The following is a 72089-nucleotide window of genomic DNA, read 5'->3' as shown; positions in this document are numbered from 1 at the left end:
GACGGAGAAATGTACTGGTCTGGAGTGCACGGAGCTGCCGTTCCTCCTCTTTCTTTAGTTGTTTATGCGGGAATGGATGGGTGACACGTGCCAACTTATTGTGTTGAGTTATCTCGTGCTATGTTATCAACTGGTTTAGCCTATCCTGCTCGTTCCTTGCGGACCGGCGGGATAACTCTCGGGCAAACAGGTGGGTGGTTTCGTTGCCCGGGGCGGCAGAGTGGGTGGGTGCCCATATGATCATGATTGGTCTGTCTGGTGGGCGGTGGCAGGCGATTACGGGCGTGGTCCGGGGAATTCGCCCGCACGAGAAGTTACGGCACGCTTGCTGAGAATCTGTGATTATGACTTTGGGTGTATTTGGGGTTATGGCGAGAGCGATGGCCGCTTCTCCGGCTTGTAAGGGGTCGCGTCCGGGTAGAGTTAGGCTGCTGACGTGCTTATTGTGCTGGACCACCACGGATGTCATTGCTCTTATACCGGGATAGGAAGACGCCTCCGTGTAGCTGTGGTTGGTTCCTCCCTCAGTATGTGTGGATGGCCTTGGTTCTTGCTTCCCTGCTTCCAGTATGATGCACGGGGTGCATGTTTCTAGGGAGCGGTGAAACGTACGGCTGTTTCCTGATGTTGTGGTCCAGATTTCTCATTTGAGATGTCTCACGCTGCAGAGGGGTTCTGAGCCCCTGACAACACAGAAGAATCCTCCTTGTGCTCGTGACTCCCAGCCTTAATCTTTGCCTCGAAAGATGGGCTTCAATGAGCTCGTCGGCTGTATTGGGCCAGCCGAGCTTTATTAGCTTTTCGCTGGCCATGCTGAAGGGAAGTCCGAGTGCCTGTTTGTGCGCCTCCCTAATGACATCCAGCTTTCCAGTTTCTGACTTGGTGATAAGTGCATGGGGTATGGCGGATGTACTTCTCCAGATAATGAATAGTTGAACGCGGCGAATAGTGTCGGCCTCGCGCATGCTCGTGTTTTGGGTGTTACGCGCTTGAAATGTGCGTGATTTGGTCCGAGGTATACATTATTCAGAATTTTTGTTAGTTTGGAGTATGTTCAATCGGCTGGAAAGGTCATACCAAGGATTTTCTATGCTAAAAAGGAACGATAGTGTGGCCCTCCATGTTGATGATGGCAGTGAGTGACCTCTGGAGGAGTTTCTTGTTGAAACAACGAGGAGTTCTGATTTTTCTGGAGCACATTAGAGGTCACAGGACTTGGCGTAATGATTTAACATGTTCGCTGCAGTTTGGAGGCGCTCCGCTTTGTCGCTTAAGGATCCTGTATTCGACCAGATGGTAACATCGTTCGCAAAGAAGTCCCCCCTTCTACGGGTTTTATCTCCGTAGGGAGGGCGTCTGAGGGGACACTGATAATGATACAAAGAGCATGACTGCAGAGAAGAGAATAAACTTTATTTTCCCCATTCGTCGTGCTGTGGTCACTCTGGACTCCCTGGCCGTAAGCACCCGTCCGTGTCCTATTCACCATCCGAAGCTTGGAGCAGGGTAGGACGTGGACACTGGGGCTAGCAACAAAGAAAACTTATGGTACGCTAGGACTTCGAACGAAACGCTGCAGCGCGCATTCACGCCCTGGGGCCGGATGGGAGAAAGGAGAAAAATTAAACAAAATGCAGCCCCCGAAAACAAGCAACCAATTGACAATTTAAAGAAACTTGGATATAAGTGGGTCCACGCGGCATAGCCATGTGATTGCTTTATTTATTTTTTTTTTGCTTAAGAGGTACTTTAGATTGCCTATTAGTGTGTTGAATTTATACGCCGAAGCTGCTTGCGCTGATTACGTCGCCTCCAAAGGAAAAAAAATAACTACTCGTAGCATTACTATAGGGGGGGGGGGGGGGGTAAGTGGCCTCTTACATTTATTCCAGTCCAAGAAAAAGAAAATTGCCGAGGGCGGGGGAACCCTACCCACTGGTTATTGTAGTACCTGTCGAGCTAGGCCAGGATGTCGCATCGAGAAAACGAAAGAAGAAATTGGATGGAGGTACTGCAGAGATCTCACGTGCCTGCGTCTGATCTTGGAAGGGATGAGCAGCCTTCAATCGCGTGTGATCTGCACCACCTTTGCGGTGGGTGGGCTCCAACGACATTTTTTCTACATTTCCTTTTTCTAAGCACGACGCAGGCTGAAGGAGATGTGGGAAAGATAGAAGAAAAAATTATTTTGGAGAGTCTGAATTAGAAAGCTGTTAGGACGGACACCCGCAGCTTCACGCGGAGCTTTGCCCCTCATTACCAGGAAATTGCAGGCAAAAAGTTGGAAAAGTTCTTGCCAACCGGCACAACAAGTTTATAAATACAGTATATTCTGCCCACAACAACACGGCTTTCGTCAACACCGCTCCACTTCAACCGCAGTCCTGGCCCTAACGCAGTTAATTATTACGGCGCTAAATAAGCGTAAGCTTGTGTGCGTCATATTCCTGGATTTATTAAAAGCATTTGATACGGTCAATTACAATATTCTAATTAAAAAACTGCATCAATATGGCTTCCAGAACAGTGCATCTCACCTTCTACTAGATTACCTCAGTGAACGCCGACAGATAGTAATAATAAACAAAGTTTCATCTTCATCGCAGTATCTCAAGCAGGAGCCCCGCAGGGATCATTTGTCAGGCGTTTGCTATTCTCATTACACGTCAATGATTTAGCATCAGCGCTTCACACTGCTAAAGTACTGATGTATAGTGACGACACCTGTATAATAATTACTGCCGACAACCTTAATGGCCTTGAAACTATGGCGAACAAAAAATTGGACTCAATGTTTAAGTGGTTGATAACTAATAGGTTGACTATTATGCCAAGAAAACCAAGTTCATCATCTTTTACTCCCAAAAAATACCTGTTACCGCCAATTGTAATATTCTGTACATAAATACCCAAAAGCTAGAACAAGCTGTATCATTTAAACCTCTCGGTGTTACTCTTGACAATCATTTACACTGGCAGGATCACATTCATGTCATTTGTCACAAAGTCGCTTCAGGTTGCCACGCCCTGCTACTTGCTCTAGATTATTTTGACCAAAATATACTGCGTATGTTGTACTTCGCCTTTATTCAGAGCCCTATTTCTTATTGTATTGATTGTTGGGGAAGAATGTACAAAACATATTTTGATCCCTAAAGCAACTTCGGAACCGATCGCTGAAAATTATAGATCATTCCGATTACTACGAATCCTGCAGGCCACTCTTCTGAAAAAGAAATGTTCCTCCTTTCGAACGCTTGTTGTGTTTCAAAATATCTATCTGTGCACAACGTTTTAAGGTACAATCGGCCCTTTGATGTGTCTATGTTTCATCACCCGTTGCGAAGCATCAGAAGTCTCTCGATGGAGAACTCGAACATTGCGCCAGATTTCAATGTGTATGGAGAGCGGCTACTGCGGTTTAGCGGCGTTGAGATATAGAATGATGTACGGTACTTTGTCAAGCAGTCTCCCCATTTATCTTGAACCCTGAAAAAGCATTTGTTAGATCAAGCCTAAGGACTGTTTGAATGCTATTGTCTGTTTCTCCAGAATTTGATATATAAGTGGGCTAATGCCTAAGCCACATGTTGTGAATTTGTGAACTTGTTGGTATTGTTCCATACGTATTCCCATGCATGTGTACCCCGTATAATGCTGTACTATCTTAAGTTATATATTACTAATATTTTAATATTCAGCATTATGTTAGCAGTGTGTTAAAAATCACACCTCTATGTATATTCTTCGTTCGGACCCGAGACTAGCCTTCGGCTATGGGTCCGCAGAGTTTTTATGCGAATTTTTTTGTAACTTTTTGCTGAATAAAAGTAAATTGAATTGAATTGAATTGAATCGAGAACGGATGTGAGACGATTGCTGGGGATTGTTTTTCTATCACAACTATAGGAATAGACGAGAGCCAAATTCGGTTCCACTTTTATAAAAACTATTCTCGTTCACTGCACTTCCATCTCGCAGGTCGATGGCTTGCGAGAGTTCGGTGAAGGCAGGAGTAAGAGTGAACATAAAATCGTCATTCCCTCCCTACACCCCACCTACCCGCCCTGACCAAACCAAATAGGGATACATTCAGAGCGCGACTTAGACAACGACAAAAGATGGACGACGGGACGAGCGTTCTCTCGCAACTGCTATTTTTAAAACAACGTCTCGTATAAAGACATGTCTAAACACTGGTAGCGTGCGCAAGGGGAAAAAATACACAAAGAACGGTGAGATAGCGACACTCAAAGTGAAGCTTCCAAAAAATCGAATTCACTGACACGCAGAGCACAGATGTGTCGCTGACGCACTGCTCCCCTGTTTTCCTAATATAACAGGTTGCAAAGAACTGTATTATCGCACTGTGTTATCACTGCTGTTGAGAATTTCAATCCACTCGAAAAAAGGTCTGAATTTGGTCTACAAAGAACTCAACGTTCTGCACAGTGCAGAAAACGTGGATAAATGCCATACATATTGGTTAGGTACACATTGCAGTTACATAAAATGCAGATTATTCCACGCGCTTTCCAACGACACCAGTTTTAATAATGTTTTCCTAAATAATGATTCCGAAAAAAATTATCGAATTCGAAATTTTTGTCCAAGCTTCGAAGAAAATATAAAAAAAGCAAGTTGTGTATAATAAACCACCAGTAGTAGAAAAAATTTAGAATATAAATTTTGTAGGTAGACATTTCAAAAACCCGTCCTAGAAAAAAATTGAGTTGAGCAGTACAATTTGTCAGATATAAAAGAAAATGTTAGCACATGTGGCGCCCGTGCCATGTGGTGAAGCCCAACTTCTATTTCAAGTTTTGCTATTTTGGATAGTTCTCTAGAAGAAATCTGGTAGTTTGACATTATTACAGGCCCAAATTAACCTCCACTTGATGTAAAAACACCTTGTCAATGATTATGACCGGCACAATATTGAAGGCAAGCAAGCGATGCGAAAAATTCCGCTTGGAGTTGAGAACCAAACTCTTTGGTGGATGCTTGTTGACGTTCTGATGATCACTTATCAGTCAGAACTTTCATTTGCGTTTTATTATCATGTTCTGACTCACTATGGTAGCCCTGCTTGCAGGAATAAGGTACGATGCGCTAGAATCATGCCCAGCAAGCTTTCACCAAGCCGCCGTCGGGCTGTGAAGTGAGTTCAGCACTACGAGCCTACTACATTGCAGCGCCACCTAACAATTTTGAAAAGAAACAAATACAAGGCTGTTGGAGACTTTGTCAGAATAGACAGTACTACTAAGAAGCGACACTAGACCTCCGGAAATACCCTCGTATGAATCCGAAACTGGCCGGCTGGCGGTGTTCAAGGCCAATTGGAAGCGTTCTCCTCGTCTGAACTGATACCCTACGACCTGGTGTTATTGTATGACTTTCAGCGGAAGCTCTTATCGCAGAAGCAAGGCGTAGATGAAGTGGAAGCGCGAGCGACATGCTTGTTTTGAGGAGCAGTAGCGGGCAACCGAGGCGCCATGGCAAATGAGCTTGCAGTTGGGTAACTGCGTAGTAGCGCCAAATATGAATTTCGCAATGCGAAAACGAAACCGAAACTGCTGGAAACTGATTAAAAATGTCAGGCACACTTGTTAGACATGCGGGGGACCATCGGAAATAAGCTTCGGGAGAATAAAGCTGCCCTTTGTCCAAACCAAAAATCATTAGTGAATAGCTGGGGCCATTTTCAAGTAATTATCACCTCTCAACGCTGTCGGATTACAAAGCTGACCCCATTATATGGTATTTCACTTGCCACGAGCCTTTTGACAAAAAAAATATTATTGTAATGCAGCCTAACCACGACCTGCATCCTTTTTTCTTAAGTGCAGCAGCCACGCCCCCTTCCTCAAAAACACACGCACCTCAGCTCACCAAAAACGCCGCCAAAAATCTCAATGTCACCGGAGCGGGAAAACTTAAACTGATTCTAAAAGGGCAGTGCCTTGACTAACCACTGGCCGCATTAGGTGTACGACTACAACATGTCGAAATAGGCAATATAAATCATCGATCACCGGTTATCGATTTGAATAGGCGTGGTAACGAAAGAGTTAAACAGATAGCATTATTAGGCTCATTCCTCGGTTTATGCCTGCCTGCTGGCCGTCCGCGATCAGCTGTGCTCATGAAGCGCCGGAGGAGGTACGTCATCGATGCGAATAGCAAAGTATAACATAGGCAGCCTGATACGAGAGCTTGCCCTCGTATCTGGCTGCTTGAGGGCTTGCCCTCAGAGCAGCCGCAACAGATTATGAAAAGAAGGACAATGAGACTACTGTCGAGAAGAACGAAAAAACATGTAACTTAAGCAAGCGCTGCGTCTGCGTAGTGAACTTCGGTCTACGCGCCATGGGTAGTCGCATGCTCGGCAGATACGGTCGCCAGACATGCTCGCAACTTGCGCTACCAACAAAGTTCCTTTCCAAATGATACTAAAGGGAGCAAAAGATGAATGAGTGGCTTTCTAAAACCCAGAAAAACCTACGCTACGACCAGAAACGATATAAAATGGGTCCCAATAAAATAATAAAACTGAGTATGCGGGTTCGAATTATAAAAGGTTTAAGAAAATGTTTCTTATTCTTCGCCTCCCTGTCACCGCCACAAACTCTGCCCGGCAAACCATGAATGACGTCACACGGTTACAAAACATAGAAATAGGTTAGTATGTGATCTTAGAAAACTGTCACGTAAGGATCATGGGCATCGCCGTGCAGAGTAGCGGCAGAGGCGATGAAACGAGCGCCAGAACACAGGGAATATTACAATATTTCGCCCACATTAGAAAAGGCCGACACAGGCGAAGAGAACGAATATCGCAGGATACCACAAAATGTACGTAGGCATTGATTACGACCCGGATATCGCTAGGTCAGCCCTACCAGAAGCTTACCCGCGTGAGGACAGCCAAATAAGCACCGTTATTGCAACATAGAGGACAGCCATGAACTTCTATAATCACTGCACAGTTTCTAAATTATGTCTTGGGATAAGTTTCAATATATCAGTGAGGCCACTCTCCAAGCACAAAAAGAGCCTCAGGGAAAAAAATGAGGACCGGCCATAAAATGGAATACATGCCGCCCCTCCAGGGAGAAAACGCGTCTGAACGCCATGATGGATATGTCACCGATCCAACGGCTCTACATAAAAGCCTTCACACTACCCAAAAACATAGACCCAAACCTACACAAAAAGCCAGGATTAAATCCCGTCGATAAAAGCTCCAAAGTTAAGAAAACACACTCTACAACGACGCCGGGACGTTCGAAAAGACGAAGGCAACAATTGTTGCAGTGGGCTACCGGGGCAATCCTTCTAGCTTCATCTCCCTTCTACACACAGGAACGGAAAAGCGGAAATCCTCTAGGCGATCCGACTAGTGTAACTGCCAAAAAGATGCTTAAACATCGTTACACTCGTTGAAAAGGTCATTACAGTTTTGGGTGCAGGCATAATACGTAAACGTTGCAGGCGGATTCTTAAATACACAATTATGAATGTTCACATCACATCAACACCCCGACAAAAGTGTCTGGAAGCGAACTATGCAGCCCACGACGATCTACGCAGACTCGTGTACTGTGCTCCATTTTGACAGAATACTACACTTCCCTCCCAGAAAAATATTGAGACCCTCTCCTTTACCCTCCTCCTTGGAACACCATCCTTCCCCGTGCCACATGGTGATGTCATCGACGAATAATCGCAAACTCTGCGGAGGACATAAATGAACACATAAATCAACAAAACTACATGGGCGAAGATGTTGAAGGGTTGCAAGCTGGGCTAGTTGGAATTCAGACATTCTTGGATAAAACCAGCGCGAATTCAGACGAAGACGAAGGAAGTAACCACAAAGACAGCCGCTGGTCTAACAACTAAATTTTGAATATCAGAAAGGGTGAATATAAATACTGAACACAAACAAAATAGAAATAAAAAGACAATGCGCATGGGCAAACAAGTCTGCAAAGGTAACGTAGATACCACAAGTAGATGTGCGCATGTTACAATCAAGGCACACGCAGATACGCAATCTCTTTACGATGGAGACACATGCTTGTCTGGCTTACACACTTGTCGCCTCCTTCGGCTATGTGGAATGCCTTCATGATTTCGCGGGTAGTTTGATTACGTTACCTAAATAAATGCCAGTGGCAGGAAAATTAGGTTTGCATTGGCTGGACTTAGCGCAATGCGAAGAAAGGTGGGATGGTACAGGGCCTTTGCACTTAGCGCAATGCGAAGAAAGATGGGATGATACAGGTCCTTTCAATGACAATTCATGCTCTCTTAAAGGCACGTTGATACAGCGGCCAGTTTGCCCAACATAGGTTCGGCCACAAGGCAAAGGAATGCTGTACACAACTCCCGTTGCGCATGCGACATACCGGTTCTTCTGGTTGACACCATAACCAACCCCTCTGTTCTCACTTCACTGTTCTAACTTTCTGTCAAGCCTGCCACATACAGAACGCAACTTGTTGCGGGCCGTGATAGCCACTTGCACTCCATAGCAATGGCCCACTTTTTTTAGGCGGTGTGTGATCGTATGAATGTATGGAATGACGGCAACTTTTAAAGCAAAGCTTTTTACCTCTACCCCCCAAGGGTTCTTCCGCGACCGTTGGTGTCACCAGAAAACTCCAGCGAACAAATAAAAGAATTAACTGGCACCGCCGGGAATCGAACCTGGAACTAATAGACTAACAAGGCGAGAGCCCGTTGTCTTACCGATTTAGCTAGGAGCCCACCATGAAGACTGGGAAGAAAGGTGGTGTACTCACCAAGCACATCTACGGGTTTACCCCCTGTGTTCTCGCTGAATGCCACGTGAAAGCGTCACGCGACCACGCACGCCCGTCTAGCGGCCCTGTGTGCACCTTGCTCATGTGCTAAGAGTTACAAAAATTAAAGGAAGCTCACACCAATGCATGACATCTCACTTCTAGTAAGCCAATGTGCTAAAGCCTGTGGCCTCAAGTGTTCACGCAAACAATCACAGCTCCTTGTCGTCCGCCCTCACGCCAAACCAAGGAATACATTCAAATACTCCTTCATGGCCAGGCCATCACTCCAAGCCCCAGCATCAAGATCCTGGGCCTACATCTCGAGGCTAACACCAAGAGTGACGTCTCCTTGCAGCGCCTCAAAAACAGCATTAATCAAATCATACACAAGGTCAGGTGAGTTGCCACCAAGAAGCGAGGCCTAAAGGAATCCGGTACCTTTCGATTAATTGAAGCTTTTGTCCTCCCGAGAGTTACTTACGTCAACTCCCTGTCTTCTTCTCGGCAAGGAAGACATAAAGATGCTTTATATAGTGATTAGAAAGGCGGTCGAGCAGGCCATTGGTCTTCTCATGACTGCGTCCACACAGAGGCTGCTTAGAACGGGGCTCCACAACACGGTGAAAGAGCTAATAGAAGGCCATATTTCTAACCAGAAGGTCCGACTCAGAACTGTGATGGGTAACCTCATGCTTCACCAGATTGGCTGGGTAGCCCAGAATGTCACTCCGCTTGACGTACTCCCAGACTCTTGGCGACTAAAACTAAAGATGCTCCCTTTGCTTTGAAATATGAACCCCTCACATGACGAGGGTCACCGAAAAGCGCGGGCTCAAGCGCTAAACACCACCCTCGGTGGGGATCATGCAGAGACGCCTTCTACACATACGCCTCCAAACATCGAGGGCAGCAATACGCCATCATCGTGGCTACCTCCAGAACCAACCTCCTTGCGTGTACCTCGCTTAGGACCCAAGAAATGACGGCAGCAGAAGAGGCAGCCATCACCTTGGCTCTCGCTCAACCAGGGGTTCGGAGGGTAGTCATCGATTCCCAGCAAGCCTACTGGAATTACCAGTAGGGTTGGGTCTCTTCACCTGCACTGCGCGTGCTAAAAAGCACTCCCCAAACGGTTCCATTCAGCTCATCTGGACACCCCCTCACGCTTCAATGGAGGGCAACAAATACGCCCACCCAACAAGCATGCGCTTTTACCTCCCGTGCTATGGAGCTGCACGAATACAGTCACCCGCTTGTCACGTTCAGGGAGATAGCCCAGCATTATCGCCTTCTGAGACAGACCGTACCTTCGCCTTACCCTGACCTTTCTAGAGAACAACTACCCTACGGCTCATACAAACCGGGCTCCTTCCCACAGCCTACACTTCTTCACTTAATGTATCCGAATCGCTACGACGCTGAATATAAATTTTGCTCAGAAGTAGGAACACTCCGCCCGTAATCGGGGTGTGCGACTTTAGCCCTGAGCACCCTCCTCTCTTTCCGTCAACTACCCAAGAAGAGCAATGGGAGATGCTGCTGTCCATGCCCTCTCTACCTACCCAGCTTCAGCGGATGGACAGAACACAGGCCGCGCGGACTGCATATGGGCCCCACAAAAGAAGGAATCACTCCCCAGTGCTGCACTCTGGGCCGTTCAGAAATCTGAACAGAAGTATTTCTTCCTTCTCCTCCTGCTCTGTCGCAAATCTCGTCGCCTCCGTCCGCGGCGCAGAGACGGAGAAGACAGATCGTCTAACACCGGGTTGGAGCTTTAATTTTATAAAAAAAAGTTTCCACTCTTGTGCTACACCAATACAACTAAACCAAACACCGTTCATGCTTCATGCATTGATTTAACCTTACCAAGAATATCTCTTTGAAGTAATAAATGGTGTGGTTAAGTGCATTTCACTTCTCTCTGGTTTTGCTATTTGTAGAGCGATGTGAATGAATTTAGGTGACGTCGCATGGGTAATCGTTATGGGTGCCGTTTACAGCTTTGCTTTCCAACCACATTCACGGGGTGGATTGGCTCAATTTTTCGGTCTTGTGTGTCCTCAGCAACATCCCGGCCGCCAGACTTTGTTTTTAGGATTTTTACAAGTGTTTCACAAGACCATGGCAAGAGATGCTGTGAAAATCCCGCCTCCTTTAACTTTTTAACTTGCTCATTGAAGCTGTTTGTCATCAAGTGCTGGCACGATTTCGAAATGGCTGAGCGAAAACATGACTAGACAATAGCGTTTTTTACAAGCTTGGTATGGCTCGATGAGTAGTTCATCAAAGGCTTGACCGATCGTGGCGCATACATCCAGCAGACATGCTCCTTGACAAACCGAAGATAGAGATCCAGATACTGAATGCCATTCTGTTTTGTAGTTTCAATCGTGAAATTGAGTCCCAAACCCCTTTGCTTAAATACCTTTAAAATATCCACAGTCGCTCTTAGGCTGGAGGAATCCTAAAATATAACCAGGTAGTCGTCTACATAACGGTAAACTTTAGTGGCAGGTCCCTCTTCAAGTCCCTCTCAAGAGAGCGATCAACTCTGGCAAGAAAAATGTGGCTTAGAATTGGAGCCACTAGCGAGCCGATACATACTCCCGACTTCTGCGTGTACACTACACCGTCCCGGCAAACAACCAAAGAGTGTAAATAAAAAGTTAAAAGTTCCAAGAAAGGTGGAACAGGTATGCCGCTTACATTTTTAAACGCCATTTCATCGTTATCATTCGTAATGCACTCCTTCACAGCGGGCAAAAGATCGGCATGGGGAAGCGAACAGAACAGATCTTCCACATCTATGCTAATAGCAGAGCAGTGAGAAAGGTGATGCGTTTCCAAATACTTGACTACAGCGTGGGAATTCGGGACAAGGAAAGAATCATCAACGTGCAAAGTGAAAGGACACTTCTGTAAAAACCCAGATACACAGTACTGCCACGTCTGTCGCTCGGTAACAATTACCCTAAATGGGATTCCTGGCTTGTGGGTCTTGGCTGTGTAGAAAACGCCAAGGTGAAGCGTATTAGCCTTTGTTACCGATTCGGCCAACTTGCCCAAATTCATGTCTATCAGCAAGGAGCATGCTTCTTTCTTTCTTTCCATCAAGTTAACACCCACTTTTTCTCTACTGCTGCCATAGCCTTATGGCCAAAAAGAGCCTCAGGCATTACAACAAAGGAACCCTCCTTGTCCGACTCCAGCACCCGAAGCTCATTGCTTACGAGGTGGTCAACTAGGGAAGACATTGGAGAACGCTTAACAGGTTTTCTCTCTCTCCCGAAGGCCTCCATGCAGTCACTTATGCACCTGTGTCGTTCATTGTCCGGAACGTGTGCACTTACGCCTCTATCGAGAGCCACCTTTTCCACCGGGCGTAGTTGCGGCTGGAAGCAGAACATTGGTCCTAGCTGGAGCACCTTCTGGTGAACCTCTGGCAGGTGCGCGTCGCCAAGGAAGATTACACGTCCTCTTGGTGGAACAGCTTTCGTCTTTCTCGGAAGGCTTGGCCGCACATGGTTCCAAAAGGCTTCCGTGTGCTGATTGGCTACCCGAATCCAGTCACGGTAGGCGCGGAGGCGTGACTTCGCAGGGTACGCTAGGCCGAATTTGGTCCACATGCAGTCACGGTAAAACCGTTCTTGACGGCCCCATTCACTCCGCCCAAGTTTGCAGAACCGTTTCGTGTGGCTCGATGAAGGATCAAGCCAACCGCACAAGACTTGGATTCCTTCCGGGCAGGTTCCATGCCTCAGATGCCATGATGCTGTCCGTGTACGTACCGCTGAAATGATTGATTTGATTGAGTGTAGGGTTTAACGCGCCGACGCAACGCAAGCGATGAGGCGCGCCCTAGTGGATGGCTACGGATTAATTTTGACCACCTGGGGATCTTTAACGTGCGCCGAAATCTTGAACACACGGGTGTTTTTGCTTTTCGCCTCCATCAGAAAAGCGGCCGCCGCGGCCGGGAATCGAACAAGCGACCTCGTGCTCAGCAGCGCGTACCGCTGAAATGGCAATGAGTGAAGCCAACGTTGCAGGATTAGTAGCTTCAAAGTTTAAACACTGAAAAGAGCCCAATGTAACTGAAATGAACTGCAGGAGGGTTGCAAGCTGGGCTAGTTGGAATTTAGACATTCTTGGATAAAACCAGCGCGAATTCTGCCGAAGACTAAGGAAGTAACCACGAGGACAGCCGCTGGTCTTACAACTGAATATTTATATCAGAAAGGGTGAATATAAATACTGAACACAAACAAAATAGAAATAAAAAGACAATGCGCATGGGCAAACAAGTCTGCAAAGGCCACGTAGATACCACAAGTAGATGTGCGCATGTTACAATCAAGGCAACCGCAGACACGCCATCTCTTTAGCATGACACACGGTCCGCAACAAGTAGCGTTCTGGATGTGGCGGGCTTTGCAGAAAGTTAGAGCAGGGAAGTGAGACGAAAGGGGTTGGTTGTGGTGTGAACCGCAAGAACCGGTATGTCGCGTGCGCATGCTGGCCGCTGTATCAACGTGCGTTTAAGAGAACATGAATTGTCATTGAAAGGACCTGTATCATCCCATCTTTCTTCGCATTGCACTAAGTGCATAGGCCCTGTATCATCCCACCTTTCTTCGCATTGCGCTAAGTCCAGCCAATGCAAACCTAATTTTCCTGCCACTAGCATTTTATTTAGGCACCGTAATCAAACAACCCGCGAAATCATGGAGGCATTCCACATAGCCGAAGGAGGCGACAAGTGTGTAAGCCAGACAAGCATGTGTCTCCATCGTAAAGAGATTGCGTATCTGCGTGTGCCTTGATTGTAACATGCGCACATCTACTTGTGGTATCAACGTGACCTTTGCAGACTGGTTTACCCATGCGCATTGTGTTTTTATTTCTTTTTTGTTTGTGTTCAGTATTTATATTCACCCTTTCTGATATTAAAAATTTAGTTGTTAGACCAGCGGCTGTCCTTGTGGTTACTTCCTTCGTCTTCGTCAGAATTCGCGCTGGTTTTATCCAAGAAGATGTTGAACAGGAAACATGCGGCATTAGCCTTAAACTGTGTTAAATACGGGGAAACACATTCTCTTTACGCATTGTGCTCATTGAAGGAAATTCTCAGAGCGTGAACGCAAACATTGCACTTAAATTGTACAGACACTTACATCGACACATACTGACAAACTTGTCGCCTCAAGATCGGCGTCAGCTGATGCTGGGACCCTAAAGTTGGTGTTCCACACTTGGAGTGTAGCTCCTGTTTACTCCCTGTCCCCAAACTTTCATTAAATCTTACCAACAAAAGAATGAACGCTTTGAAACACTAACACTGTCACCTGCTTTCTCGAAATGGCAAACACACCACAGTCGGCACCTTTCACTCCAACAACTTAAGCCACGAAAGCGTAAATGACCTCTGCCTTCCGTGCACCGCATAGTTGTTGCTACTCCAGCTATCGTCGTTGAACTACAGTTGTTGGAAAGCATAAATGGTAAATCCATGAACTTCAATACAAAATGCCCCCTGTGCGCCGAAGTAACGTTATCGCGTGTTACTCCTTAGGACCTAGTCGTAAATGTCACCTACAACTTTTGTTTAGTGACGAACTGTGCTCGCATATCCTGTCATTCACGCATCTGCCAGTCTGGCCGATATAGACCTTCCCGCATAAAAACGGTATTTCTAGTGTCACTGAAGAGTACCGCCACTGAGGCAAGCAAGTGAGCAACGGCTTTTGTTGTTTATCAAGCTTACCAGATTGCCGCATCTGCGGCCTCACGCTAAATTGGATGAGGTCATATGTGAACGACACTGCGGAAGGCGCAGCAGCGTGGCATCTTCAGACACACTTCGGTCACACCACAGAGCAGGGAGGACAAGCTGAGACTACCACGGTTGACCGACAGAAAACTCAAAAACAGCAAAATGGCGACACCCATGAACCGTCGCAGTGTAAACAAGTATCACCTGATGCGTACTGACCAATGATCACGGCGGCGGCATGGAACAATGGGAGAAGAGTGCCCATACTCTGCAACCTTTTCCAGTGACACTAGGTATTGGATATCCTACTCCGACGTCACAGCGCACAAATGGCCTGGAATGCTTCTATTCGCAATTTTTTGTTTTAGCCTTGGCAATACCTTTTGCCACTCAGACGGCCAAGTTTTTCTGGAAGGCAAAGCACCAAAGGCGCTTTGTATCTTTGTGACTTCTTCCTGCACTTTGTACCTTTCTGCCACCTTCTCCAGGTTGTATGTAACCCTATTTATATAGGGTCGTGCTACTGGCTTTGCTTTACATGCACTGTTCTAATGGTTTTTGATGAATTTGGCCTTTGGATTTTTGTTGGAAGGCCTTAGTAGCATCTAACAAGAAAAAGCTCGGATAGGGGATTGACAGAAGTCCCTTAAGCTGAGAGTCAAAGCTCTTCGAACCAGCATGTGCGCACAACTTCTTCAGTGTGGATTCGAGAACCAGAGACGCTATAGCCCTTTTGACCGTGTTAGAGTGGGTGCATGCATATTGCAAAAGCTTCTTACGGGCACACGGGTAATAAATACAAGATACATAGTTGTATCAAAATATAAAATAATGTGCAAAGGCAACACCTGTCATTGCTAGGAAACTCGGGCATGCTCCTTCGAAGAAATTACTTTCTTTTCTTTGATGGATCGTACACCGATTGGTTTTGCTGAAGTAGTGCTAATTCCGTAGATTCGTGCGTAACAAAACCAAACTGGTCATCAGAAACTAATTTGTGAGTTTTACAAAATGATGGCATCCAAATTTGAATGATCTTGTCTAGCCATTTAGAGAATACCGGCAATATCCAAACTGGGCGATAGTTTGACACACATCTCCTGTCTCCCTTTTTGAAGAGGGCTGACACTTTTGCCTTTGCCATTTCGGTAGAGAAAGCGCCTGAATGGACGTTTTCCACCACCTCTACCTGCGCATGCGCTCGCGGGCGCCGCCATTACTTTTGGTGGCTCGCACTTATCGCAGATCGCACTTCTAACGAATGCTGCAGGGGCGACGGGCTTAGCTCCAAACATATATTGGTTGGAAATCCGGGTCCGCTACAGAAGCGATAAGGTATCTGACTGTCAATCACCGGCATAATATAAGGTGCCAAATTTTGTAAACAGCCCACCCAAGGAGCGTCCTTCGCGCCTGAAGTTTTAAAAAATTGGCCGCGTATCTGCTCCTTTCATTGCAAATTTCGTCAAAAGACGATAGTCTGTATCGACTTTTGCCAAGTAAATGCCTCCCTTCGCTTTCCCGCTCACGTCATATGTTGTTCCTCTTGCGTTGTGCTCCTACCCACGGTAAGGACGCCAAAGGTTTGCTTAAATAATTTTAAATTTCCCGCGTTCCACTCCTCCAAACGGGGTGTCTCGATGCCAACGCTGCCCTACGGCGAAGACACGCTTGAATCGAGGCGCCCTACTTCAACGTTTATAGAACCGCGTTTACCTACTCCACGTGCGTTGCAAGCAGAACGTTGAACCCACCTAGTCGAACCTCTCGTAACTGTTGCCGGTTGATTTCTTTACATGGCGTCAGAAGCTATAGTGGCGCGGGCGACAGCAGGCGACGGCGGAGTGAATTTTTTTTCTGCAGTTGATTAAATATTTCAGTTCACAGAAGTCAAGCACGTATGATTTTTTATAAAGGAACACTGCAAATATCAGTTCTGTATAAATTTTTTGTCTTATATTTGCGTAATGTCTTGTTTCTTCTTCAACAATGTTGACCAGTATGAACATTACACCGGACTTAGACGGGTAGATTTAGCTTTGACTATATAAGACTATTGCGCATGCATTGTTTACTTTGGCTGGGTGGCTGAATCGAGTCACAGACAGACAGACGGACAGACATACAGACAGGCATACAGACAGACCAAAATTTCTGGGTTTAAGTAGCCCAAAAAAGACTATCCTCTTTAAAAAGGAGCGTGGTGTGCATGCAAAGCAAGCGTCTTGGCGATCACCGCGGGCGCATTTCGGGATAACAGTATTGGATAAGAGCGTCACAGGAAACCATGGCTGAAGCAGCCACCAACTGTGCTCGTCGTATTCCGCGCTGCGAGCGCTCTACTTTACCTGGAAAAGGTCTATTAAGACAGAGATTAAAGATTTCTGTAAGTATTGGGGTTAATATATCAAGGACGTATTTCACCGGCTTTATCTGAGCGTCATCTGCATCCCGGCTTTAAGTATTTTTTCATGTTCATAAGAACAGAATAAACTTGAGAGAATGTCCCTGGATCCATAAATATACAATTGCTGTAATAAAAATGTGAATTCTCAACTGGCATTGCCTGTTTTAATTCTTTGTTGAGTTTACTTCTGTACAACTTCAATTGTGAAAATTGTTCTGGGTTACGCTGTTCGACAAATGTTTTGTACATTTGATTTTTCTTTCCAACTTTGTGTAAGCTTGACGTAATCCGCCCTTTTCATTTTTTAAGCTGGGGATAAGCGCGGGTTGAAAAATAAATATAAATTTCTCCAAATCTCCCCCCAAAAGTGCTGTATGCTACGTTTGCATCCCTCATGGCGACGACATGTGCCCAATTCACACCATCAACTGCCTCCCTAAATACCTAAAGGCCAGTTCCGGTAACGCGTTCTACTACACGGCACCTGTACAGCGTCTTTACTTGTGTTTTCACTGCAAAAATAACTGCAAAAAGATCGCTAATACCATAGACAACCGCTGAACTTAAATAACGATTCACGTCAAAGTTTGTAGTAAAAAGGTCAAAAACATACTCAGTGGTAGGTTTACTTGTTGATTTTTAATGGAATTGGCGCAGCCGTTGGCTGAAATAAGTGCAAAAAAATATCTGGTAACATTACTATCACAAAGCGAAATTATGTTTAAATCACCTCCTAACACCATGTAATGCTTTTAGATTTACATCGTCTAAAAATTCGCCCAGAAATGAAAGGAAAAGAAATCTTATACGACCAGCAGGGGGGAGGTAGCAAACTCCAATGAGCGTGCAGCCCGAATAGGTACGAAAAAATTCATAATCAGGTGTAATTCAACAAGTGAGTCACATACATTTGATTTCTGAACCCGGACACGAATTCCACCACCGGCACCAAGTTTTATTTGAAATGATTTATAATTTCGGAGTTGAATAACTTGTTCAGGACAGGTACACCATGAAACAGACCACATAAAAACATGTATAATGTCAAGCTCACTAAAGAGTTATTCAAGGGTGACAGACTTATTAACAGAAGATTGTACATTGTCGGAAGGAGCGAAAAATTGTATCTCATAAGATTGGTTGATTTTTCAATTAATCAAAAGGTTTCATACTCAACTGTGGTCATTGTCGTAGAGTTTGCATTCCCGGAACATTCTTTACCTTACTCTGCAGTTGAACGGCTGCTGGTCGTCGTGCTTTATCATACGTAGTTAATACAGATACACGGCTACAAATTATACTCAGAAATACTAGAGGGGTTGTAGAGCAACAAATTGAAAAGGAACACAAAAAACCGGAGCTTAATTCTAAAGCAAAAGTGCCACATGATTTACAGAAATATTGCGATATTAACGAAACACAGAACAAGATTACAGTACAGCTCATCACATTTCCAGAAATTAGCTGTATGCAAAGAACAGATTCAATTGTTGCGCAATTCACCGGAGTATTATTACATTTTTTTTATCTAAGTCACGAGAGCAGCGAATGCAGATTTGACAAATGCAGTTATCCTCTACAAGCTCTAAAGCTTTCCAAAAAGGGCAAGTCATCTAGTATAATCAGGGATAAATTTAAACCACTTCGGCAACGTCAGCATCGCGGGTGCTGTGCTGCACAGGTGACTTTTCAGTCTTCCGCATGAGAGCTCCGCACTGGGATACTCAAAAAATCTTCTAGTCACTAGAAGATTGTTTGAATATCCCAGTGCGGAGATAGATACTAGAATCTAGTATCTATCTCGCTTTGCCTGGCGAGCCTTGCCCAGCAGTTTTTTTTTTAAGTAAAGCGTAAAGCGGGAGGTCTGGGCAAAAACCGAGAAGAGCCGTGAGCAGTTTCTTTTTTGTAGTGGCTTCGAGCAAATTTTCTCATGCACATCTTGTCGGAAATTTCACTATTACACGGAACTGGTCTTTTTTAAATGCAGAGCATTTCTTTCTCTCACATGTAGCGTCCGCCGCCCGTCCGCAACAGCTCAGCGCGCAGGTGCGCCCTCTCCCCCACTCCTCCTCTCCCGCATCACGCTACCCTTCTCGCTCACAACAACAGGTCGGCACCCCTCCCCCTACACAATATAAAAAAAAATATTAGTTATCGGCGCCTGGTTTCGATCCCACGACCCTGTGGGCGGAACGCGAGGTACATGGTGCTCTTCCCACTGCGCCACAAAAGCGACACAGAATGAAAGGCTACGAACGCGCCTTATATACTTGACTCATTCAAACTACGTCAAGAAGCTGCTGATACACGGCAGCGTTGCATCGATCTCGTCTTCACCAGTTGCTGCAACGCACGACCACTGCTTAAAGACCCCTTAACAGTACACTTTAGCGACCACGAAGCCGTCGTTCTCAGCGTCCAATACAACGACAACAGCAACAAATAAATAAATAACGACTTACAACAACCTACTCCTTGCCTTCACTTCTTGCGTCACACAAAAAAAGAAAAATTGGGCCCATCTCTCCACGAGGGGGGACTCGAGTCGCAAAACCACGAAAGTAATATTTAATATATGAAAGAAATAATAATAATTAATAGTAATAAGCAATAATAGTTAACACATTCACTACCCCCCCCAAACACTAACGTTAACGCAATACACCCACCCCCTACGCGACGCATTTACTCGAGTCCCCCCTCGTGGGGAGATGGGCCCAAATTTTTCCTCGGCATCCGATGAGCGACGTCAATGTCGTCTTTGCTAACTCCGACTTTAAGGCACTTAGCAATATACTCAACGAATTCATCCAAGTCTTCGTGTGAGGTGCTACCGGTAGCCCTCGCATTTCTATGTTCATGTTCACGCTGTACAGCTTAAGTTGAATCAATTCTCTGCTAGCCACACCGTGCTCCTTTCTTAACTTCTCATTTTGTTTGCAGCATTCCGCATTCTGGGTCTTTATCTCAACGATCTCGACGAAAACCATTGACATCTAATTTGCGTTCCTCAAAGGAGTCATTCATGAATTTCATAAATGGGCGAATATCGGGAAGCTCGGTACGAATTTCGGCATGGAAGTCACGACCTTTGCAACCTCATTCTTAACTTCACTCGAAAATACATTAAGCTTGGCTACCAAATCCCCCAACACTTTTACAAATTCCTTAATACTGTTTGGTTGCGTTTCAGCAAGCGCCTTTGTCACGTCCTGGAGGCCGCTAGCACTTCGCTCCCCCATACTTGGTTGAGTGACACCGACAGAGCGAGAACAACTTTGTAAGGTGTAAAGAACGACTTAAAAGTATTACTAACAAAAGCACACTTGTGGCAACAACAGCAACGGCAAAAAAAAAAAGTGCACGCAATTCAGGCAAAGTTGTCGGCATAAGTCGTCAAACCAGCCTGCAAAATTGCAGAGGAGTTGATTAGGTAGCGTCCACACGTCACTGCTGTCGCTGCCAGAATGATCCTCGCTCCGCTGGACACGGCCGCACCGCCCCCCACCATGATGCAGATAGAGCCGTCAAAGTTTGCGGGTACCACTTATAGATGGCAGCGCCAACAACGCAGGTTTGCAGGGAAGCCGGCTCTCGGAACGGGAACATGCGTTGTCTACGGTGGTTGGCACTTGTGATTGCAGCCACAGCACAGCACGTCTTCCCGCAGCCTTTAAAATCGCAGAGGCGTTCTTTAGGTAGCTTTCACACGCCACCGCAGGCCAAAAAGAATAAAGTACGAAAAGAAGCACGCCAAGCGTTTTGTGCCCTGCGGCGTCGGAGTAGTACATCAAATACCGCTTTCATGCAGGCAGGCCTACATTAAACAGACAGGAAGATGCGTAGATGACAGGGCACGCGAGCGCAATTCGCCACTAAATAAAAATATGCGCCCGTACTTCCCCGCGTATTGTGAATAGTGCCGACATTTCAGACCTTTGCAGACCAAATTCAAACCTTTTTTCGAGCAGATTGAAATTCTCAGCAGCATCGATGTCGCAGCGGCCGCGGAGCTCGTAGAAGCGTGTTATATTTATAAAAAAAAAAGCGGCCCAGCGCGTCAGCGGCACATCTGTGCTTCTGCGTGCCAGCGAATTTGATTTTTTGGAAGCTTAACTTTGATTATAGCTGCCTTACCGCTTCTTTGTGAATTTTTTTTCCTTTGCGCATGCTCCCACTGCTGAGACATGTCTTTATACGAGACAATGCTTCTAATAAAACCAGTTGCGAGTGAGCGCTGGTCATGTCGTCCCTCTTTTGGCGTTGTCACAGTCGCGCCCTAATTTTATCCCCATTATGCACCAAAGTGCCAACAGTGGGTTTTACTCGACCACAGTAAAACCTACGGGGTGTTATGCGCCAAGACGCTTGTGAAAATGAATGGTTAATCAGTCTGTGTCCGGCATTCTGAAATAATTTGAGGTGGCGTTGGCAGATTTTAAAGCAAAGCTTTTTACCTCTACCCCCCAAGGGTTCTTTCGCGACCGTTGGTGTCACCACGAAACTCCAGTGAACAAATAAAAGAATTTACTGGCACCGCCAGGAATCGAACCTGGAACAAATCGACTAACAAAGCGTGAGCCTCTTGTCTTACCGATTTAGCTACGGGCCCACGCGAAGACGGGGAAGATAGGTGGTGTACTCACTAAGCACATCTACACGTTTAGCCCCTGCGTTATCGGTGAATGCCACGTGAAAGCGTCACGCGACCACTCACGCCCGTCTATAGCGGCCCTGTGCGCACCTTGCTCATGTGCTAAGAGTTACAAAAATTAAAAGACGCTCACACCAATGCATGGCATCTCACTTCTAGTATACACGCCAACGTGCTAAAGCCTGTGGCCTCCAGTATTCACGTAAAAAATCACAGCTTCTTGTCCGCCCTCACGCCAAATCAAGGAATACATTCAAATACTCCTTGATGGCCAGGCCATTACTCCAAGCCCTAGCATCAAGATCCTGGGCCTACATCTCGAGGCTAACACCAAGAGTGACGTCTCCTTGCAGAGACTCAAAAACAGCATTAATCAAATCATACACATCATCAGGCAAGTTGCCACCAAGAAGCGAGGCGTAAAGGAATCCGGTACCTTTCGATTAATTGAAGCTTTTGTCCTCTCGAGAGTATCTTACGTCAAGCCCCTGTCTTCTTCTCGACAAGGAAGACATAGAGATGCTTTATATAATGAATAGAAAGTCGGTCGAGCAGGCCATTGGTCTTCTCATGAGTGCGTCCACACAGAGGCTGCTTAGCACGGGGCTCCGCAACACGGTGGAAGAGCTGATAGAAGGACATCTTTCTAACAAGAAGGTCTGACTCAGAACTTCGGTGGGTAACCACATGTTTCACCAGATGGGCTGCGCAGCCCAGAATGTCACTCTGCTTGACGTACTCCCAGACTATTGGCGACTAAAACTGAAGATGCTCCCTTTGCTTAGAAATATAAAACCCTCACATGACGAGGGTCACCGAAAAGCACGGGCTAAAGCGCTAAACACCACCCTCGGTGGGGATCATGCACTTATCTACACAGGCGCCTCCAAACACCGAGGGCAGCAATGCGCCATCATCGTGGCTACCTCCAGAACCAACCTCCTTGCTTGTACCTGGCTTAGGACCTAAGAATTCACGGCAGCAGAAGAGGCAGCCATCACCTTGGTTCTCACTCAACCAGGGTTCGGAGGGTAGTCACCGATTCCTAGCAAGCCTACTAGAATTACCAGTCGGGTTGGGTGTCCTGACCTACACTGCGCGTGCTAAAAAACCACTCCCCAAACGGTTCCATTCAGCTCATCTGGACACCCCCTCACGTTTTATTTGGGCAACAAATACGTCCACCCAACAAAAAAAGCCTGCGCTTTTACCTCCCGTGCTATGGAGCTGCACGAGGACAGTCACCTGGTTGTCACGTTCAGAGAGATAACCCAGCATTGTCGCCTTCTGAGACAGACCGTACCTTCGCCATACCCTGACCTTTCCAGAGAACAACAAACTACCCTACGGCTCATACAATCTGGGCTCCTTCCCACAGCCTACGCGTCTTCACTTAATGTATCCGAATCGCTACGACGCTGAATGTAAATTTTGCTGAGAAGTAGGAACACTCCGCCCCGTAATCGGGGTGTGCGACTTTAGCCCTGAGCACCCTCCTCTCTTTCAGTCAACTACCCAACTAGAGCAATGGGAGATGCTGCTGTCCAGGCCCTCTGTACCTACCCAGCTTCAGCGGGTGTACAGAACACAGGCCACACGGACTGCATATGGGCCCCACAGAAGAAGGAATCACTCCCCAGGGCTGCACTCTGGGCAGTTCGGAAATCTGAACAGAAGTATTTCTTCCTCCTCCTCCTCCTTTTTTCCCAGAAATATCGTCGCCCCCGGCCGCGGCGCAGAGGGAGAAGTCAGATCATCTAACACCGGTCGGAGCTTACTTTAATTTTATAAAAAAAGTTTCCACTCTTGTGCTACACCAATACAACTCAACCAAACACCGTTCATGCTTCATGAAGTGATTCAACCTTACCAAGAATATCTCTTAAAATAATAAATGGTTTGGTTAAGTGCATTTCACTTCTCTCTGGTATTACGATTTGTAGAGCGATGTGAGGGAATTTAAGTGACGTCGCATGGGTAATCGTTTACAGCTTTGCTTTCCAACCACATTCACGGGGTGGATTGGCGCGATTTTTTTAATTCCCGTTAAACACTTGTTTTTTTGTGTGGTTATTTCGTCCTCCAAAACGTCTTCGTTTGCAATTGTCCCGCTATTCTGCGGTGGCGAAACGTAGATGCATCCAAAACCAAGATAAAGCATAGAACAGATGTAGTTCAACATTAACAGTTTCATCCAATTTAAACCTGGAAATTTACAAGCTTAAGGAAAGTCTTCTTCCAAATTCTTCTCGAAGTCGAGCAGAGTCGACTAATCACGTTCATCTAGCGTTGGCATCGCGTTGATCAAAGTCTGCTTCCTTACTGCGAAGGCGCTTCGAGAAGATAGAAGGAACTTAAGCTTTAGACGCTCTACGTGCCTTGGAGAAGAGAGCAGGGCCGTCCGTTAAATGCGCTTTCGGGAATCTCGGCAGCTAAGCGGAGCCCCTTTGTTCGTCGAGCAGGCTTCCCGAAGGCTCGGCTGCCGGGGTCAGCTGTCACGTGCGCGGCGAGGAGCACTTTCCAATTACCGCGTCACGCGTTCTGCTTCCCTGCGCCACCGTAGGCACATCCCATTCGGGGGTCCTGACGCGCTGCTTCGGATAATTCTTACTTGCTTCGTTGCCGTCATAGACCCCGCGCATTGTCGCACGAACGCCATGGCTCGGAATCCGGGCCGTGCGGAGGCACCTTTAAAAGAAAAAAAAAGACTCTTCAGTTCAGAGTGAACAGAGCCCGTGGGGGCCTGTTTTTGTTTTACACGCACCCCTCGAAGCTTACCGACACCATTTATTTTACCTGTTTCCTCAAGACAGGCTAACAAGGCGCAATTCTAGGTGTTTGAGAGTCTGAGCTTAAAGGGTGGTTTCTTAGTTCGACTGAGCCCGACATGGTCCCACTGGGCCTGTCGTGCCCTGTCGGAGAGGGCCTGTCGGGCCAAGTTGGACGCCGAGACCGAATTCGCTCGGCGAGCGAATTCATCCGGCTCAGCCGTTCGGCTCGGCCATCCGACTCGAGTTGGTTCCGCCCATCGGCCTTCGTCAACATGGCGGCGGCGAGCTTCGGGAACGGTGTGCGTCGCACAACTTGATTGTGATGTCGAAACGACAAGCACTTGCAGAAGTTATGACAGACCACCGTGGTCCTGAGTCGGTGCTGCGATACGCGTTTATCGTTGGTCTATTTCAAATGTTCGCGCTTTGTGTGGAGCCGAGGCTGAAAAGGCACCAATACCAGCTTCTGCAGAGTGGTGCGCTGTGTTTTCGTTCTCTATAAAGTGTGTAGAGATACGTTCGTCGTGCTCATCGCAAGCGTAGTCGACCGATTAAGTCCAATTCATCGTGGCCCGGCTCTCGCGCGCTCCGAGCTGTCAAGGTCTGTCTCAGCGCTTGGATCATCGATAACGTTCAAAATACGGTCACTGTGAGTGAAAGCAACGCGCACTGGCTGTCAGCGCTTGCGTACAGTGCAAGTTTTTATATCAAGTGTGTACGCCGTACTGTTATCTACGTTTGATGTGTCGAAGTTCGACTCTCGCGATCAGCCGTGTGTGGTACGTCGCAGTTCACCCGGAGTTGAATGTGTGTCTGAAGCTACGGCGCCGCTAGCTCCGATACTGCAAGAAACACATCGCATCCGAGGGGTGCACCTTTTACATAACTTTCCCTGTGTATATCTGCGCAGTTGGTAGCGATGTGTGGCGGTGTTTCTGCGTTTTGAAATGTGAGGGTTTTCCCAGTGCTTTAGTGCCGCTGGTGAACTGCAGCGTTCCCAAACCAGCGTCGTGAGTGCTCCGCTAGTTCGCCTATTCTAGTGGCCACGTGATGTGGTGGCAAGTGTGCTTTGTGCAGCAACTGCAGTGTGTGCCCAGGCTGTACTTTTTTTTTTCGCGTCAGCACTGCCTGGTTACGTGACGTGTGCTTCATGCTAGATGCTGTTTCCGTTTGGGACTAGTTATCGTGGTCCTTTCACTTGCAGCTGTTGCTTGTTTACGCATGCCGCGTATAGGCGCTAGGTAAAGGTTCCATGCACCACTATCCGAAAAAGTACCTTTACTAATGAAGAACATGGTTATTGTAATGTAATTATGCAGTCATGACGTATTCCTGTGAGTAGTGTTAACACACCATGTTCACAAAATGGTTTCCATCATAAACATTTTAAATGCAGAGCATTTCAGTAACTCACGATGTCACCCGCGTTGGCGTCCGTAGTCCGCACGCTCACTGCGCATGCGCGTCGAGTTAAGGCAATAGCCAACACTCTCTCGCGAGGGGCATTGGATTGGATTCGAACACTCTCTCGCGAGGGGCATTGGATTGGATTGGATTCGATTGGATTGGCTTGGATTGGCTTGGGTTGGATTGGATTGGATTAAAGTGGATTGTGTTGGATTGTGTTGCGTCATAGCCGCGGCACGTTGCGTCATAGCCGCGGCAGACGCGCTGGGGCCGGCGCATGTGCAGTACTCTCTCTTCCGCGGTTTCCTCTCCTTCGGGCGCGCTGCGCATATAATCGGTGTGCCGTTCTCCGGCGAAGCAACATCTGCGCTTGGCTCAAACACCTAGAGTCCACGCCGCTTTACAAGTACGCCAACGTCGTCGACTGGGACCGGCTCGGAATTCAGTCAAGGGCGTCTTTGCTTGGCTTTCGCTTGACGTGACGCTTTGCTTGACTCGAGTAGATGCGACGCATTTACTCGAGTTCCCCCCGTGGGAAGATGCGGGCGGCTTTTTCAAATGCCCATTTACGCTTTTGTTATATTTGTTTGCTTTAAGCCACACCAAAGTTGGCTATGTTGTGGTCTTCCCTGAACTCTTGAAATGCCAGCACTGTCAATCATCAGTGAACATTCTTAAAGCTGAGTCGGGGGTTATTCGTCTTCCCTGGGCGGCACACGTGACTTCTATTGAGAATCCCTTTTTGCTCCCAACATATCCAGTATCGTTCAGCTTGATTGAGCCGTTCAGCTTGATTGAGCTCGTTGGATATGAGGGGTCCCAATTTGCTGCTTTGTTGTTTGGCTCTAGCGATGAACTGAAAAAACCGAGCTGTGACTCTAATTAGCTTTAAGATTTTGCCGTAGTGTTCCAGATCGACCACGCCCGACTCAGTAGGTGGCGATGTTGCCGCTGGCAATGATCTTGTGTTCTTCCTTTCCCCTAGTTCGATTTCATCGTATATCGCTTTCGGAACCACTCATTCCCAATATGCATGCGGGACAAATCCACAGTGCTTTTATCCACGACAGTACGTTTTTGGCCAGCTGCGTGGCTGGGATCTCGCATGCTGGATTTCCTCTTCCCGGATAATGTCTACATACGCATTTGTCCGCGAGGCGTTGAATTTTAGTGACTTAGTTGCGTGCGAACTGCTTCCAGCGGCCAACATCTTCATGAATCCAATAGAGTGCTGCTGTTTAATCTGTCCGTACGTAAATGTTTGACGGCTGTTGCTTCAGGGTTTCCAAAATATAGCCACACAATCGACCAGCGAGCAGGCATGCCATCAGTTCCAGTCTCGCCAGTGTAATTTCTTTACCTGGTGCAACCCTATGTTTGCTTACCAGAGCTGTCGGTCTTGTACCGTTTTCACCCTCCATGGTGAGGTAGGCAACTGCCTCCTATGCCATTGGACGGGTATCAGCGGAAATGTGAAAGCAGTCCGTCCTCCCTCCATTTGTTTGCGACCTGTAGTACCGGGGTACTTGAAACTCAGGGAGATAGGGAGTCCGTCTAGCTACACCTTCCAGGCCGCCGTGATGTTGTTAGGTAGCGTGTTCAGGACCCTGGCATGGACAATGAAGGGAGAAAGCCTCCCCCCCCCCCCCAACCCTTAGTGGTGCATGTGGAACCTCAGTGTAAACGACAAGACGCAGTACGATAGCAACAGGACACACGAAGCGCTGCTGTGTCCTGTCGTTTGCGCTAGGGTTCAACATGCATCACCAACTCTCCCAATTTTTCACGTTTCACCCTATTACGTCACATATACACGCCATTGTTTGTAGCATGGGCCAATTTGTGAATGGTTCTATGCCATGAATACAATTCATGCATGGAGAGAAGGTTAAGTGGTCAGCACACGAGTCCCACGTAAGGCGCAAAACCTTCAGCACACCCGACAAATAACCGAGATGCTTGGTAGCCCGGGAGTCACGTTGAAATCACTGGCGGAGCGTTTTACTGCTTCAAACATTTCAGCTGCATTGTTGTAGAGCTTCACGGCAGCTTTCTCGCTTCCAGCTCCTGTGAGCACGTCATCCGTGTATGTCTCACAGTTTGAGGGTACTGCTCTTTGTTTAAGTGGTGTTGAAGCATTTCGGAAAGTAGAAATGGGTTAGCCATCACTCTGAAAGGGATGCGGGTCATAAAGCAAGTCAAAACTGGTGAAAGTGGTACACCCGGTTTTGGTATTGCTTGAAACCACAGGAAACGCAATGCATCTCTGTCCGCCGGTTTTATGCCAACCTTTAAAAATGTTTGATATCCGACCTTTGCGCCACTTGGTGTCTTCGTGAGTTCGGCAATACGGTGTATGCACTGTATCCACGATTGCACCATATCCACGGTTGCATTCTGCCGTGCAGGCAGCGTGTTCTCCGATGCAAAACGTGGTTTTCGGCGTGGTGTTGGTAAGAACGTTCGCGTGGGCAGTGTATTTTTCTGCGTGATTCGTGGGTTTGCGAATGCCTTGTCCCAACGAGTATTCAGCATTGTTTTTGTTTCGAAATTTCGGACTGTGCTGTTCACACTTCCACAACCGCAGACCCGAAAGCAGGCCGCACAACAAAAGCAAGCGTGTCGCTTTTTTTCTGTTTTGAACCGGTAGCTAGAGCAGTGCTTGAAGACGATCGGACTTCATGCAACGAATTCGCAAAGAAGCTATCGATGATGGGTCTAATCAGTACCGAATCAGGCGTGCCCATTTTAGTTCAGGTGGAGACGACGGCCGTCAAAGCTTCCACCTCATACCTTGCACATGCTTGTAACACGATGTGTTAAGGTAGCCGGCATACTTTATCAATAAGGCTAACCCGACTGCGCATCCAATCGCAGCCTTTTCTACTTCCAGTGTTTTAAAGCAAAGCTTTTTACCTCTACCCCCCAAGGGTTCTTTCGCGACCGTTGGTGTCAACAAAAAACTCCCGCGAACAAATAAAAGAGTTCACTGGCGCCGCCAGCAATCGAACCTGGAACTAATAGAGTAACAAAGCCAGAGCCCGCCATCTTACTGATTTAGCTACGAGCCCACATCGACACGGGGAAGACAAGTGGTGCACTCACCAAGCACATGTACGAGTTTAACCCCTGCATTCTCGCTGAATGCCATGCGATAGCGAATAAAAGAACCTCACACCAACTCACAGCATCTCACTTCTAAAACGCGAATGTGCTAAAGCCTGTGGCTTTAGCACATTCTCAGCTCTCAGTAAACATTCTCAGCTTCTTGTCATCCGCTTTCACACCAAACGGCACATCAAGGAAAACATTTAAATACTCCTGCCAGGCAATCACTCCAAGCCCCAGCATCAAGACCCTGGGCCTACATCTCCAGGCCAACACCAAGAGTGACGTATACTTTCAGAGCCTCAAACACAGTATCAATTATATCATACGCATGATCAGACGAGTTGCCGCCAAGAAGCGAGGCCTCAACGAATCCGATCCCTTTCGATTAATTCAAGCTTTTGTCCTCCCGAGAATCACTTACGTCAACCCCTGACTCCTCGGCAAGGTGGACATAACGATGCTTTATAAAATGATTAGAAAGGCGGTTGAGCAAGCCATTGGTCTTCCCAGGAGTGCAACCACAGAGAGGCTGTTTTGCACGGGGCTCCACAACAGTGTAGAAGAGCTGTTAGAGGGCCATCTTTCTAACCAGAAACTCCGATTGAGCAGAACTGCGGCGGGTCGCGGCATCCTTGATCAGATAGGCTGGGCACCATAGAATGTCACTCGGCTTGATGTACTCCCGTACTCTTGGCCACAAGAACTAACGATGCTCTCTTTGCTTAAAAATATGAACCCGTCACGCGATGAGGGACGCCGACAAGCACGGGCTCAAGCGCGCAACACCACCCTCCTTGGGGATCATGCAGTTACCTACACAGACCCCTCCCAACATCGAGGGCAGCAGAACGCCATCATCGTGGCTACCTCCATAACTAACCTCCTTGCGTGTACCTCACTCAAGAACCAAAACATGACGGCAGTAGAAGAGGCAGCCACCACCTTGGCTCTCACTCAACCAGGGGTTCGGAAGGTAGTCACCAATTCCCAATGAGCCTACCACAATTACCAGTCGGGTTGTGTATCCCGGCCTGCACTGCGTGTGCTAAAACACACTCCCCAAACGGTTCCATTCAGCTCATCTGCAGACACCCGCTCATGTTTTCATGGAGGGCAACGAATAGGCCCACCAACAAGCCTGCTCTTGTACCCCCCGTGCCATGGAGCGCCACGAGGACAGTCACTCACTTGCCACGTTCAGGGAGATAACACAGCATTATCTCCTTCAGAGACAGACCCTACCTTCGCCTTACCCTGACCTTTCCAGAGAACAACAAACCACCCGACGGCTCATACAATCTGGCTCCTTCCCACACCACTTAATGCACCCGAATCGCAACGACGCTGGATGTAAATTTTGCTCAGAAGTAGGAACACAGCGCCGCATAATCAGGGTGTGCGACTTTAGCCCCGACTTTAGTTCCTCTCTTTTCGGCAACTACCCAACAATGGAAGATGCTGCTGTCCAGGCCCTATCTGCCTACCCAGTTTCAGGTGGTGGACAGAGCGCAGGCGGCGCGGACTGCATATGGGCTCCAGTGAAAAAGGAACCAGTCCCCTGGGGCGCACTCTGGGCAGTTCCGAAATCTGAGTAGCAGCATTCCCTTCTCATGGTCCTCCTCCACCGTCTCTGCCGCCGGTCTCGTCACCTCCGCCCGTGGTGGCAGAGACAGAGAAGTAATATCGTCTAACACCGTGTGTGAGCTTCGTTGAATTTTATAAAAGAAAACGGTTTCCACTCATGTGCTACCCCAATACAACTAAACCAACTTTCCAGAACATCAATAGTTATTTTGAATGCACCGTTCATGCATTGATTTAACCTTACCAAGAATATCTCTTTGAAGTAATAAATGGTGTGGTTAAGTGCATTTCACTTCTATCTGGTCTCAGTATTTGTAGAGCGACGTGAGTGAATTTAAGAGACGTCGCATAGGTAATCGCTGTGGGTGCAGTTTCAGCTTTTCTTTCCAACCGCATTCACAGAGTGGATTGGCGTGAATTTTTTAAGGTGAATACGTGTACATGAAATGCAACCTTTTTTCAGGTAATTGTGGGCATCCAACTCTTTTGTCGTCTTCGACTGCTCTATAATGACCAAGCGCGTTCTGTGCTGATGCATAAAGCTTGACGTTGGCTATACGATTTGACTACTTCAAAAACAGCGCAGTGATGAAGACTTATGGAGTGACAAACTAGAGCATTATGGTTTATCGCTTGTCTCTGGGCTGTTTTTGCAGTATTCAAAGCGTGTTTCATATTCTTGTTTTGCTTATAATTTTCACATCGTCTACATAAAAAAAAGCACTTGAAAATTATCGGTCGAATCTTTGTCGATGTGGCTGCACCTAATTTTATATACATATGTCGCGATTGCTTCCACCCAGAACCTCTGCGTAATTGCGCACCGTCATTGGGAGCTTAGGTAGACGACAGTCATACGTTCAACACACCAGAACACTGTTGCCAGAGCACCTCACCATCTCTCGCGCTCCCCAAGAAGCGCGCAGCATGCCTGGGTGGCTGGGTTTAAAGCCAGTTCCTCGTCCCGCACGCCGCCACCATATCAAATATCGTTGCAGCTTTGGGTGAAAGTTTTCCTAACTCGAGACACGCTCCTTTGAAGCAACCAAAAAATAATAAAATCAATGCATGGGGATCACTAGGAGATAGTGCAAAGCGGACTACGTTATCAGCGCCTGTCCAACGGTTAGACAGGTGCGGACAGCGGTGCAGAGACCACTGCGCAATGTTTCAAGCATGTGACAAAGTGGGAGGTGAAAGCTTCAAGGCCCGTCGTTTCCACTTGAAACTAAACGGGTACAACAGATTCAGTACTGATTAGTCCCATTACCGATAACTTCATTGTAAATTCGTCGCATAAAGGCGGACTGTCGTCAAGCATTGCTCTATCCTTTGCTTCGAAGCAGCAAAAAAAAGACCGACGCGCTTGCTTTTGTCATGCGGCCTGCTTCGGATTTGCGGTTGTAGCTAGCGTGCGCAGCGCAGTCTGGATTTTCGACGCGAAAACAATGCGGACTACTACTTGTAACAAGGCATTCGGAAACCCACAAATCGCTCGAAAAAAAATGCTGTCCACATGAACGTTCTTGCCAGCACCACACTGCGAACCACATTTCACATCGGGAACGCCGCGGCCCATGCGGCAAAATGCAACCGTGCAGATGGCATCGGTGCAGTTAAGCAAATAGCACCACCACGCATTCGAAAGCCCATTGCATACGCCCTATATATTCACTAAATCGGATGTCAGGATCCGTCCAGTTTCAAAGTTGTTGAAATATTTCGGTGAGTTAAGGTGCGATGAGGCATCGAAAACCACCTGAAGCTTGTGAGAGTAACGTGCAACAGCCTAGTAAAACATGTAGTAAACGGCATCAGCTTCATTCGTACTGTCAGTAAGTTTTGCTATCCCTAGCTGGTCGTAGTTTCTGATTACCGCGTCGGTAGTCCTGACACAATTCTGGGGAGTTTAGAAAGTCCCTTATCAAGTGGTATAGTGACATTGGCTTCCAAGGAAGCGCCTTCTTCTAATGTCCATCCATTGTTTGATGGTCTCCTCAAACAATTTAAGGTTGGGATGTGGGCTGTTTGTTTCCTCGATGTCGTTCACTGCATTTGATTCCAGTGACCAGAGCTTGGTCAGCATATCAGCCGCGTTTCTTTTGATGGCAGACATTTGCAGCACGATTGGTTTCATGCACTGCGCAGCTCCCTGAAGGGCTGCCACTCCTACCGTTGTGTGCTGATCTTCCGCAGCTCAATTCTTGGTAATTTTACATGCATCTGTTGTGACGTCATCGTTTGAGGTTCATCACCGTGCGCTTGTTCAATTATTTGAATTGCTGCTGTTTGATCTGGAGAGTTGCTCTCGGTCACCATACATCTACTGCTGCAGCCGTGCAGTCTCAAAAGAAAAAATAAAGAGAACTCGACGGACTGGGCTGGCAGCAGTGTCTCAAATCTTGTGCATTTCCAACTCTGCTAAGCTATTGGTTTGAAGCCTCATACGCATGCAAGTAGTTTAGTCCCAAGGTATCTAATAACACAGAGTTGTTACAATGCCTGATAATTTTTAAGTAAAGAAGCTCCCTTATAAGGTATGCCCACACTGATCAGTGAGTAGTATGCATGTGCTTGTAAGTAACCTGCAGCAAGGCCCTCATTCATTGTCGACAGTGGATAGTGCTTTGATGGATCTTATCTGTGCTGTTGATTCATTCGATGACATAACATATGAGGAGAGGAGCAGGATGCACACATGAGTGCTGGCACGAGTGGTGTCTTGATGCATTTCCATCTTCTATTCAGTTTATCCCTTTAATTTTCCACTTCATGCCTCCTTCAGTTTGTGCAATCTATGTAACTTATAAGCTTGTTTGCGAGCTGAGCAAAATAATAACGGAACATTCACAGTGCCTTTGTGCCATTGCAATCGTTGAAGGGCAGCTCCCGTAGAAACTAGCAGCAGATTTATTCCGGTACAGTTGAACGGGTTATAGTGAACAGTACTGTAGTCAAAAGTTCAAAAAAAGTTCATTTGGTCAGGCATTATTTCAAGAAAGGGTAAAACGAGTACAATGGTAAAAATGACAAGCAATCGAGATTGAAACGTGAAACTTGTGGCATGATGATTATGATAAACCCCTATACCATGAACCAGAAGGAAGGGACATTGCCAGTAATTTACTATGCATCATTACGTCACAAGCTTCATGGTAAAATCTTTATTCCTTGTTCTTTTTTGCCTCATTGTAAACAAGGAACCTTTGCGGGTTTTGAAACATGTGCCGACATTTTTTACTGAGTGAGTGACTGTTTTGCTGTTTATTCTTATAGTGAACGGGATCAGGTGTTAAAACCAGTTTGATATGCTGACTAATTCAGTACGTCTAAACCCACTTATAACGAACTGAATTTCTGCGATGCATACATTATATGAGGGCTTGTTATCTTCAATGGTAAGAATGACCTTATTGCAGACAAAGGTACATATAATAAACTAATTTGAACTTGAGGCTGCTGCTTAATAGCATTAAAAATAGTGATTTTGGCACACGGCATAATGTGAAGATGCTCTGGTATACTTCCTTCAACGTGAGAGAAGTTTCACTAAAGACATTAGAGCAACCTGCATACCTAACCGAATAGCAAATGTTTGCATCTTAGATGAATCATATATGTTGAATGTGTCTGCCTTGTTATGTGAGGACACGATACACACCACACAGGGTGGATTGAAAGAAATAACTCAGATTGATTTAGGAAAGGAGTCTCGTTACAGGCGGTGAGGTGAGTGACTACAAAGCAAAGTTTGACATCCACCTCAGTGCAGCTGTACGGCTACAAAGGAAAGCTGTACAGCTTTCTCTGAAACTTCGCAGTTGAAGAAAAATTAGTCCTGGCCCAGGATGTCATGTGTACCTATAGTGGTGTGTGTATATAGTGTGTGACTCTTGGGAACATGCGGCGAATCATAGCTATTAAAAAGGTAGTGAATTTGTGACATTGTAGAGGAAATATACGGGATAGTTATGCAAATGATTTCGTTGCTGGGGGTTGTTGAAAAACCCTACCAGGTTTTTCGCACTACATCCACACATTTGCAAATGACTTGTGTTTTGCACATGCCTGTTATACACAAAGGAGTTCATTGAGCAAGTCATTGAGCTTCTGTTAAGCATAGTGCTTCACGTTTTTTAAGGGAGACAGGCAGTCAGAACAACATACCGGTTCTTCCTGCCCTCTTGTGACCAAGGAAAGTTGTGAAACAGGATTAACTAGAAGCTAGTAAACCAACGAGATAAAACAAGGACATTGTGAGATACAAAAATATGGCTTATCTGTACGTTTTTAATTGGTTGCTATTTTTAGTATGTGTCAAAGTTTTTGCACACCACAAAAAAAGAGGAAGTGCAGCGTTCAACTTGATTGAATCTTACTCTCCACTTTTCTAAGCCATTGTATTGGTGTTCAGTGCATAGAATTTTTACTGATTGCAAGAACATAGTGTGTCTAATGATGGTCCAGTATAAATTTATATTTAAGGAACTCAGGAGAAGAAAAATATGAATGGAGCAAAATGAACGGGTTCAACATGCATGGGACTACTTGATCATTACGAGTTGTGTGCCTATCGATGAAATGTCAATAAACTGTGCTGCCGTTTAGCGTCATCTAGTGCTGATCTTTTTTTTTTCAAGTCTGCATAAACTTAACTTATTGTTGTATGTTATGTTGTTCACTTAACCTTGTGTGTTTCAAGTCTGTAATACTTAGTACATTTGGTAGCATTAAACAAAGGAACTCTTTTTGTTGTGCCTTACTTGCCTAACTTTGGCCGAAAGAGGTTTCATTTCAAAACAGAAGACCGCGTTATAAGTGGAAATTACGGAAATGAACAAGATCTTGGTAACTCATTGAGGCATCACTGCTCTTAACAAAACGTAGCCAGCTTTGTTTATAACTAAGGCTTATTAATTCATGTATCTATAAATCTCTGGGGCCTATCTGTTTTTGTACATAGCTGTCTTCTTTTGAAATAAAATTTGATCGGCGAGTTTTATTTTGTGTGGGGTATACACGTCGTGTTCCGCCGTGAGTCTTCTGCAATTACTGTGAGGCCAATTTTTCTTCAGCACCTCGAGCTGCCCTTGTCACTAATTTTTTATATTTTTATTGAAGTGCATCCTGCGAACCAGATTCCCAAGAAGGGGGGGGGGCATAAAGGTGTGAACAAGATCATAGATACGAGCAGTTCAGGATACTACATGTGGCTGGCAGCAATGAGAAAGAACAAAAGGTTAAAATAAACTCCTCCTACTTCTAATGGTCCCCATGGTAGTGCCCTTGGTCTATCCTTTAAATTTTCTGTAATGAAATATTTCCATTGAAAATAAATAGAAGCATTTGCTTCTATTTATTCAAATTAATCAAGACATATGTTCAGGTGTATTTTTCCAGTCGATAATTCACGTGGAAAAAAATTTCAACCGGTGTGTAGAAGGGGTGAAAGAATGAAAATGGTAACGATGAATATTATTTTGAAGTATGTCGTCGACTTGTATCTAGGCCAAGTTTGTAGCTTGACAACAGCAAAAAATTTAAGGCATTAAGACTTCTTTTTTCCCCAGTGCTTCAGTTGCACTAGTTTGCATGAGCTTATTAAAAGAATCCGTGCGACCATAGTTAGAATTCTGAACAATGAAGAAATGTAATATGCAAAAACGTTCTCCTTGAACAATATTTAAATCCTATAGGGTTACATGATCTCAGAGAGAGAATTTGTGCAATTATATTTAGAATAAATAAAGTAAACAACCTTTCTTAGAGCCTTTTCAACCAATTCGACATTTTTTCCTCTATAGGGGTCTGAGACTGAGCAAGCATACTGGAGTTTCCATCAAGTTGAAGTAGGGTACAAAAGTAATCTAACTTTTGCTGGAGTATCGATGAGTTCATGGTTTATAAAACCGACTTCACGACAAGATGAGGAAACACTGGTTTTTATATGTGACCTCAGCTCAAGTTGCTAGTTTATGCAATAGCTAGACGAGTACATTTCTGAGCTTCGGGCAAGTTTTCCTAAAAAAGGGTGAAAAAGTGTGAGTGGATTCTTTTTGTTGACGATATGAAGGGAGACTGCAGTCATCCGGTTTTAACCCCGTAGCCCACTCATGACTCCAGGAGCGGATATTATAAGAAATAGTGAAAGTGCCAGTATATAGCGAAATCTGTCTAGGCTCATTTATAATGCAAATAATTCATTACAGAAAATTTAAAGGATAGACCATGGGGACCATTAGAAGTAGGAGGAGAGTGTCAGCAATTCACTCCAAAGACGAAAAAGCTGCAGGCTGCAAGAAAGGAGCGGGGAGGGTGGGAGGCAGTATGTGAACTAATTTTTTGAATATAATTTGGACAGACGGCTGGTACCCCAGTAAGTGCAGGTGGTGGAACTGGCCTGCTCCTGTGAGGGATAAAAAAACTTCTATTCTGCTGCATGAATCGCTCATGCCTTCTGGTATATGGCCACGATATTCAGACGTGTACGGACGCCTGTTTTTACAAACCCCGGACCAGGTTCGAAGCCTGTGCTAATTTGCAAACAAAATCTGTAGTGTCGGAATCAGCATAAATAACTGTAAACAAATGTGCTGGAAACATGCAGCAAAGCGTTAAATGTGCCTAGCTGTGTTTTCTGTGGAAGTTATTTACTAAGTAAAACTGTTGACCTGGATGGGAGCCTTCATACAGTCGTCCAGAAAAGGTAAACTTGTTGTAGAACACAAAGATCAAAGCCGGCATCGCCATTAAAAAAAAAAAAAGAACCGCGGCGCCGGTCGGTGGAACTATTCCTGTTTTATTCCTGTTTTTGACAGTTACTAAATACGATCGCTGGCTGCCGCAGTTCCACAGGCGCGTGATCGTAGAATGAGTACGTAAATATGTGTTTAAGAGATGCGGACATGATGCTAAGGTAACAACTATGCTGCCGATATTCCCATACCAAAATTTTGTACCCTGCGTCGCAGAATTTAAAATAGCAGCGCTCATTGCAGTTGACGAAAGAAGCGCTAACATTTGCCGCAACTACGCAAATAGACAGCCCGTGCGCACCGTATCAGAATGCGATGCGCTGAACGATCCCGAGCTTGTTTCTGCGTAATCATAGAGCGCTGCTACATACGTGGACGCATGTTACATCGCTGGGAGAGCGGTTATGCTTTAAAGAACAGTCTTGCCGCATGAGATTCGGAAAAACGGGAAGTATATATTTTGCGCCGTCGCCGCTTCATAACCCGAGCCAGAGACACCCTGCCCGAGCCAAGCTGCAGCATCGCCCCGCATGCACCGGTTTATGGGAAGCTCTCCAATCCGTTTGCGTCTACATAAACGTTACGGCTGCTCGCTGATTAAGTCTAGCGAGATCAGCATTCGCGCCATGCTGAGGGAAATAAACTCGATTTTTCTCAAATAACCACAATAGCTGTTTGAGCGTAAACAAAAAGTACTATAAAGTCGGACAAACCAATCACAATATTCGATTCAAGTGACGTGTTTGGCCCGACACTGCTGTCGGGGTCCTGCTCCCGAACGCAAAAGAAAACGGCCGCCCGACACAAACTCGCGTGTCGGACCGGCAAGTCGGACCCGACATGTCGGGTCCGACTTGCCGGACGAAGAAGAAACCACCCTTAAGTCTCCCAAGAGCGGGAAAGGATCACACACAAAACGTAGCGCACTAATAACACAGGGAGAAGCGAGGAAGGGTAAAACACTAACTTTCAAAAATTGGTTTACCTGGCTAGCAAGAGCATCTGGCTAGCAAGAGTGCGTTCCGGTGATCAGTGTGTCAGCAGAACGTCTGTGGCTTCATCAAAACTAAAGCTTGATTTGTTGTCATAGGTGGCACGTGTCTGTTTTTCTTCATTCGTCTTTCGATTTGGATGTTTTTTCTTTCCTTCTCTCCCCTTGCTAGCGTGTTTTTTTATGCGTTGGTTCTGCAATAAATCATTTGTTGAGAGTTAGCGCTTGTCCCACCCTCGCTTCGTCCTGTGCTGTAAGTGCGCTACGTTTTGTGTGTGACTATGAACCAACAACCAACGCGTTTCGTTTTGCCCTTTCTGGGGGGGGGGGGGGGGGACGAAACACGCTACTTAATGCATACGATTGGCAGCTCATTCAAGGCAAACAAATCAAAACAAAAACTCGATCAGGTGTGAAATTGAGCCCCTTTTTGTACAGGACGGAAATTATACATTTGGGATTGATGTGCTGGACAGGGACTTGTGCGTCTAGTTTTCCAGTAAATTAAAGGGTGGCTTAGACGGGCAGGCTTGCGTGGTTTTGTTTTCGCTAAAACACTATTTAAAATGGAGTGCACGTTTTAGGCAATATGAGCGGACCCTTACATGGACGACTGCACAATATAGAAACAGAACAAAATTGGCGAAACACAGAGGCGTTGCTAGCAAAAAGAAACGTTAAGTACGAGGGTCACTACAGTACATCTATGTCACTGTGAACCACTTCAAATTTCAGTCTAACGCTCACCTTTACCGGTTTAGAACACGAGGGGAATTGTTTGACATTTGGCGGTCATGGTTTTGGAAATTTTGGTAGTTTGTGGAGCTTATTATGCTCAGTAAGCTCCATAAAGAAGAAAAAAAGAGGCAGATAAATTATGCATTTAGGCCTTAGGGTGAGCCGCATGGTGCGTTTTTGCGCGCGATTCGTGCGCGTCGGCATTGCGCGTGTTTTTTTTTTTTTTTTTTTTTTCACGCCCACGTCGACGATTTTGCGCCCGCAGCGGCTTCTGCCTCGGTTGGAAAACGGCGCGTGACCGGCGCGGCAGTGGAAGGAGCCTGACGACTGGCGCCAATGGGGTGGGGCCCTATTCATGGCGGGAGATTCGAAGCGCTCGGGCAGGCGGCTGGCGCTGCCGGAGATGTTCAGGATAATGTCATGAGTGAAAACGAAGACAACGATGATGGCGAAGACACGAAGGCGTGATCTACGGGATATGTTTAAAACACCCCGAGGTCACCATCATCATCAGCGTCATTCGGGGTCGTTCACCCCCCCACTCAGGAGCCGGCCAATAGAAAGCGGCCAGCGACAGCGACAGCGGCGGATGGCAGAGAAGCGGCCGCAGGAGAAAAACCGGTGGGCTTGTGGAGAGTGACCGGGTGCATGGCGGTCGGCCGACCGGACCCATGCTGTGCCCCGAAAGGTCCTCCACAAGCGCATTCCCAAGACATCTCCGCAAACAAGTAGTCCCGCCGGGCATCGGTGAAAGAACGCGACGCCCCAAGGCAGCTGCGTCGGCTACTACGCGACGGGTGCTGGGAGCGCGCTGTACTACCGCCGCCACGACATCACTTGCATGTTTCAAAAACACACCTGCACTACTGGGACGTGAGGTAGGAGAACCCCGTTCCCGCAGCGAACCATTACTGTGTCCTTGCCCTGCAATCCCGGACCTTGACTGTTTCCCGTTTGTTGAACTCTTTCCCGTTTGCTCTGCCGCATTCTCGCTAATTTCTGCCTTGTTCTCAAGCTTTCTATTGTTCCCTCTTATTCCTTAATGGTCTCTGTTTGTTGTGTGTGTCCTTATGTGAGTTCCGGATGTTATAAACCTAGTCTCGTTTCCAAAGTTCTTCTCTTGTAATTATTATTGTCCCCCCGAACCTGACAATAACCATGCACCGTGGTGGGTATTTGATGGGAGCTTTCAGAAGCGGCGGGGATGACGTGTTAGCATGCATGTTTCTCCCAGACTATCTGTTCCTTTCATGCATAAGCAACCTCGTTTGCACCTCGTGGTGCACTTCAACGAGCAGTTATAGGCGGACGCTGGAGCTACCTGCTCAATTCTCCGGCCAGGGCCGACGCCATGTTGCCGCCGCCTGCAGCGCCGCGCCCACCACGCGGGGGATGTCTGTGGCTGACTCAAACCGCCTGTCCCGTGCGCGTCGCGTTTTCGCGTGCAGAAAACTGTCCACGTGGATCACTCCTAAGATGTACGACGCGATATCGTTCCTTCGACATCAAGTTAGTGTTTTCAGACGGAGTTGCTGCATCGACAATTTTTGCTTTCCAAGCGCTGAAGTTCAGTGAAGAGAGGAATACTATCTACAGCCGCTGTTAATCGCGGCGGCACAGGAAAGACAAAGGACATCTATGCCTGTGTGGCTTAAGTTATGGGCGTGAAAGATTGCTGCAACGCGCCATTGGTAAATTTGAGCGAGAAGGTGACTGTGTCACTGTTTCGAATACTTTCATTAGGTGAAATATAATGGGAGTTTGGGAAAATGGGTTATTAGATGGTAAGGAGCCCATGGGGGTAACCAAATGTACGGGGCGCCAGATACAGCCGCTCTTTTACTTTCCCTCTCAATCAGCTCAGGATGACATTGAGATGACGAGCGGGTCAGGGCTGCCTCCCATGTCTCTATAAACAAGTAGTGTTTCAGCTGTTCTCCTCTGTGCCCATACTTGGCCCTGGGGCCAGGATCGTAAAATGAGGTGAGTGTTTCCTAGTATTTAGTACAGCTTTAAGTTAACGTCGGACCTTTCCTACCAAACATCTTTGGCTGTCTACATTCCAGGGGTTTCTTTTTTTCCGAAAAGAGCAATATACACCTACAGCAAATTTGAGAACAAAGCGCAAGTTTGTTACCAGACCTAAATGGAACGCTCTCAACGCTATTATATGACATATTTTACATGTCAGCAGGGCGAAGTTTATGGCCACAAATAATTTTAAAATACACCGTGAATTTGAGATATATTAGGATGACAAGTTCGGATTTGGCTCGCACTGAATTAAAACCTTCAAGTTGATTCGACATTCTTATTAAAACTTTACTGCAATTAACTTTCAAGAATGGAACGACGGAGCTTGGACGGAAAGGCATTAAACATATGCAACAGGGCTTCAAGAGCTGTAGAACTATACATTCTTCTTCTTCTTCTTCTTCACATGAAGAGCAGAGGGGTGGTTTTTGCAGCATTACCAGATCTTTTCGAATTCTTCCCTAGGATAACATTCTTGGCCACGCCTGAAGACACTCATGAAGTGAGGAATCTCCTCATTGCCTTGCCATACATTTCCCAAACGCTTCAAAAAAAAGGATGCTCATATCTTCTTCACCCTAATGAAGTGGATCATGCCCACAGACAGGGCAGGATTTGCCAGGGCTTGTGAGCAGCTAATTGGTGAAGCACTAAAATGGGAGTAAAAATAATAATGAACAGATTCACTCCGTAGGGACGGGGGAGACGAGATGAAATGATTGTTTCACATCTCGGTTTCCTTTCGTTCACTGCTTCGTCTGTTTGCTTTTTCGTAGACGCCTAGGGACGGATCTTTCGCCGATCTCTTTATCTTAGTTCATGACGCGCAAGCTCCAAAAACAAAAAAAGCGTCTGAAAATACCCACGAAACAGTCCAAAAGTCACTCCATAAGCGAACTCTCATTGGTCAATGGGTATGGCTCCATTTTATCTGTGGAACAGCACACTGTAAACGCAAACTAGCCGGAAATGGAGTTTTAATCAAGTAATGTGCCCTGAAAAGTACCTATAGCAAAAAATATACTCCCTAGGCATGATCTAAAGAAGTGGACGAACCTCCACGGTAGTACCTTTGCCCATCCGGGTAGCAAAAGGGAGGATTTAGAACTACTTAACACCATTTGTGAGATGGCGTTCCGTTCCTTGTATACTACCACGTCCACAATAAACGCCCTATCTGAGGTAATCATCTCAAGCGGGCGGTCGCCATGTTAGTCTTCTGTTGTCTCCGTGCACCACCACTTCAACCGTGGCGTAATGCTAATTAGAACGAGTGAGCAGGACGCGACGGTTGCACGCAGCTACAAAACCAATACCGTACGTATACCCGTATAGATGCTTCAACCAGCGCGATCACAGGCAGAGAGCGCGGCCGTTGTCTCAATCTGTTTATTTTGGCGATAGGTGTTGTCAAACTCTGCTGCTAACGAAGAGGCAGTTCTCGCCGTTGCAAACAATTGCAATGTTCATCTGCTTCGCTTGCTTGCGCATACATAGACGATTTAAATTCTCGTGCCAGCGCGCCAACGCACCCGACTGCAGCGACTCAACTTGCCCTGGCGGCACGACTGGCTGCCCGGATGTAAACAACCTCTGTACTTTCAACGCAGCGCGGCCGGTGACTAGGCGCGGCCGGAGCTTCAAGCCACGCCTTGGGCCGTCGTTTTTTCGTATTTCTGAAGGACTAGTAGTGCCATTTGGTGGAAAGATTTTCATGTGCCCCTGTCACACGAGGAACGGCCGCAAACAGCATTTGGATACGGCGACAGGTGTGGACAGCTAGCTGGTAAGTGGTCTTTCATCAGTCGATGCGTTTTTCAAACGTTTGGATAGGGTTAACAGCGAAGTACCCGGGTACCCGTGCCGCTCACAGCTCGTACACGCACGGGCAAAGAAAAAAGCGCACACTCGTATTATTTTACTTGTTTGTGGGTTAGGGGTATGCGTTCACATTCTTTTGTAGGCCGGTTTGTAACAGGGCATTCGAGATAAAATCGTTTGTCGCGCGCGGCGTCGTTTCAAAGCAACGTGACGGTTACTTCGTGCTGGCGAAAATCAGCGCAGTCAGACGGAAGCGGGAAGGAAGGTAGAGAGATCGGGAAAGAGGGCGCTAATATATAAAAGAAAGCGTAATGCAAGACGAGAAATATAACACAACCCGCCTGCATTTCTCCGAACTTCAGGACAGAGCCGCACACGGGTACGTTGTCACAAACTCGAGCGTACGACGTCTAAAAGTACCGTATATTTTTTTTCATTTTTCAACGTGACCTGAGCCACTTATCGTCTCATTACCGCGCATGCAGACCTGATTGTGTCCCTGTGTTTGAGCGGACAGCCATCCTTTTGCGACATAAGAACCAGCAAACGCGAGAAATTGTAAAAGCCAGCCACATCAGAAAAGCTGGTTCCGAACGTATCAGTCATCCCTCTATCGCCCTACTTAATTGAGAAGTCGCATATTTAGACGCACATTGAGCGCTATTTCGGTGCTTCTTCTGGGAATGCGTGTTGGGGGTGGGAGGGGGGTCTTAATCCATGTATGATGCGGTTATCTTTGCTGATTTTTCGCCTTTCGTGCGCCTCAAAGTTTGTTTTGTGGTTTTGTTGTTACGGTTTTTTAGTATTTTCGGCTGAGTGCGCCGAGAACTGTGACGCATTGGGGGCGCGGCAATTGGGCGCTTGGGCATATAAAGCTTTGAATGGTGCAATAATAAACTAGTTGCGAGTGTGCGCTTGTGCCGTCTTCATGTGTTCTTGTCCTCGTTAATTTGCGCGCAGTTTATTTTTCGCAATGCATAATTACCAACTCGCCCAACTCGCAACCCTTTTACAGATCCTATACTCCGTAAAAATGAGTTGCCTGTCCTTTTAGGTACGGCAAAATATCGCGCAGCGCATCATTCTGCCAGGGGGCCATATCCTAATGTCAATGCACACACTATGAAAGCAGCTTGCACTTAATGCGTCACATTGTCTGCTGATAAGCATTTTAGATTCGCCCCTCTCATCATCATTCACTTCGTGGAGATGGGGGGATTTTCTTTCATAGCTTGTTGTCACTGCAGTAATTAATAGCAGAATCAGTCCTACAAATCACAGAAACGGTTCGTTTCACGTTGAAAATAATCACAGTAACACACTTTGCACCACACGGAGGAACAATCGGTTGCAGTGATGAGGCATAAGGGTAACTTGTTGTTAAAGGGTCATTGAAGACAACCAGCAAGTTGATTTCAAACGGAAGTCGGACCTCCGCATAGCCATTTCAGCATTGATTTAGTGCCAGATGCCTTAAGTGCTGAGAAATCGCTGTTCAACTGCTCATCAAACGTGACGCAAACACGACTGCAGTCGCTGTTTGCATCAGGATAAACGGGAAGCAAGTGAAGCAGCGGTGATTAATAGCAGTATACAAGCAACTGAATACAACATTTCAACATTACCACGTACCAAGCAGTTTGGTCAGTTCCGGTCAAATCGCTCATGCGTCCCCAAACTCCCCTGTCATTTGCCGTTCGAGACCACTAAGCAAAATGTTTCTCCATTGGACCTGTGATCAGTATTTACGCTTCACTGAAGAAAAACATTGGCCTTTTGAGGCCCCGCAAGTTTTGGCGTCGAACGATTTTCTCATGCGTAGCTCGCATGCTCCCTTGGAAAGCGGTACTGCCACCCTAAGTATGGACGAGTAGCACCATCCAGCGGCAGCCAAGAAAGAAGTTGTGCGCGTCAGGCCACTTAAGCCCTTCCGGTGAAAACGTGTTTTTGCTAGTTTCAACCTTATTTTAAAAAAATGCCAGGTGTAAGAGGGGTATAATAGTGTTCTCCGTGAGCTAATCTATCAACCTAGAGAGACTTGCATTTGAACTTCACTGTCATTTAAAGTTGTGCTCGAGTATATTGTGCGGAAGTAATATCTTTTTTATTGCTGCAAAAGCCACGATGGTTAATGTACTGGCACTTGGTTTTATGAAGCCTTTGCATTCCTTAAGCACTGAATCTTCGCAGGGAACCTGGCATAACAATTTTATTACTGTACCGAATTATTAAGTTCATTTACCCATAGTGTCTGTTTTGAATTTTACATGTGGGGCATTTTTTTTTCTTTTTTGCTTTTTCAGGTAGATGTTCCTTTGACTCCTTGCCTGCATTCCGCGAACGGGGAAATTAGCCTCCGCATCGATGGCCAGAGTGTCTTGACTGCATCATCTTTACTGGGAGGACTGTGTAGTCTGTTTGCATCGTTCTGGGTTTTCAACATTCAATATCCCAAGAAGGCACACAGAGCTCTAACGTTTGTGGAACATGCCTTTTTGGACCTTGCCAGCACCAAACCACGTGTGAAGGATTTAGAACTAATTAACTTTTATCGCATCAATATCTCTCACCAATATTTTATTTGTTTTCAATCCTGTAATCATTGGATAGTAGTTTAAAGAATTTCGTATTATGTTTCTGACGTTTTCTTTTTTTTTCCTGAACAGGGGACATTTGATGGGCCCTTCTGTATGCTGATAATACAGCTATCTTTTAGTGAAGCAATAATATTAACCAATAATATAACTTGAAACAATTATCTAAATAATGTTGGCAACTGGTGCCAAATGAATCAACTCAAAATTATCGGAAAAACACGAATTACTTGGCTTTTTCTTCTCACTCTGAAGAAGCTGTCGCGATACCACCCATTCTGTTCTATATCCTTGCAATTAACCCCTCAGACTGGGTCACTTTTCTTGGCGCATTTGTGTCTTTATCAAAACGCACTGGTATTTTCCGCAGCATATTTCTCGTTCTTTATATTACTCATTCATCCATAGCCACCTCATTGCTGTCTGTCTCCTACATCATTTATATCTTGTGCCTTTACCATCTACAAAATGCTCGTTACCTTTCAATATCAAATCGTTACACAGCTCTCGCTCATTTCACCACCAATTGAAAAAATGTTTTGTTGTTTTAAACCACTGCAACCATTTTTTTTCACTTTGTGTACTGAGTACTGATGCGTACTGATAAGTACTCACGCGTTCTCAATCCTCTAGTATTATATAATGATGTCACTTACCATGCCGTTGTGTTTGTGCCTATATGTTTTTCGCGTATTTCCAGTTCTTGTAGTAATATTGTTTCTACAGTTTGTTCAACTAGCACACAGATCGCTCATTTCACCACCAACTGAAAATTTTTTGTTGTTGTAAACCACTGCAACCATTTTTTTCACTTTGTGTACTGAGTGCTGATGCGTTCTGATAAGTTCTGATAAGTACTGACGCGTTCTCGATCCGCTATTATTATATAATGATTTCACTTACCATGTGGTTGTGTTTGCGCCTATCTTTGTTTTTCGCGTATTTCCAGTTCTTGTAGTAATATTAATTCTACGGTTTGTTCAAATAGCATTCTATTGCTGTCTTCCATTCCTAACTGGCGTGTTTTTAGCAATTTACCATTTTTGCTTTCTTATAGGAGGTCGCCCTAAGTTTTTATTTCGGAGCCTCCTTGTGTACACCATGTACCATGTAAACTTGTATGCGAAAGTTCGTTTGAAATAAACCTGAAACCGAGAAAAACCGTGTGAAATCAGTACTCCCGCAGGGAACTAGAAACTCTCCCTTGTGGCCTTGAAAAAACTCCTTTCGGAAGGCCTACAAAACCGCCCCAACTTTGCAAAACTCCATTCAAAAGAAATATATGCTTCCCTTGAACCTCCTAAAAACTCCCCTCGCGAGGCCTACAAAACGTAAAACTCCATGCAAAAGAACTAAATGCTTCCCTTGAACCTCCTCAAAACGCCCCTAAAATAACATAAGTACTTCCCAAGGGAGCCATAATAGGCTCCTATTCAACCGCCTAAAAAGTCCATAAACATCACTTAAAAACGCCTTGAGGAAGTAAAGAATACTCCATTTTGATCTCCTTAAATTCTCCCTAACATTTCTTAACACTCCCTAACTACCTCCTTTCTATCCCCTAAAAACACCCTGTTTTGAGGAGGTAAACAAAACCTCCCTGTTCCATGTAGTAAAAAAACTCCTACAAGGAGGATCACTAGAGGACAGGCGAAAAAGAACCTCTAGGGAGTATATGGGTGGAACAAAAGTTTAGAGTGCAGGATCTGGCTCATTTTTGATGCGAACTACGATCTGCCTACATTTTTGCACGGCGTTAGCTCACCTATTTTCGTGCGACTTCTGTTCTAGGGGAAAGTTGCCGAATTCTTCTTGTACTGCAGTTTTATCTCAGTTAGTTTCGGTTTTGGATTTGGCTCGTTGCGAAAAAAAAACGCCTCCCTTGTGGATATTTGCGGATCCCGTTCAGAGTGTGATTCTTCGCGAGCAGCTCCGCTCGTGGACGGCGGACGATCAAGTTCCTAGGCCGAGGATTAGGAGACGTTCTCCATATTTTTCGAGGTGGGGAGTGTGGCAGCCGTGTCCCAAGGGTCACGGTAGGCAAGTTCGCCCGCTTTTTGTGGTGGTCTCGATCTTTTTTAGAGCTTCGGGTGCAGCTGTCGATGTAAATTAGGACTGCCAATGTAAACATGGCCCATCCCTATTTTGTTTTAACAGCGGAGCTGTTCAATCTTCTAGATCCACCGTACAGCGTTACAAGAAAAAATACAAAGAAAAATTACCGAGCGCACACGAGGAGCACCCGGCTTCAGCCAGCTATACCTCCTAGAACACTCTGCCCAGCGTTCGCGGCTAGATCTCCCTGGTGCTGTTTTCTAGCCAGTTACGTGCGTTTGCGTCTGAAGTGGGAAGCACAGAAAAGCTCGCTCTAGAGACGCCCATTTCGCGAAACCGGTGGCCGCGGGTTCTAACGCATCCTAACGCGGACAACTGTAGGACAGATGTGGAAGCCTGCGGACAAAACTATCCGCGCGGGCCTGCCAGTAAGGCAGAACTTTCCCCGGAAAGTTTGGCAATCCACGTGAGGTGCAACTGCCGGTCTTCAGCGGAGGGACAGGTGCTGCCAGCTCACCTGTTTTTCCAGCCTTGCACCACTAGTGCAGGCTGCGCGAATTTTTTTACTAGGCTTTCCATTGCTGCTGGGAGATGGCCTCTATGATTTCTTGAAAGTGTTATAAAACCTAATTTTTTTTTGACAATGTAAAACTCTTTATTTTTCATAACCAAAGACTAAGGGTACGGGGACAAAAGGCACACATAAGTACCTGACTGGGTCCCTTGCTCCCTTTGAGACATCAGCAGCAGCACAAAGTTACAAGACGAGAAAAATAATTCAGTACAACTGGTAACCAAGCAAACAAAAAACAACAACAAATTTTCAAGCACTCGCAGCACTTCGCGTAACAGTGTGAGCAGAACACAACATATCATCACACAATAACATATATATATATAAACTTACAAAGAACCGAAATTCAAAGGGAATTATTTATACAAAAAAGAGAGGTACATATACAACACAGGATGCCAATAGCTAAATTTACTTATAAAATAAGTCAAAATAGAGATCTTGCAAAACAGTATTCTCGTAATATTCGCTTAAGGAAATTTGGAGGACATGTTTCGATAATATCACCGATATCTGCATTATCATTTAGGAATTTAGGAATGAGATTGTGCATGGTCTTTAAGCCATAGTTTGTTCTAATACGGGGTAACCTGTAGTTTATTTTTCTGAATTGAAAACTATCATTCATTGATAGATATGTTTGTTAAAATTCATGACGATTTATGCGCATTTCCTTGTAGACATATAATGCTAAGTTGTACAGGGCCGTCCACGCTAGGTGCGAACACGGCGCAGCGTGGCCGTGCTCCGCGGTGCGCCAGCGCACAAGGCGCGGCCCCGCATCGAAGCTCAGCGCCGCAGGCGCACAGGGGCTTGGAGGCGGGGCTTCGTGTCGTCTGCAATCGCGCGGGAGCGCGCCGTGCTTGCTTTGCTGTGAAGCTCGCCTAACTCTTGGCATGCTTGTAGCGTCTTAGCGCGCCGCGACGCGTTGCGGGAAAGCGCACTTCGCTCACTGCGGCGCCTTTGTAGTTTCTGCGTAAGACGACTGAGCACTTCCCTTTTTCCGTGCCACCATGCCAGTTCAATGCATATATTGTTACAAACATTTCTGGACTGGTTTGGTTTATTTAATGAAGAGGAGAGCTGCGAATAATTTTGACCACCAGGATTTATTTAACGTGCACTGGCATTATGCAGCACATGAGGGTCCGGGCATTTCGCGTCCATGGAATTTTGGCAACATGCGGCTGGGTTTCCATCCCGCGACATTGGTCTCGATATCTGTCGGCTTGTTTAACAGCGGTGCTGTTGTTGAAGGCCGTAAATGTGTGCGGTGTGCGGCGTCATCAGAAAACTTCGGGTCATGGTTACTCCCGCAGTTTACCGCTCATGTGAGCCCGCGCCTCACGACGAGCGCTTGGAGAAGCCCAGGCTTGCGCGTGGCGCTCGCAAAATAAATACCAAGGAAACAGTTCACGTGCGTCTGCACCTCAACGGGGGGAGAGGGGGACAATACAGCTTTTTCTACAGACGCCCAGTTCGCGAATGCGGTTGCCGCCGGTTTTAGCGCGTCCTGACGCATTCCACTTTGGGCGAAATGTGCAAACCTGCCGACAAAACGTACCGGGCCCGCCAGTCATGCATGAGGAAGAAGATGGATATGACGATGACTGCTACTACCGAAGTGGAAAGCGGCGACAAGCCATGAAATCAGAGATTTCAAAGCTAATGCAATGTTTGGTGGTGTGTCTTTCAGTGCTTACATAGAAAGAAATCCTTCAGCTTCGCTATGGATCAAGCCTTGTGTAACCTTGGGCAAGCTTTCTCAATTTTTTTACAAGATCATCGCCCATTGTCGAGATAGTTCAAGCAGCCGCCCAGCAAGCGGGTCTCACGCATCCAGCACGATCATCCTACTCTCCGGCAGAGTCTTGGGCTGGTCCCACTGTAGCCTGCTGCGTTATAGTTCATATATCATTAGTTGCGAAGCATATACCTGGCTAATTTTTGAGACACAGGGGCCCTACCTACCCTTTCTTGCCACCTGCTACGTAGCCTTTTTTCTGTTCTGAATCGTACTTCCCCGCAATGGACCTATGTGAGTAATGAAGCTCTGGTCACTAGTTCCATGCCCCACCGTTGTGTAACAGCTTCTCCGTTCTTGCGGTCCATCACTTCTGCGTCCTTCTCTTTACCATCCCAAAACGCATGGCCTATCAACGCCACGAACAGAAAAATGACGAGTATGTTCAATATATCTTCAATCCAATTGTTACACCTTACTGTAGTTCATCCTCTTTCCATTCCGGTACTGCACGACACGAAACGACTGCTTTAAATCAATCCTTCTTTATGCTCAACCTACGCTCAATCTTAGCCACTATGCTTCAAATTTCCGGTGTGCCTCCCCCTCCCCCCCCCTCCCCCTCCGGAAGAAGCCTGTCGCATCGCCCGCCTTCGCGTTCTCGCTTCCCTAGATCACTGTAAAGCGCGCTATGGCGGCTTCTGCTATCACGGGTATGGCAGTGTCTAATCTACTGGCGGGTTGAAAATGATTTCTGAGCTAACTCTAGGCTTTGTCGAAGGGAAGTATGGTCCCATTCTTTGTGAACGCTGAAGCCACCCAACTTTTAAACACGCGGTATTTTTATCGCCTGACGCAACGTCACCCTATGAGCATTTCAGTTAAGGATTGCGCTTTTTTATTTCTTCTTGTTTCCTACATTCGTTCGGTAATAAAGCGGCTGCAACCTAGCCCCCCACTTTTCCACGAACGTTCGGGGGGACAGCGATGTCTCGTGTTCCAGATGACCAAAGAAGAAAAATTGTGGATCTCAGCTTGCAAGCCTACACTCAGACGCACATATCCGAAATAACGAATCGGCCGCTTTCAACAGTAAACCGGATAGTCCAAGCGTACCGGAAAGAGCGGCTAAAAAGGATGCGCCCCGTAAAGCCCCCCCCCCTTCCTTCTTTCCCGAAAGTGACAACAGAAGACGAGGACATGGCCATTGTCGCTGCAGCTGTGGATTGTCCAACTGTAACTGTTCGCGAAATCAAGAACAGTGCAGGGCTCGAAGGTGCGTCCGACACAACAGTGAAGCGTCGTCTGTACGAGGCTGGCCTCAAATTTAGAACGGCGGTTCAGAAGCCCATTGTTAGTGAGGCTAATAAGCAAAAGCGCCTCGAATTTGATCGGGAGCACCAGCAATGGACCGAGGACCACTGGTGGAAGGTCGTCTTTACAGACGAATGTACATTTACGACAAGGTGGGACCAGCGGCAGTGAGTCTGGCGTCCCCAAAACTGCCGGTAAGCACAAATTACAGAAGCTTTCGTATCCTAGAAAGTATCAACTTGCATTTTGCCCTTAGTTTTTGGCTGTCCACATGCATATTCAAGTTTATGTGAAAAAATAGGAATTCCATTCTCACGGCACTTTACCACCGACTTCGAGGTTGCTACAATGCATATAACATGCGTGCGAGGTAGTAAATCGAGTAGGTCCCTGAAGCCAGAGTTGCATCACTACAATGCGCCTGTCACTTAAATCAGTGCCTCTGAAATATGTCTAACTTACCGCAGTAACCGCATTCATATGACATTTTAGGAGAATAATAATATTATTAATAATAATAATAATATTGTTTGAACGTACCAAAACTGCACGTGGGGGAAAAGACCTGATAGAATGGGATGAAATTATAATTTACGTTGTGCTTATCAGGCTAAACATTTTAAACACAGCATTGAGAAGACAAATATGATCATCGGGGCGTGGCGCCAGTACAACAATTTGAGTTTAGCCAAGTTCAGATCATAAGTCCTGTGGAATGTACTGTTTCTTAAAAAATCGCAGCTAGAAATGCGATTTACGCACGCTGTGGCAAACGTAGAGATTATGTTTTGCCAAAATCTGGGATTATGTAATAAGCTCCAAAACACATGAACACAGAAAAGAGAGACCGTGTTTTGCATATTTTACATAACTGCGTTTAAAGAAAATTAGTTCTTCCCCGTTCATATACATCATAGAAAGGTAAAAGTAATCCCGTTTAATACTTGTTTTTTGTAGCCAATCGTTCCATTTGCATTTTATACTGATGCCAACGAAATATTTTGATTTTTTTAGGTATATGCCGGAGTACATGCAGCAAGTCGCAGTCAGTCGTCGCTGTGCAGTGAGTGTTTGGGGAGTCGTGACAGGAGAAAGTCTGGGACCCCTCGTGAGGATCGAGAACCGCTTTAATGCGGATTCGTATTGCGCCGTCCTCGACCATGTGCTGCTCCCATACCTCATTCGAGAACCGTTTCCGGAAGAGGACTTCATCCTGCAGCACGATAACTCTCCAATACACAAGTCAAAGAAAGTTGCTGCGTTGCTGGAGAGTCGCGAAGTGGCAGTCCTCGAATGGCCTCCACAGTCGCCTGACCTCCATGTAATTGAAAATGTCTGGGGCAACATGAAGGCTGCTCTGGCCCACCGGCAACTCCGTTCCCTCCCAGCCGACGCGCTGTGGGCTATTGTCCAGGAGGAATGGGAGCGGCTGAGATCTAACAGCAACTACTGAACAAAATGGAGGCTGTCCTGAATGGTGGGGGGGAGCCGACCCGCTCATGAGGAGCGGGTGCTTCCGGAAGCTCACGCCACACGCGAAAGACGTCGCACCAGTAAAGCCTTAGTAACCTCAGCAGAAATAAAAGTTTTATTGCTAGTTGGCAGCTGTTCTTGTGGTTCTTTACGGTTGTTTCCTGTGTTTTGCGCTAAATATCAACTGACACGAGATAGATCTGTGCTGGCGGAAAAACCTCAGCGGAGACCATGAGATTTAGCCAGCCATTATAAGGCTGTTCAGCACTATGCTTATAGCTTAGTCGTACAGCCTGCTTGATAATGCAAGCAATGCCTTAAATATACACAAACACGCGCATTTGTATATTTACGACAATCGTCGATTTCGATGAGTTCATTGGGCCCATTCGAAGTCGCGTCGAGCCACCCGCGAGCGCTTCCGAGCTCCACTGAGCATGTAAGCACTCCGACAAAAAAAAAAAAGTGAGGCAGACGCCATATCTAGGTAAACATGGCCATCTGCTTTAGAGAGCACATTAAGAAACTAAAGCTTTGCTCCGTGCCCCTATTAGTTCCAGAATGTCGTCAAGACCCTAAAATGCCCCACAGCTGCAGCTCACTGATTATGGTGCTTGGCTGTACAAGCGGGGAGATCCATGTTCAATCCCGGTAGCAGGTGCAGCGTTTCAATACAGGCGAAGTGCAAGAACGCGTGTTTCCTGAGCTATATCACTGCGGAGCTGCGGGTGATTATCCGGAGTGCTACTCTACAGCGTCTCATAGCCAGAGTCGTTTTGCGGCATTAAACCCTATAATCCCAAACAAACCATTCCTGAACTGTTTGTAACAATACATGCATTGAACTGGGATGGTGGCACGGAAAAAAGGAAGCGCTCAGTTGTCTTACGCAGAAACTGCAAATGCGCCGCAGTGAGCGAAGTGCGCTTTCCCGCAACGCTTCGCTGCGCGCTAAGACGCTACAGCATGCCGAGAGTTGGGCGAGCTTCACAGCAAAGCAAACACGGCGCGCTCCCGCGCTAGCAGACGATACTAGTTCACTCTAACGATACGAAGCCCCGCCTCCAAGCCCCTGTGCGCCTGCACCGCTGAGCTTCGATGCGCTGCCGCGGCTTGTGCGCTGGCGCTGCGCGGAGCACGACCACGCTGCGCCGTGTTCGCACCTAGCGTGGACGGCGCTGTACATATGTAGCTGTTGTATATTCAGTATTTCATGTGCTTCTCTGAACTGTCTGGTACTGTGTCGGGTACATAGATTTTCTAGAGCCCGAATAGCTTTTTTCTGCGTTATAGTTACCTTTAAAATATTAGAACTATTTGTTAAGCCCTAGACTAAAAGGCAGTAATTTAATTGTGATTGGAACATTGCATAATACACAGTTAGTCTGAAACTCCTAAGAATTTTATCACGGAGTTTCCATAGTGCGCCAGTAACCTTAGATAGCTTCATTAATAGTTGATTAGTATGCTCGTTCCACGTAAGAAATTTATCAAAATATACGCCAAGAAATTCGATACTGTTCACAGATTTAATACCTTCATTTGAAAAATAAAGTTCAGGATTCTTATCTGAAGGAGTGTTTCTAGCTCTGAAAATTACGCACTTGGTTTTTTTTTGTATTTAGCTCCAGATAATTTGTCAATTGCTAAGCGGAGAGTTCCTTAAGCCAATCGTTCGCTACTATTTCAAGATCTCCCATGTTATCCCCAGTAAAAACACGTTAGTGTCGTCTGCATACAGCATAATATCTTGCGTTTGCGGTATATTGCATATGTCATTTATAGATATTAAAAAAGCAGAGGTCCCAATATGGAACCTTGTGGGACACCTTTCGGGATATTTTGATATTGTGATGCATATTCACCGAGCATTACATACTGTTTACGATTACTAAGATAACTTTCAATGAGGCTCTGCCTATTTCTCCTTATTCCATAGCTGTCTAACTTTTCCAATAATATAGGGTGATTTACGGAATCAAATGCCTTTTCTATATCAAGGAATATTCCAATTGTGCAAAGCTTTTTTTTGATGTTTTCAATAAGCTTTTTCTTTATTGTAAGTAGGGCCAGTTCCGTTGAATTTCCCTTTACAAAGCCGAATTGTTTTGGTGTAATTATTTCTAAGCGGTTTACATAATCGGTGAACCTTTTAAGAACTAATGATTCGAAAACCTTTGAAAAAATGCTTAAGACGGAAATTGGCCGGTAGTTGCTGAAATCATTTTTTGCCCCACCCTTGTGCACTACGGTTACCCGACCAATTTTAAGCTCACTGGGATATAGACCATCGTGAAACACACGATTGCATACTTGAGCCAAAGGTAGTGCTATGAAGGGAGCGATTAACTTGATTGGCCACGCTTTTATACCATCTGGGCCAGCAGCACTGCTAGTTTTCAATGAAAGGATAGTAGTCAGAATTTCAGGCTCATCAGTTGGGGAAATGAAAATTGTACCTGACGAACCCGGTTTTAGATATTTGATTGGGTCAGGAGCTACTAGGCAAGATTTTTTCCGACTTCTAACGCAAGAGATGAAATGCTCATTCAAGCGCTCACACAGTTCAGTTCCGGAGACACGCTCACCATTTATATCTAAAAAATCTGGAAAAACGTGACTCGGTTTTTTATTGACCAACTCATTGAAGACTCTCCAAAATTTATGTGCTTGATCAACTTGTTCAAACTTACGCCGGTTGTACATATCACTGGCTCTTCTTATTTCGGCATTTACTTTATTACGAAGAGCTCAAAATTCCTTAAATTTGGTATCATCTCTGAGCTTCAGACAAAGCTGAAATAAACGATTTCTTTCTTGAATTTTCTTACAAAGTGTGGCACATATCCAAGGCTTTCTCGCTTGTGTTTCTGCAGAGAATACTCCGGAAAAGCCTTATAGTATATGTCTTTAATTTTACTATAGAACGTTGTGAAGCTTGCACTCAAACTCTCCTCGTTCAATACATCGGACCAATCTGCCTGTCTCATTTCATTTCATTGCATTTTATTACCTTAAAGGTCCCCGGAGGGACATTACATAAGGGGTGGGGTTACACAAAAACATACAAAAAAGCCATGAATTAGTTTGAAAAATGGCTTGTGACGCTATGCATAAATGTTGATGGACAGGTGATTGCTGCAATATGGTGGGGGAGGTCATTCCAGTCTTTTGCTGCACGAAGAAAAAATGAGGCAGCAAAAGTAACGGTGCGGGAACGTTGACGGGTAACTTGAAAGATATGGCCAATGCGATGTGATCTGCGAAATGGGGGGAGATGTAAGGTTCGATTGCAAGTGGACTGTGAAAAAGTTTATGAAACAAGCAAAGGGTAGCAATGCGGCGGCGGAAAGACAGAGGGGACAGGCCAATTTCTACTTTTAAAGATGACACGCTAATGTGATTGGCATATGAGGAACGAATGAATCTAGTAGCCCGGTTTTGAAGTGATTCGAGTGCAGTGATGAGATACGCGTGTTGTGGGTTCCAAATTGACGACGCGTATTCGAGCTTGCTTCTTACGAGGGATGGATAGGCTTGACAAAACATGTTCCACAAACGCTTCTACAGAAGTATCATTTATTACCCTTGTTTTGTAAGTAGGTGCTTTCGTTCTACCAACACGAATTTCTAGAGCACAAAACACAGCCAAGTGTTCACTCACGTCCGCACAAAGCCCACCAGAAATCACTCTTCCAGTACGATAGTTCGTAAAACAAACATCAAGTAAAGTTTCGGAAGTTGCAGTGACTCTAGTAGCACAATTCACAAGATTTTGAAAATCATAACAGTACGCAGTCGAAAAAAATTGACATTGGCATTACTACGTGTTAATAGATCAATATTTACATCACCTACAAGTATCGCACATAGACTTGAAGAAGATTCATGGGCTAATGTTTTGTCCAAATAGTCAAGAAAACGCTCTACTTTGCCAGACGGGGGCCTATACATGAGCACTATACAAACGCTACAGCAGCGTATCGTGATCACTTCGAAATCACTAGTGATGCCAAAATACTCATCTATTAGGTCACATTTTAACCCAGCTTTGGCGTAAAGTGAAACACCACCACCTCGCTTTTCAGCTCTAAACAACCCAACATGGGAATATCCATCAAACAAATACACATCGCTGGCATCTGCGAACCAGGTTTCCGTAAAGCACAAAAACGACCTTCTCTGTGATGTTAAAAATTTTGGAGTTGAGGGCAATTTTCGGGGTTGCTGGTGAAGTTTTTATTTCATTTCTTCACTGTGGGTAACTTTGTGCTACGAAAGGGGGTGCAATATCCGGCTCAAGATCAATGCCTGCGTAAGTCTTGTGGTTTGTTTTCTCATTTCTGATCGTTCCTGTTTAGGCGTTCACAACGTAGGCTATAAGGCCAGAGATTTTCAGTATTTGGTCGATTGTGAGATCGGCTCTGCCGCTTTTCTGTTTGGCCATGCCGATTATTTTTACGTGACCCTTCTCTGTAATTACAGTGATGACCACTTTGCGTTTCTCAAGGGTAATTCTTATTTTAACTCGACAGTGTGGCGCCACACATAGTTGGCTGGACAGAGCTTGGCGTGGTGACGGCCGTGAGAAGTTCGAATAATAATTTTAAAATGCTAGCAAATAGATGGTACAAACTCGGTTTGATTTCTTATCAGGTGATACCTTTGTATCTTTTTGCCATTATCAATGCCTTGCTTACGTTATGAGGGCCTTGTGTTAATATTTACCCACATTGAGTTGGGGGACAAAATGTTCGCGCTGGATTCCGTTCTTCTGGGAGAAGCGCTAAGTTATGGTGGGTTGAGTTGCTGGCACAGCTGGCGACCGCGTCGCCGGAGAATGCGATTATGGGCGGGGCGTATAACAAGCTTTACTGCCACGCGGCAAATCAAAAAATCGCACTTCAAATAGGTCAGGATGTCATCCCAGAGAACCGCCACGTAAGAGTCCTCCGCGTGGTCTAACAACCCGCCGCGGTGGCGCAGTGGCTACGGCGTTGCGCTGCTGAGCCAAAGAACATCTTGGCGTTATTAACATGGTTTGAGAAGAAATTGTTCATTTAGAACTCAATTTGTATCATTGCTGCTGAGCCCGAGGAAGTGGGTTCGACTCCCGGCCGAGGCGAGGCGGCCGCTTTTCTGGTGGAGGCGAAAAGCAAAAAACGCCTTCGTGCACGAGGTTTCGGCACAAGGGCGAAATCCGGAGCATTCCACAACGGCGCGCCTCATCGCGTGCGTTGCGTCGGTGCGTTAAACCCTACAAAGAATCAATCAAGTTCTATCATTCACACAGAGAATAAACACCATCCTTGATCGTTCATGTATCGCTGATTGCATTTTTGGACTTTTTAAAAGCGTTTGATAAAGTATGTCAAAAGCTGTTACTTCACAAACTACATGACCTTAATCTTGATTCAAATCTTTTATTTTGGCTTGAATGATTTATTTTTAAGCGTTCTCAGTTAGTTTAAGCTAACAATAACGTCTCACCATGAACGGACGTCTCTTCTGGTGACCCTCAAGGATCTGTTCTGCCTCACCTGCTATTTCTTATCTACATTAACGACTGCCTTTTATGCCTTTCTTCTCGCATTAACTTGTTTACTGATGATTGCGTCCTCTTTCGTGACAAATCTAATGACAACACCCTGCTAATACTTCAGTCCGATCTTCACGGTATTTCTGTGTGGTGCAAAACATAGGTTATGAAACTTTACAGCAACAGCTGAAAGTTTTTTCGTAAATCTGTAATCTGCACTCCGTTATGTAAAGTAGATAACCCAGCTATTCCTTTTAAAACTCCGGCCTGGCCCCAGCCTTCTTTTAAAGCTCCGCCCTCTAAAAGCGGCGCGGGGCGGCTCCGATTTCCTCGGTGTTCTGTTCTTCCACTGAAATGTGTTTGCTACGTGGTTCGAGGGTGGCTCCAGTGCAGCTCACTGTAGCGAAAGGAACGCGCCTTTCTCCCGACTGTCAAACGTGACCGGCTTTGCGTGCGCACGGCAGGCGTAGTATCAGACATTGCCCCCAATTTAACGTGTCATGAGCTTGTTTCAACATCTTACGAGTGCGTTTTAGACGTTGAAGGTGTGTCATCTGTCGTCGATTGTGTTTTTGCTGTGTATGAATAAGGCTGCCGTGGAAAAATCTGGTCGTCGTGGCCGCTCCTATCGTCCCGACTAGAGCGAGCACTTCGTTCGGACCCAACCCCCCCCCCCCCCCCCTTTTGCGACTGTGACAATATTTGACTGACTGTGGCCTGAGGACTTCACTCGTTCATTGTTTTCTGCTAAGCGCTTTGCTACCGGAGCATCAATGCAAGTGACTTCGTGGCTATGACGCTACCCCACCAACGATGTGGACGCCATGGCAGCCATAGTTGGGTCGGGATTCCGTCGGTACGCCGCGCCCACGAATGGGCTAGGTGTGTGTGACTGACACGAGAACTGATATTGCACGGCCGAGTTGAACTCGTGACGCTCGTGTTGGTGGCTGCTGCGGCGTGGTTCATTGTTCACACTCGCCGTAGCAGGCATATATCTATCCCGACAGAGTATTTTTCTTTAGCGGAGGAGGAATTTCAAGCCCTTTTTGTCTCTTAAAAATACTATGCATTGGCTGCGCAGCCATCTGAGGCCCGACCCCCTTTGCGACGACTTTGAGGCGGCTTTCGCTCCATGACTACCGAAGAGCAAGTGTTGCGTGCGCTGCGGTTTTACGCGACGGACACTTTCGACGCAAGCGTTGGTAGCGACCGCTCAAGCGACCGCCTTCAGTCGACAGTCAGCCGGTGTGTGCGCAATAGGATTACTGCAGACAAGTTTTTCGCGTTTTTTAGATGGTTAGCCGGACATGGCTTCAGCAAGTTCTAGCATGCGTTTATCCGTCAGCAGCCAGAGCGTACGCTTCAGTCGCGACCACGGACGTTGTCGCGACCACTCGATGGAAAGGTTTTCATGGAGTGGCCGTGCTTCAATTATCGTCTGCTAGCAAAACTTTCTAATGTGGCGTTGCATGACCGTGCGCTTCATTTATCGTCAGTGTGGCAGACGGTTTCTTTTGAGGCGTTTCGTGTCGCACCATTCTTGAAAAAACTTTACTGGCGGGATAGTATATAATAAATGGCTTGTGTCTATTATCGGAGGCAATCTTTACGCATTTCAACGGGTTTTGTCCAGCGTCTTTGTCGTCTGGTTGGAAGCGGATCATGAAAACGTTGTGAAGGGAAGATTGAGACCGGAACAGAGCGACGCCAGGAGGGTGAAAACATAGAGTCCATAAAAAAACCAACGACTGTGGGGAGCTTCGTCGAACCAGAGCTGTGAAGAGAAAAGTGAAATAAATGAAAAAAAAATTGAAAAGCTGTGGTTGTTGCTATTCTTTTCTTCGTAAAACATGCTCAATTGGGTGAATTGCCCGCAATTGAGCGATTTGAGGAGCGAAATGGCTCGGTTTCGAAAATTCACAAAACTGTGAATTGGAAAAGTAAAAGTTGTAGAATAATGCCTGCCACATGAACATGGTGGCACATGAGAATGACAGGTGCACACCAGCCTCGCAGAACCCCGATTATAGGGAGGCTGCGCTGTCTTCTTCCTGACGAGTTCACTACGAAATGAAAGAGAAGAAACTGACGCAAACACGGTGTAGCAGAAAAGAAGCCGGTAGAATGCCAAAATTCACGCCGAAAGACAAATAAATAAAAGCAAGGAAAATACGCCAGTGCCACATATTAGTTAAGAATAATCGCAAGTACAATCATCAGTTGTTAATAAGTATCGCAAGTACAAAGGGCAACACCCTTGTCTATAACATAGGTTTCGTACTTATAGCCTTATCTTGCCTCGGCCGAAAAACATTTGAAGAAAACTATTGTGTTATTCTGAAGTCTTGGCAATATATTTTGACCTCAACGTCTTTTGTGGCAAGTTTGAGTCCGCAGTTTTGAGAGGTAACCAGTTGAAGTTGAACTCAGTGTTATAGACGAGGGTGTTGCGCACCGTACAATGTATCAATCGTTATTAAGAATCGCCAAGCTTTCGCCTTCAAATCACGTAAACAGACTGAAGTGCTTCTAGGAATTTGCGTATCTGAAAGCGGACGGAGGGTTTCGATAACACCGAGCAGCAATTACATTGAATGTCGCGCGCTTCCACCACGCGGTTTCTTTTTTTGCCAGCCGGCCTTAGTCACGGGATTGCATTGTCTGCCACCGACGGCAGAAATAGGCAGAAACTGCTTCTTAGGACGGCAAATTTCTAACCAAATACTCGTAAGAACGCCTAAAATAAAAAATAATTGAACTTTGTGGTGAAATACACATTAATGAAATACAAGCGGGATAAAGTAATGTAGTTGCGTTTGCATGCCCCCAGTAAGCCACCAGTGCAGCAGCGGAACGAGAGACAGCCGTGAAAAAAGCGCCACGCCCTAGTCGCGCCTCCTTGGAACGCGCTGCTCTGGACCTGTTACGCCACCCCAATAATCAGCAAATATCATGAATTGCATTTTAAAAGCGCTTGAATTCCGCCTCGAAATATTATCATTACGTTACGTGGCCGCTTAGCCGCTCATCTTCCCGCATGCAGTGCGATCTAGCAAAGGCAGCACCCGTAGCAACGCCGCTATGTTAAAAATAAAATGTGTCTTCGGCGATGTCAGTACCGTGCCTCAGCAATTTCAAATTTGGCGCTGATTTCCCAGCATGCAGCCATGACTGACGACGGCAGCGTCCGTGGCAACGCCGCTGCGGAAAGCAGTAACAATTGTTTCCAGCGGCGTCAAACTCCAAGCTGCGCTATTTCAAATTAGCCGCTCATTTCCCAGCAAGCAACGGGGCCTAACGACGGCAGCGCCCGTGTCAACAGCGCGACGGTAAATGGTAACAAGTGTCTGCGGCCGTGGCCTCCGCGATCGGCTGCCGGCGGCGCGCCGTTGCTCCGGCAGTCCGAATCGCCCGGAGAGAGCGTAATTGCGAAGAGGCCGTTTCGCCGTTTTCCGCCGCACCGCGGTGCGCGGAGCCGATGGTTGAAACGAAAGCCGGGTATGCTGCAACGCTACTCGAAATGGCGTTTCGTCAACTTTCGCGCTTCGTATCGCAATGAAAAGAAAGCATAGCTGATGTTATGGATGCAAAGCGACTCATAGGACCTGATAATAATGAATTTATTTTACCTACGATTGCAGCTATGCGACTTCTTTAACATCTGCCGCATGACGCCTTCGACACACGGACAATATTTCCTACTACCAATGGAAAATTTCTGGTGCTTAAATAACGTTCGGTTCGCTAAAAGGTGATTATTTTTCAGGTATTTCTTATCCAGGCTTACGTACTTTATATAATCTGCATGGTCAATGCAGTTCAGTAGAGCGCGGGGCGCAATCGCGTCATACGCACCCCGGATGGCTGTGCTCTTATCTGACCTTCGAATTACTGCCTGTTGGATGGAAGCACCTGTCATATTTTTAGGATTAACACGTTTAAAGAGTATTACTTTGAGCGATAGCCTCAAAGATATGGCAATCTGTTCTACACATCTGCGTTATGCACGTTAAAAGTTTCAATTTCAGACGCAACAAATAAAACAACTTGAAGTCAGATGCACCCCGATTTCATTCTATTCTGAGACGTATTTTGGTGACGACAGGCAAGCCCAATTTTCCCTATTTTGGACCCAAGACTAAAGACATTTAAATGTTCAATTACTGATATCGAAGCCCATTCATGTGTAAAGCAATGATGGCCGGCTTGATGTTTGCTTTGGACATGTACACACTGCAGCTGTTTTCAGATGCCCGTTCTCCCACACGAAAATATGCGAGACTTGTCCGTATAAAAAAAAAAAAAGTGGCGACAACAGTGTTTGCAAAATCATTTTAGTGTGACAGCGCTCAACCTGCATAAAACTCCTCGTAAGATTGGGGGGCAACCGAATGCTTGTAATGCTGCTTTCTTTAGATAGTGACAGTGTGTCTTTCGTTGAGAGAAAACTGCATAAAGACGGAATAACACCATCGTAAACGGCGGCTAATTGTTAGCTGAGTTGCACGCCGCAAAAAGCGAACATAAATTAAAATCTTGGAAATAATAAAAAAGACATGTGTGTAAGAATATAATCAATAGGCTGCATAACAGGCGTTTCTTGGACGAGGTATCAAGCAAAAATATACAAATGTTCAACTTCTAAATATAACTGGCAAAATCAAACACGGCGCCAATATAAAAATGCAACCACTGCGCTCGATTGTTGTCCATCACCCAACCTATGCGGAAATAAAAATATAACTGCTGTTCCAACAAGCAAGCACCCGATAATTCTGTATCCGAGAAGTTTTCGCACCCAAATATCCGCGCACCTGAATGTCCGCACGGAAATGTCCCGCACCGATCAAGCGCAGCAATCACAGCGCGATTAACTTTTCAGTGCTGTTCCTCGAAGCTTCTGAGACAAGCGGACTTCATCACCCGGTAGTTTGGTTTGTCAGCTCAACAAAAAAAAAAGCTGCAACACAGTTACGCGAATTCCGGCCGTGAAAACACGCAGCAACTCAGGCCCCACAAAGCCGGCCAGTGGAGTCGGTGCAAGCTGCCGATGATGATGATGATGATGATTAGTGGCTTTCCCTTTGAATCGGGGCGTCGGTTGTCAGCAACCGACTTGCCTGTTTTATTACGTTTACATGCCCTACTCCCAGGTTAACCTATAGATTTGCTTCCTCCCTCCCATCTCTCCCTCTTTTCTGTTTTAAACTCATCGCCCCCACCCCCCTTTTTTCTCCCCTCGCTGTTCTAAATTCTCGTCCGCATGATTACTCCACCTGCGTACCCATCCCTTCCCTGCTTTTCCTCCACCACCACTCCAGTCGCCTCTTCGTCACCTCTATGGCCTTGAAGTTGAGGTTCCCCCTCGCCCCAAATCCCAAGGCCTCCGCCAGCGTCGTTTCCCCCTCACCCCGCGGTGGCCGTACCTCTGTGCAGCTCCTGACAATATGGTCTATAGTTTCCCGATCACTGCCGCAGCATGCACACGTTTCATCCCGCTGCCTGTAGCTACCCGTGTATGCCCGGGTTCTCAGGCACCCTGCCCGTGCCTCGGAGAGCAACGGCCGAACCAGGCCCCGCACGGGGCACCTTGAGTAATCTTGGTGACGGTACTGGCGATACCGCGGACCCCGAGCCCCCAAACATACGCTGGATCCAACCGTGGCAATGTGTTTATAGGTGGAGGGTTAGAAACCATGAACGGTGGCCGTCGGAGCCTTGGTCAAGCTCCGGCCGATGGGCTCCCTGCCTGTCTACCAGGCAGGGAGCTCCGGGACCTCTTTGACTACCAGGGTAAGGTCAAAGGAGAAAGTACCCCAGTCTCCCTGCTTTTATACTATGCTCTATGGCATTTTCAAACCCCCCCCCCCAAACGTGATCGGTCCCTGAAAAGGGGCCGCACCGAAGTATCTTTTCCCCAATTGCCATCTTTAACATTTCCTGAACCGGATAATTTCTCTCGATTTCTTGTGATGGAATCGCTCAATCCAACCCACCCTCTAGCATCTCAGTCAGTCTTCTTGATCGCCAAGTATCTTGAAGCCATAGTAGGAAAATCATATAAGTGCAAAAAACAAAGGTCTGGTGAACTCCTCATCGAAATAAATGACAAGCAGCAGTCCACGAAGCTTCTAGCTCAGACTAGACTGGCTGATCTAGACATCAGGGTCACACCCCATCGGAGCCTCAACAGCTCCCAGGGTGTGATATCCGAGACAGATCTTTTGAACGAAACGGATGCGGATCTCCTTGCCGGCTTGAAGGATCAGGGCGTCACTGCCGTGAGACGCATCACTATCCGCAGAGACGACAGGGAGATTCCCACCAAGCACATTATCTTGACTTTCGACCGCGCAGTTCTTCCACAACACATCAATGCAGGTTTTATCCGTTGCTCCATCCGTCCGTACATCCCGAATCCGCGGCGCTGTTTTAAGTGCCAGCGGTTCGGGCACGGTACAACCTCTTGCCGTGGCCGAACGACGTGTGCGAAATGCGCGGCGCACGATCATCCGACTGACAACTGTCCATCCGAAACCCTCACTTGTGTGAACTGCGGCGGTCCGCATGCAGCGTACTCCCGCAAGTGCGAAAAATTTCAAATGGAAAAAAAGATAATTAACATCAAGGTCACGGAGAACATCACCTTACCAGAGGCGCGAAAGAGGTTCGCCTCTTTCCCTCTGGGGAGGTACGCCGACGCGGCTCGCCGGGGGGCGGAGCGGCGTCTGGTGTCCACAGGGACCCAGTTCAGCGAGTCTGACCTGGTCCCTGCCCCGCCCCCCCCTGGGTTGCCTCTGGCAGCCCAACCCGCGACCACGCCGCTTGCTGAAGCAGCAGCGGTTGTGGTGGAAACGTCTTCCGTCGGGACCGGTGCCGCTCCCGCCTCTGCCTCCCCGTCCTCCAGTGCGTTGGAGGGTACCGAGGTGATGGACACCACGGGCCCCGCACCGGTTCCCACCGCCATCGCACCGCCCATGCCACCTCTGGCGCCCCGGACGCCCTCGGCGGTGGCGGCTCAAACGAAGGGCTCCCGAGGGGGGGCCAAGTCCGGGGGGCCTGGTCCGTCGGGCACCCCTCGGACATCTGACGACGACATGGATGTCGGGCCGTTCCTGCTTGCAACACAGCGCAAGGAACGCGTCCCGACGCCAAAGCCTCCCGACAAGCCAAAAAAGGCGAGAGTCACAGCCCCGAAAGACGACACATAAACAAACACACACACTCCAGTAGCTCTCACACTAAATAATGGGAAGAGAAAACATAATTCAATGGAACTGTAGAGGCCTTCTTAAAAATCTTGACGATGTATACGAACTACTGCATGCTAATCAGCCAAGTGTAATGTGTGTTCAGGAAACACATTTGAATTCCAAGCACACAAATTTCTTGAATAGTTACATGGTCTTCAGAAAGGACAGGGATGGCTGCACACACTCTTCTGGTGGTGTGGCCATAATTGCCCGGAAATCCTTAGCCTGCCACCCTGTCACTCTGAACACTATCCTTGAGGCTGTAGCAATACGCTTGATAATATTTAATAGGTTGATAACGGTATGCTCCATATACCTTCCTCCTGATGTTTCACTTTCGAGCTCTGACGTCGAGGCGCTGGTTGACCAGCTGCCCGAACCGTACATTCTAACAGGCGACCTTAATGCTCCCAATTCTCTTTGGGGCTCTTCTCGTACGGATGCCCGGGGTCGCCTGATAGAGAGGTTTCTTACATCCTCTGGAGCATGCCTTTTCAACAATAAACAGCCTACATATCATAACATAGGACACAACACATACTCATGTCTTGACTTGGCTATTGGCTCCGCAGTTCTCTTTCCTCTTCTCGAGTGGGGTGTGGGAACTGACCCGTATGGCAGTGATCACTTCCCCACCTCACTTACATACATAGGTAAAGGCCCATGCAGTCCATCTTCCCATAATAGGTTCAATGAAACACGAGCTAACTGGAATACATTTACCGAGACATCCAAACTACACCACACATCCATAGGACACCTACACGTTGAGGAAGCAGCCCAACTCGTCACGGCGCACATAGTCGACGCCGCCGAAAAGTCCATGCCCCAGGCCTCCAGTGCGTCCCATAACCCAAGGAGGCCCTGGTGGAACGAGGACTGCAGGCGGGCGCGAGAGGCCCAGAACAAGGCGTGGGGTGTCCTTCGCCGGTACCCCACGTCAGATAACCTCATTTCTTTTAAACGGGCAAAGGCTTTTGGGAAGCGAGTGCGTCGTGAGGCGAAAAGGGAGAGTTGGCGCACCTTCCTCACTTCCATCAACTCATACACTGATACACACAAAGTCTGGACACGAATACGAAAACTAAAAGGACAACCGACACACAGCCTGCCCCTGGTTAGTGCAACAGGGGACACACTGGAAGACCAGGCTAACACACTCGCACAACACTTCCAACACGTGTCCAGCTCAGCACACTACACTAATACTTTCATGCAACACAAAACATCTGCAGAAAAGAAGCCCTTACGAGACAAGAACAAGTCGAATTCTGCTTACAACTCTCTATTCACACTTCATGAGCTGAAGGTTGCTCTTTCCACTTGTACGCCCTCAGCTCCAGGGGCAGACAGCATTACATACACCATGATACAACACCTACACGCAGACACACTTGAGACACTCCTACACCTCTACAACAGAATATGGCTTTCGGGGCAGCTTCCAAGGTCTTGGAAGGAGGCCATAGTTGTGGCCTTTCTGAAGGAAGGGAAGGACCCTTCCTCTCCCGCAAGTTATCGTCCCATCGCCCTTACAAGCTGCCTGTGTAAGCTCCTCGAGAAGATGATAAACCGCAGGCTCGTGTACTTTCTGGAGTACAACGGTCTTCTCGAGGGCTGCCAGGCGGGCTTCAGGGTGGGGCGATCTACCAATGATCAACTTGTTGCACTGGAATCCTACATAAAAGATGCATTTGTCCATAATCAGTTCTGCCTTACTGTATTTTTCGATATTGAAAAAGCTTATGATACAGCCTGGCGCTACGGCATCCTCAGGGACCTTAAGTCGTTTGGTGTCTCCGGCAACATGATGAACACTCTTTGTAGTTATTTGACCGAACGAACCTTTCGAGTTAGGGTTGGCAGTGCACTTTCCAATGTATATTTGCAGGAAAATGGTGTGCCGCAAGGTGGAGTTCTAAGCTGCACGTTGTTTATAGTTAAGATGAACTCCCTCCGAAAGGCATTGCCGCCAACCATTTCCTGTTCCATCTATGTAGACGATGTGCAAATATCTTTTAAATCCTGTAACCTGTCAATATGCGAACGTCAAGTACAGCTCGGTGTTAAGAAACTTGCTGGCTGGGCAGACCTTAACGGGTTTAAACTAAACCCGGCCAAAAGTACTTGTGTTGTGTTTTCCCGCAAGCGCGGGATTAACGCGGACCCTGAGATTACGCTTAACCGTGCACCTATTCCTGTTAAACGGGAGCACAAGTTTTTAGGTGTCATATTTGACGAAAAGCTCACGTTCATTGCACACATCAAAGCACTTAAACATAAATGCCTCAAAACACTAAACATTCTCAAGGTCCTCTCCCACCAATCCTATGGTGCAGACAAAGAACTGCTTCTCCGGGTCTTTACCGCGTTAGTCGGGTCTCGATTAGACTACGGCAGTGTCGTGTATGGGTCGGCATCTAAAACAACCCTAAAAAGTCTTGATCCAGTACTCCACTTGGGTCTGCGCCTTGCGTCGGGTGCCTTCCGCACTAGCCCGGCCCAGAGTTTATATGTTGAATGTAATAAGTGGTGCCTTGAGTACCAACGGACGTATGTGGACTTTCTCTACGCTTTTAAAATTTCATCTTTGAATAACCATCCTTTTAAACCTGTTTTTAATGATACATCCACATCGCCACTGTTTGTAAATCGCCCGTCTGTTCCTTTGCCGTTCTCACTTAGAGTGAGACAGGAAGCTTCAAATTTCGACATCTCCTTTTTAGACATCTATACATCTTCTTTTACTGACGTCTTGCCACCCTGGAAGCTTCAACCTGTGTGTTGTGACTTGTCCTTCGTGAAAATTGATAAAACCAGGGTACCACAAACTGCTATTGTGCAGCACTTCTTGTCCCTGCAGTCTAAGTATGAATGTGCAGAGTTTTACAGTGACGCATCAAAAACTGCCCTTACTGTGTCGTGTGCGGCGCACGGACCCGATTTTAGAGTCTCTAAGACCCTGAACTCGAAGACCAGCATTTTCACGGCGGAAGCCCATGGAGTTTTGCTTGTTTTAAATCACATAGTGCAACATGAAATACCCAAGTCTATCATTTTCACAGATTCACTGAGTGTTGTGCATGCATTGTCATCCAACAAGTCTTCTAAAAACCATATTATTAATGTAGTGTATAAAACCATTATGTCAGCGTATGCATTAAATCTCGAGGTGATCATGTGTTGGGTTCCAGGCCACTCTGGGATTGCGGGAAATGAGACCGCCGATCAGATGGCCGCTGCTGCTGCACATACAAATACACCGGACATAGCAACAGTACCCTACACTGACCTCAAGCCACACATCAGACAACACCTTCGCGAAACATGGCAAGCACTCTGGAATGAACAGACAGACAACAAACTACACATAATAAAGCCACTCTTGGGACCATACACGACTGACACACACAACAGACACGCTGAAGTTGCCCTTGCTAGGTTACGGATAGGCCACACTCATATAACACACTCCCACCTGCTCACAGGATCTCCAAGACCTCTGTGCAGCAGGTGCGGAGAGGCCCTAACCGTGATCCACATCCTCATACAATGTAAGGCACTCGACATTACACGACGCAAACACTTCCCACAACTACACACACGACATATTCCACCACACCCGTCATACTTCTTAGGAGATGATGCCATGTTTTCTGTTCAGCGCACCGTTAAGTTTCTATCAGAAGTTCACTTTTTACAACTCATCTCATACCACTCATAGTTTTACCCCTGGTCCTATACACCAGCCACCTTATTTATCTTTTAACCACTCTTGTTCTTCACCTTGGCCCTTTACACCAGCCGTGTTCATAGTCTTTTAACTGATTTTATTTCGCATTCTCTCCTCATCAAATAACTGTGTTTGGCGCTCTTTGCCCATGTCGGCCTTGCGCCAATAAAATCAAACCATCATCATCATCAACGGCCGAACCATCCGAACCATCGGCTAACACCGCCACCTCGCGGCGCGTTGCGGAGTTAGCCAAATTACATGTTTTTGCTGGGGGACGCGCCGAATGGGACGGCCGGAGCAACGGCGCGCCGCCGGCAGCCGATCGCGGAGGCCGTGCTGCGGCCATGGCCTCCGAGATTACCCCGCGCGCGTTTTGCACCGGCTGTCCCAATCGGCCGGAGAGAGCGTAAGGGGGCGTGGCCACGTCTGTCGCCGCACCGCGGCGCTCGCCACCTATGCAGCAACTATTCCGCGGCAGCTTGGCGCACTCGACGAAACGCGCGTTTTCGCAGCTTGCAGTGAATTTAAGTCGAGCAGCCAGGTTTAAAATGACAAGTACAAGACAATAACCAATAACCAATAATTGAATGGCTCCATTTACGCTATTTCAAAGATATTAAACTTGCTATCGTGCCAATTATACACTTCTATGCAAAAGAAGGGGTTTAGACGGTTTGCTCCCACATTTTTATACCTGTTTCCGTGTTTTGTTCATAGCTTTTTTTATTTAAGTCTTTCTTATTCGGAAAAGATGTGTAAATGCGCTTTTTTATTTTGTAAGGCAGCCTTTATAATTTATTTTATATTTTTAGTTCTTTTAAGATGCTGTAAAAACAATTATCTCCATTCACGCTATTATAACGATTACTTAAACGTGTTAACTGCGCCAGTTACACATTTTTCCGCAAATGCGCAGGGCGTTACACTTTGTTTCGTTTTCATGAATTATTATTTGTGTTTCCGTCGTTTATTTTTTTAGGGCTTTTATTCTTGCCTTCGCTTTGCGCAAGAGGTGTATAGAACTCATATTTTTTAATTCGTAAGTTTGCCCTTATCTTTCCATTTCTAGGGTTTGTACTTCTTGTTTTTAATATTCCGTTCTGTAAATTACCTCTATTCGCGCCATTATAACAATTAAATCTGTTAACTCCGATAATTATGTATTTCTGTGCAAATAAAGCACGGCGTTACAAGGTACGTCTGTTCGCGCTATTTCTTTTTATTCACGCTTTTGGCAGTATTTTCGCTGCTACTTTACTTTTGTCTTTGTTTTGTCGAAGAGCTGCGTAAAATTTATATTTTCGAATTTGTTAATATTACTTCAATATTTCGTATTTTTCTACTTTCTGTACTTTTTGTTTTTTTCTAAATTACGTTCAACTAATTATCTTTATCTACGCTTTGTAGCGATAAATTGTATTAACTCCGCGAATTTGCATTTCTGTTGGAATGCAGGGCTGCACTATTGGTGCCGTACGTGGGGCACTTAGCGGTTGTGTACGTTCTACCTAGGAACAGCCAACAACGATACGCCTTTCTTTTTCTAAATGTGATTGTATGTCTCATCGCATAAATCGTATATTACAGTTAAATGTTGGCTTCCGCTTCGCGGAAAAGCGCAAGGGAGGGGTGGCGGGGTCCCTTTATGCACCAATAGAGATCGGGAGGGTCGGACTGCAAGGGCGCAGGCCTGCGCCTCGAAGGAGTCGAGTTCTCGCCTGTTCCAATGGAGGGCACATTCATTACAGGCGTTCTGTGTCAGGACCTTCGGCAGGAGCTGAGAATAAATGCGGCAAATAAACTGGCAAATACACTCGCGCCAAGACCAGAAAAAACTGCAGCGTTGATAAGCCGCGAAATGCCGAATAAAGAGCAGCCCAACATGCTGAACGATGCATTCGATGCATAGGTGCGCACAGCGCCTGGTGGAGCGGGGGGGAACCAGCACGATTACAAAATCTGGCTGGGGCGCGCGGCGATTGGGACGGCCGGAGCAAAACGCGCGCGGGGGAATCTTGGAGGCCATACTGCGGCGCTGTCAAAACCGAAGATCTGCCATTTCAATTTAGCCGCTAATTTCCCAGCATACAGTGTGGCCTAACGACAGCAGCGTCTGTGGCAACGGCGCGGCGGTAAACCGTAACACGTGTCGGCAGCTGTGTCAGAGCCTAAGCTCCGCCATTTCAAATAAGCCGCTCCTTTCCCAGCATGACGCCCGACCTAACGACGGCTGCTTTCATGGTAACCCCGCAGCGCAAAGATCACCTCCTACGCTTTGCTTCACAATAATCATAGAGTTTCTTAGTGAGTATACTAGACAGGAAACTGCGCCTGGGAATCCATGTCGTTGTGGGGGTTTATGGGAAGACCCCCCTTTCTGGCTTGGGCTTGGCTTGGCAATTGGATTCTTAAGCGGGTTTGGGGATTTGCTTTCTTCACTATGCAGTAACACATCTACGAGCTACAAGGAAGCCGAAATCCTTTTTGTTCTGCGGTAGCCGCCTTCGGTGAAACAGCCGGCAGAGCGTTATCGCACCGACATTAGTCATGCCGCAGTAGGAGGACGTATGACTGAGCGTGTAATGTTCCGCCGCGAAATTTGTAGCCGACGGAAAAAAGAAACCAAACGTACTTTGACGAAGAAAAGATACGACCGATACGGACGCCTGTATCCATCCTATCTTGTTGATGATGATGTCCTCAAAGATTTTGTCACGTACCCACAGGGGGGGATTGGCCAGGGCTTAATCGGTTTTTAAATACGGGGGGACTTCAAAATACTAAATTATTTCCGGAAAGAGGCTGTAAAAGGAAACGTAGTTATGAAAAAAACCCGAATTACCCAATAATTAGCCGCCTTCAGCAATTCAAACGACCTGAAGCAGAAAGAAAATTTTGAATGCAATTATACGTATCCCTTTTGCAAACCCCAATGTTGATGC

Source organism: Haemaphysalis longicornis, unplaced genomic scaffold (genome assembly GCF_048455015.1).
Source record: "Haemaphysalis longicornis isolate Haplotype H1 unplaced genomic scaffold, Haemaphysalis longicornis Haplotype H1 scaffold_1, whole genome shotgun sequence".
Lineage (NCBI taxonomy): Eukaryota > Metazoa > Arthropoda > Arachnida > Ixodida > Ixodidae > Haemaphysalis > Haemaphysalis longicornis.
The sequence above is the reverse complement of the archived record's forward strand: the minus strand, read 5'-3'. Positions refer to the sequence as shown.